The sequence below is a fragment of the Kogia breviceps genome, chromosome 4, assembly GCF_026419965.1.
Source record: "Kogia breviceps isolate mKogBre1 chromosome 4, mKogBre1 haplotype 1, whole genome shotgun sequence".
In the NCBI taxonomy this organism is placed as follows: domain Eukaryota; kingdom Metazoa; phylum Chordata; class Mammalia; order Artiodactyla; family Physeteridae; genus Kogia; species Kogia breviceps.
In genome coordinates, this window is record NC_081313.1 from 149,430,828 (window position 1) to 149,485,276 (window position 54,449).

A 54,449-nucleotide genomic window follows, 5' to 3' on the forward strand; every position below is an offset into this window, starting at 1 on the left:
TGACAAATGCTAGCAAGGATGCAGAGAAATTTGATTATGCACATATTGCTGATGGACATGTAAAATGCTACAGTTATTCTGGAAAAACAGATGGGAAATATCTTATAAAACTAAATATGCAATTGTGGTAGGAAAAATAATGGCCCTTCCAGAAAGAGATGTAAAGAGAAGAGTTTTTGTATGTGAATGAAGTTAAGCTGTTAACACTTTAAAGTACATTGTTATAAATGCAAAAACTTTATGAACTCCTCATTGTAACTACAAAGAAAATACCTACAGAAGATACAAAGAAAATGAGAACGGAATCAAAGCATATTAAAAAATCAATGAAATATAAAGAAAGGCAGCAAGAGAGGTAAAGAGAGACAAAGTATCTATAAGACACACAGAAAACAGTTAAGAAAACAGCATAGTAAGTCCTTCTCTAACTGTAAGTACATTAGACATAAATGTATTAAACTCCCCAATCAAAAGACATAGATTGGTTGAATGGGTAAAAAGACAAGATTCATCTGTAAGCTATCTGCAAGAGACTCTCTTTAGATCTAATGACATACATAGGCTGAAAGTAAAAGGGTGGAAAAAGGTATTCTATACAAAGGTTAACCAAAAGAGAGCAGGGGTAGCTACTTAAATCAGACAAAATGGACTTTAAGTAAAAAATCATCATAAGAGACAAAGGAGGACATTATAGAAAGATAATGAAAGATATCTTCCATTCATCAGGAAGACACAACAAATATATATATATGGTCAGAGGTCCCAAATATATGAAGCAAACATGAGGAAATTCAAGGGAGAAATAGACAGCTCCACAATAATAGTAGGAATATTCAATATCTCACTTTCAACCATGGATAGAACCAGACAATCAATAAGGAGATAGAAATCTTGAACAACATTACAGACAAACTGAACTTGACAGACGTACAGAACACTGATCTAACAACAAAAGAATACACATTTTTCTGAAGTGCACATGGAATAGTCTCAAGGATAGACCATATGTTAGGTCGCAAAACAAGTCTTAGCAATTTTAAAAGACTGAAAACCATACAAAACTATCATTTCTGATCACAATGGAATGAAACTAAAACTCAACAGGCAAGAGAAAAACTGAAAAAAACACATATAGGTGGAAATTAAACAACACACTCTTAAACACCCAATGGAGCAAAGAAGAAATGCCAAGGAAAATTAGTAAATACCTGGATATAAATGAAAATGAAGACACAAAGTACCAAAACTTATCAGATACAGCAAAAGCAGTGTTAAGAAAGAAATTTATATCTGTAAATTTTACATTAAAAGAAGAAGAGATATCTCATATCTATCACTTAACATTACACTTCAAGAAATGAGAAAAGTAAGACAAACTAAACCTGGATATAGCAGAAGGAAGGAAGTAATGAAATTAGAACAGTGATAAATGAAATAAAAACAGAAAAGCAATACAGAAAAACAACAAAAGAGTTTGTTCTTTGCAAAGAACAATGAAATTGATTACTTAACTAACCATGATAAAAGGGAGAAGACTCAGATAATTAAAATCAGAAATGAAAGAGGAGACATTACAACTGATTCTACAGAAATAAAAAGTATTATGAGAAAATACTATGAACAACTGTATGCAAAAAACCTGGATAATGTAGAATAAATGAATAAATTCCTAGAAACACAGAACCTATGAAGACTAAATCATGAAGAAATAAAAATATGTGAACAGACCTATAACTAGTAAGGAGATTTAATCATTAATCAAAAACTTCCCAACAAAGAAAATCCCAGGACAGATAGCTTCACTGGTAAGTTCTATCAACATTTAAAGAAGCATTAGGTCATGGGACTTCCCTGGTGGCGCAGTGGTTAAGAATACACCTGCCAATGCAGGGAACACGCGTTCAATCCCTGGTCCAGGAGGATCTTACATGCCATGGAGCAACTAAGCCAGTGCACTACAACTACTGAGCCTGCATTCTAGAACCCGTGAGCCACAACTACTGAACCCACATGCCACAATTATTGAAGCCTGCATGTCATAGAGCCCTCGTGCTGCAACTACTGAAGCGTGAACACCTGTGCTTTGCAACAAGAAAAGTCACCACAATGAGAAGCCCATGCACCGCAACAAACAGTAGCCCCCACTTGCTACAACTAGAGAAAGCCCACATTCAACAATGAAGACCCAACACAGACAAAAATAAATATTTTTTTAAAAAAAGAGGAATTAACACCAATCTTCCTCAAACTCCAAGATATTGAAGAGGGAACACTCCCAGACTGATTTTATGAGCCAGCATTACCCTGATACCAAAGGAAACAAAGACTACAAGAAAAAAACCACAGACTAAAATTCCTAGTGAATATCCATGTAAAAGTTTGCAACAAATTACTAACAAAGAGAATTCAACAGCACATTAAAAGGATTATACATCATGCCCAAATTGGATTTATTCCTGGGATGCAAGGATAGCTCAACATACAAAAATCAACTAATGTAATACACAACATAAAAGAATGAGGAAAAAACCCATAGGATCATCTCAAGGAATGCAGAAAAGTCCTTTGACAAAATTCAAACTCTTAAGAAAAAAACCTCTCAATAAAGTAGGAAGAGAAAGAAAGTACTTCAACATAGTAAAAGCCATATAGGAAGCCCATAGCTACAAATCAACAAGGACTGAAAGGTTTCCTCTTGAGATCAGAAACAAGGCAAAGGTGCTAAATTTCACCACTTGTGTTCAGTATAGTACTGTAAGTCCTAGTCAGAGCAATTCAGCAAAAAAAGAAATAAAAGGCATCCAAACTGGAAACAAAAAAGGACAATTATCTCATTCCACAGACAATATAATCTTATATGAAGAAATCCCTGAAGATTGCACACACATGCACACACACACACTTAAAACTAATAAATGAATTCAGCAAAGTTGAAGAATACAAAATCAACACATGAAAATCAGTTGCATTTCTATACACTAACAATGAAGAATCTGTAAAGAAAATTAAGAAAACAATCCCATTAAAAGAGGATTAAAAAGAACAAAAGACTTAAGAATAAACTTATCCAAAGAGGTGAAAGTCTTGTACACTAAAACTACAAGTCTTGTACTACAAAACTCAATAACAACAAATAATCTGAGAAAGACATAAAGAAAATGATCCTATTTACAATAGTATCAAAAACAATAAAGTACTTAGGAAAAATTTAACTGAGAAGTTGAAAGATCTCTACACTGAAAGACATGGAGCAGTATCCTGTGTTCACAGACTGAAAAAATTAATATTGTTAAAATGTCCATACTACCCAAAGCCATCTCTATCAAAATTTCAATGGCATTTGTTTTTACAGAAAAGGAAAAATATCCTAAAATTTATATAGAACCACAAAAGACTCCAAAGAGCCAAAGAAATTATGAGAAAGAAAAAACAAAGCCGGACACATCACATGTCCTGGCTTCAAACTATATTACAAAGTTATAGTAATAAAAAAGTATGGTACTGAATTAAAAACAACAATGGAACATAATCAAGACTTCAGAAATAAATCCATGCAAATATGGTTAACTAATATTTGACAAGGGAGTCAAGAAAACTCAGTGGAGAAAAGATAGTCTCTTCAATAAATGGTGCTGGGAAAAGTGGATATGCACATATAAAAGAATGAAACTAGATCCCTATGTTATACTACTCACAAAAATTAACTCAAAATTGATTAAAGAGTTAAATGTGGGCTTCCCTGGTGGCGCAGTGGTTGAGAGTCCGCTTGCCGACGCAGGGGACACGGGTTCGTGCCCCGGTCCGGGAAGATCCCACATGCCGCAGAGCAGCTGGGCCCGTGGGCCATGGCCGCTGAGCCTGCACATCCAGGGCCTGTGCTCCGCGACAGGAGAGGCCACAGTGGTGAGAGGCCCGTGTACCACAAAAACAAACAAACAAACAAACAAACAAAGTAACCACTAAGAGCTCCCTAATTTAAAAAAAAAAAAGGATTAGGGGATTCCCTAGTGGCACAGTGGTTAAGAATCTGCCTGCCAATGCTGGGACACAGGTTTGATCCGTGGTCCAGGAAGATCCCACATGCCGTGGAGCAACTAAGCCCATGTGCCACAACTACTGAGCCTATGCTCTAGAGCCTGTGAGCTACAGCTACTGAAGCCAGCATTCCACAACTACTGAAGCCCACATGACACAACTACTGAAGCCCATGCACCTAGAGCCCAAGCTCCACAACAAGAGAAGCCACTTCAATGAGAAGCCTGTGCACCACAATGAAGAGTAGCCCCCACTCTCTGCAACTAGAGAAAGCCCAGGTGCAGCAACAAAGACACAATACAGCCAAAAACAAATTAATTAATAAAAGGATTAAAGTGGACCACTGGAAAATATTTATTTAATAAAAAGAAAGTGGTAAAGTGCTACAGAATAACACAAAAGACATGTGATAGAAAATAAATAGCAAAGTGATAGACCTACAGCAAACCATATAAAATAATACTACGTCAAATACTCCAGTCAAAAGGCAGAGATCATCACTGGGGGAAAAAAAGCAAAAATAAATAAATAAATAAGTGGTGTTTACAAGAGACACACTTTAGATTGAAAGACACACATAGGTTGAAGTTAAAAGGACAAGAAATGATATATCTTTTAAAGTCACTATACTAATATAATAGAAAATAAACAATAAAATTAAAAATATTATAAACAAAGAGGGACATTTTATGATTAAAGTTCAATTAATTCATCAGAAAGATATAACAATTATAAACATACATGCACCTGAAATCAGAGCCTCAAAACCTATGAAGTAAAAATTGTCAGAATTGGGCTTCCCTGGTGGCGCAGTGGTTGAGAATCCGCCTGCCGATGCAGGAGACACGGGTTCGTGCCCTGGTCTGGGAAGATCCCACATGCCGCGGAGCAACTAAGCCCGTGAGCCATGGCCGCTAGGCCTGCGCGTCCGGAGCCTGTGCTCCGCAACGGGAGAGGCCACAACAGTGAGAGGCCCGCATACCGCAAAAAAAAAAAAAAAAAAAAAAAATTGTCAGAATTAAAGGAAGAAAGAGACACTTCAACAAAAATAGCTCCCTCTCAATAACAGAATAATTAGAAAAAATCAGCAAGAATATAGAAGACTTATAAGATACTATCAACCAACTTGAGAAAGCTGAAATCCATAGTTTTTATTAGTGTTCTTAAATTCCGATTTGTCTATTTGGCCTCTGTGTGGGAAAAAACTCACTCTCCCTCCTGTGCTTCTCCTTTAACACTATTACCACACTCACAGCACTCTTCACACTAGATGTGTGTTTTCTTCCATCAAGCAATTGTGACATCAGGTGGGTGTCCTACAACTTAACTCAGTTCTGCTACTATCTACCTGGAGATAGTATCGGATTCCACAGGAGCTCAGTCCCACCTCAAATGCCAATCAAAAGTGGTGGGTGCCCAGGCTTCTCTCCAATTTGACTATGTTGACTTAAAAGAATATATGCACAACGTGAGAGTGGCAAGTTAAGTTTTATTTGGGGCAAAATGAGGACTGCAGCCCGAGAGACAGCGTTTCAGAAAACTCTGAGAAACTGCTCCAAGGAGGCGAGGGGAGGGGCTAGGATATATAGGAGTTTTGCAACAAAGAGCAGGTAATTGGGAACATCAAAAGATCGTTGTTAAATAAAGAGAACCAGATATCTCAAGGTAAGGAATTTAGTGCTTCTATGTATGAGAAGATGCAAGAGTCTGGGCTCACTGAAGTCATTCCTTCGATATGCAGCTTAGCTATCTGGGGCCAGTATTTTCACATCCTGAGTTTCCTCAGGGCTCACAGCAGGGAGTGGTTGCAGTCTGATGGCTGCTAGATGGCAGGTATTCTTTTCAGCCCTGAGTTTCCTGACGGCTCACCAGCTCACGTTGGAGGGCTGCAATTATTGGTGACTGTGACATCCTTTGTTTATCGATATGGCAGGAAATATTCCATTTATAAATATTCCATTCCATTTATAAATATTCCATTTATCAACTACAAATTGGAGGTTCCCATGACTTCCTCCTCCATGGATTCCATTATTTGCTAGAACAGCTCACAGAACTCAGGGAAACTATTTACTTACTGTTTACCAGTTTATTATAAAAGGATATAATAAAAGATATAGATGAACATCCAGATGGAAGAAATGTGTAGGGCGAGGTATGTGAGAAGAGGCACAGAGCTACCCTGCCCTCTCTTGGTCCAACACTCTCCCATCATCTCCATGTGTTTACTAACACAGAAGCTCCCCAAACTCCATTCTATGGGGATTTTTATGGAGACTTCATCACGTAGGCATGATCAATTATTAAATCCATTTCCAGCCCCTCTCTCCTCTCTGAAATTGGGAGTGGAGCTGAAAATTCCCTGCTTCTAATCATGGTTTGGTCTTTCTGGTGACAAGCCCCCATCCAGGAGCCATCATGGAGCCCACCAAGAGTCACTTCACTAGAAAAAAAAAAAATGCTGCTATCACTCAGGACATTCCAAGGAATTTAGGAACGTGGTGTCAAGAGCCAGGGTCAAAGACCAAAACATTAGAACAAAAGATGCTCATAGTGCTCTTATCACTTAGGAACTTACAAGGGTTTTTAGGAGCTCTGTGTAGGAACTGGGGATGGAGATCAACATATATATTTTCCATTAGCTCACGGCATCCATTCATCACAGTGCCGATTGTACTGACTATATTTCTTATTTTCTGTATTTTTAATGCTCTGGCATTAGTATCCTGACTGACTGGGGTAAAACTGCCCCTTCAAGGGCTAGTCAAGTTTTAGAGATAGCTAGGGCTCACTTGGGAGCACACCTTTCATATGCAAACTAACCAATCCAGAGCCCACACCACCAAACACCTCCTGTATCTAACTGTCACATACTAAGCCAATATTCCCTTGCCCAGATCAACCCAGGGCCAGGTACCAGACAATGAGGGACAGCTTCTATGCCCCAAAGCCCACCAGAATTATTCAAACTAGTCAATCCTAAACTGTTTATTCTGTTCTGCTTCATCTTTCCCATAGAAGCCCAAATAAAGGCTCTGGCTCTCTCCTCTCCTTTCTGCCTCCTGACTAAAACTGGTCCTTCCCCATGTGGCCCTGTGTGGCATGGCATGGCCCTGTGTGGCATGTCATGCCCCATTCTCTTGAGAAATATAATGTAGTAAATGCTTCTTTCAAGAGTGTTGTTACTCAGTCACCTCCATAATTTAAAATCCCATGCGGGGACTTCCCTGGTGGTGCAGTGGTTAAGAATCTGCCTGCCAATGCAGGGGACATGGGTTCGAGCCCTGATCTGGGAAGATCCCACATGCCACGGAGCAACTAAGCCTGTGCGCCGCAACTACTGAGCCTGCGTGCTGCAACTACTGCAGCCCACGCGCCTAGAGCCCATGCTCCACAACAAGAGAAGCCACCAAAATGAGAAGCCCGCGCACTGCAACAAACAGTAGCCCCCACTCACCACAACTAGAGCACAGCAATGAAGACACAATGCAGCCAAAAAAAAAAAAAAATCCCACGGGTACAATTATTGATACAATAGAACATTCCACTGAACAGATGCAGAAAGCACATTCTTCTCAAGTAGAACCTGGAACATTCTCCAGGACAGGGCTATAAAACAACTAACACCATACTAAGTATGTGTTCTGACTACAACAGAGTTTAATCAGAAGTCAACAATAGAAGGAAATTTGAGAAAGTCACAAATATTTGGAAATTAAACAACACAATTACAAATAATCCATGTGTCAAAGAAGAAATCACAAATATAATTGGAAAGTGTTTTGAGCTGGATGAAAATGAAAACAGAATAACAAAAGTAATGGAATGCAGCTACAGCAGTGTGTAAAGGGAAATTTATAGCTGCAAATGCCTATGTTAGAACAGAATGATCTGAAATCAATACTTTAAGCTTCAACTTTAAGAAAAATAGAAAAAGAAGAGCAACCTGAGCCCAAAGCAAGTGAAAAGAAGGAAATAATAAAGATGATGGTGGAAATCACTGAAATTTAAAAAAAAAAAAATTGAGACTATCGAATGAAATCAAGTTGTTCTTTGAAAAGATAAAAATAATTTTGACAAAATGTTAGTTTTACTGACCAAGAAAAAAAAAGCACAAATTGCCAAAATGAAATATGAAAGAGGATACATTATAACCAATTTTAATAATTAAAAGGATAATAAGGGAATGTCTTAAACAACTTTATGTCAGAAAATTAGACAACTTAGGTGAAATGGGCAAATTCCTAGAAAGATAAACATTGCTTAAGGTATGAAAGGTATGAAAAATCTGAACATGCCCTAACAAATAAAGAAATCAAAATAGTAATTAAAAATCTTCCCAGAAAGAGAAGCCTAGAATCAAATGGCTTCCCTGGAGAATTCCACAAAACACTGAACAAGGAAACAACAGCAATCCTTCACAAACTCTTTCAGAAAACAATCAAGGAAACAAAGACACCACAAGAAAACTACAGACCAATATCTCTCCTAAGTATGGATGTAAAAATCCTGAACAAAACATTAGCAAATGGAATCCAGCAGCATATTAAAAAGAATCAGATGGGATTTAGCCCAGGAATATAAGGTTGGTTTGACATCTGAAAATCAGTTATGTAGTACATAGAATAGAAATAGACAGCAGGGGTATTTCTGAGGTAATGGAAATGCTCTAATAGTCGATTGTGGCGATGGATTTAGTAGAAATTGCACATTTGAAGCAGCTTAATTTTATGGTATGAAAATTACACCACAATAAGGTTGTTACAAAACATGAGTGATAGGAAGAGAAAGGTCTGGGCTGTGCAGGGCTCAGTGCAGGCGTCCTGGGCAGGGACGGTGCAGAGGGTCAGGCGGGCTCACAGGTGGCTCTGCGCCACCTCCATCAGGAGGCGTGGGGTGCGAGACAGGGGAGGTGGGATGACGCGGGGAACCTCAAGGGGAGGGTGGGGAGGAGCACACAGACCTCGGTACTCAGAGGGGTGTGGAGGTGGGGCATGCGGGACATGGGGGACAGGGCCGCAGCGGGGATGCGAGGACGAAGGGAGATCCTGCAGGGCACAGAGAGGTAAAAGGCGCAGGGACACGAAGGATGTGTGGGGCGCAACGGGGCAGCGTGGAGGGACATGGGATGGACAGGGAGGAGTGCTAGGCGCGAACGGTACCGGGGGTTGGGTGGGGTTGCGGGCAGGAAGGGCACACTGAGGGGGCAGGGGTCGAGGAGGGCAAGGGACTCCATGGGGGAGCGCAGGAGCTTGGGGACTCGGGGCGTTCCGGGGGTGTGCATGGGGTGCGGGGCATCAGGAAGCAGCCAGCAGTCGCACGCAGCGCACATAGGACTGGGCAGTCCTAGACCCTCGCAGCTCCCGGCGCCCGGGTGCAGGTGGTGCGGATACTACCTGAGGTGCCCTCAGAACCACCAGCTGGGATGTAGTTCTCAGGACTTTCGGATACTGGGGTCACCGCTGCGGTAGGGCATGCGCGGCCGAATACAGGGGTGCAGGGCGCGACGACTCGCCCTGCAGGTCGCCGGCCAGGCTCCACTCTGGGAATGATTTCCAACGTGCGCCAAGAGGGACGGGGTGCACAGTGCACATTGCTCGACCAGGAAGTTAATGAAAATCACTGAATTCTACATTTACAAACCAGTGAGGTTGGGGGTATGAAAATTAGGCAGTAAAGTTATTTAAAATCCCAGTTCTGTTCCAGGAGACTTAGCCCTCCTCTCCGGTTGTCTCAGGTGTGAAATGGGATGTTACCACACAGACTTGCTATGAGATGTGATGAGTTAATGTGGAGGAAGAAAGTGAAAAAGGACACTTTGTCTTTTAACCCAATCTTGTGGATACATTACATGCCCAGGAGAGGTACAGATGGGGAAGCAAAAGAGACTGACTACAGACATAGACCCAGGACTGCTCTTTTTATTTTTCAAACATTCTTTTGACCGCACTTAAGTATTGTAGTAGCCACTCTAATTGCTTTTTTTTTTTTTTTGTGGTACGCAGGCCTCTCACTGTTGTGGCCTCTCCCGTTGCGGAGTACAGGCTCCGGACGCACAGGCTCAGTGGCCATGGCTCACGGGACCAGCCTCTCCGCGGCATGTGGGATCTTCCCGGACCAGGGCACGAACCCGTGTCTCCTGCATTGGCAAGCGGATTCTCAACCACTGCGCCACCAGGGAAGACCCCTGAGTAATTGCTTTTTAAGCACTGATCAACCCAGAATGATTTTTATCTTCACAGCTTCTTTCCCGTCTCCCCGTTGGTCTGCTGGCTGAGTCACCTAGCGGGAGAGGTTCTGGGCATTTAAAAACTTGGTAGGCAATACTTATGGTTGTTTTGGAAGCCCCAGGAATGGCTGACCACATCCTGCACTGCCCTGGCTTACTCCACATCAATCCAGCTTTATTTTCCTCCAGAACGCTTATCAACTACCCAAGTAGGAGTTCACCAACGAATAGCATATGAGCTCAGCTGCTGCTAGTGTAGGAGATCAAATGCTAGTGTAAATCATCTGTTGCTAGCACAGGGGTCACCAACTGCCAGCACTGACTGCCAAATCAAGAGCTCCCCTAGTGCCAGTGTAGGAGATCATCTACTACCAGTGTAGGGGCTCACCCACTGTAGGATAGATATGTCATAGATTGTTACCCGGCATTCACAAACATATCAGGGCACGTGCAGGAGCTTGCATGTTCATTACGGTCTCTCTGAACCTAGAACACAGGGTGGTATCCTGGGGATGCAGAAGTCAGCAGGAGTAACCTTTGTAAAGCTGAAAAATCAGTCTGTTTGCCAACAGGTATCACTGAAGCTCATTTATTTTTTTCTCCCGACTGGTGGATGGTAGCAGCATATCACCCCAAAACATCTCATTTGGCATAAAGGTTATGTAACCAAGCAGGACCCTACGAGGCTTTCCTGGGACAGACCCTTCCCCCATATCCTCTGATATCTGATGCATATTTCCTGAGTTGTTTTACAAATGCTAAAACCACCACCAAATGGAAGAAATTGACTACCTGATGATCATGAGCCCCCAGACCTACTGGAGCCTAAGGTTGATAATGTTAACCACCCTGTTACCTCACCATTAACCAATCAGAGAATTGTGCACGTGCTGATCACATACCCTGAGATTCCCCCTCCCTCACCTGGCCTTTAAAAATGCCTTGCTGAAACCCTTCAGGGGGAGTTCGGGGTTTTAGAGCTGCCCATCACAACCCGGTGTTAGTGGATTGGATTTACTACGCATGGTCGAGCAGACCCAAGTTTGGTTTGGTAACAATTCTTTTGAGCTGGAGGTGTTGAGAAGCAAATACAAGCTCCCTGCCTTTCCCCATCTATCTAAAAGCAGGACACGCATTTACAGAGGTATCCCTGTCCCCTCTCCACAAGAAAGATTTGGAGACAATTCTAATCTTATCAGTTTGGAGATGGCACAGGGCCGGGGTGCGGAGGGGTGGGGGACGGCGCGGGATAGGATCTACATATAACAAACCTTACTAACTAGCATTAGGTACCATTAGTTTACCTGTTCCTTTTACGACCCTGGAAGCCTAAAACTGCTTTCCCTGTCATTTCTGCATAAACATTGTTCTTTATTGAAGTTGCTATCTAAGCCAGAGATCTAAGCTGCTGCTCTAAATTACTCATTTTCCTGGGGTTTCTCCTATGCATACCTGAGGTATACGTGTCAATACACGTCTTTGTTTTTCTCTTGTTTAGCTTTGTTACAGGGTCTCAGCCAAGAACTCAGAAGGGTTGAGGGAAAGATTTTTCCTCCCTTACACTCTGTTCTAAAGCCACAGCCAGAGGCATCTTGGCGACCTCGGGGCAGTTGCGTGCTCATTTATTAAACTCATGAGGCTGTCCCACAGGCTAGGTTTCCAGTGGCCATTGTGGAAGTCCCAAACCTTAAAGTCCAAATCTTGCTCCAGGCAGCAAACAAACACTACGCTCAGATTCTCAACAGGAAGTGAAGCAGTGGGCCCCGTTCCTTGGGAAATCATATGGAAATAATTCCCCAGCCAAAAACATGTCCAGACCCCTGACTCAACTGAGAAAATACTTCCCTCTGTGTACATAATTTGAAGGAACTGTTGTTCAAGATATTCAAAAGTGGTGTATACATAGTAACAATAACAAAAAAGCCCAAGAACGGGAGAATGAGTAAATAATCAAGTAAATGAAAAAGTACTGGCTATTGAACACAGTGGAACATGGGAAATGTTTATCAGGTTATCTGAAAAAAAGGGAAAAAATGCCCACAGTACCTGCATGAAATGAACACACGTGTTGAGCCAAAGAACATGGAGACCATACCTGGGAGTTGCGGTGCTCGTGTGGGCAGCAGCTGCATCCCCGACTTTACCAGTGAGCGTCTTGTTTCTGTATCCCCTCCCAGAGGGTGGGCCCTCTGGAGGATTTCCCCACCCCCCAACCTTAAAGATAAGGGGACTACAGACAACTGTTAGTTTATTTACTATGAGAATGGTCCTTACAATTAATAAAAATCTAGGGGGTGCAGAGACGCTGCATCACACCTTCTTGAGAAGGGTGAAGAAGCGTCAAAACTTAAAGCAAAAACGAACCCTGGACTTTGTAAGCCAGGGCTCTCTGTGGCCTCCCCCCTCCCCCAGGCAGGAGTGAGACTCTGGGTTCTGAGTTCGGGGACCACCCCCACGGGCCACTAAAGAGGCATTTGAGAGGGCAACGCCAGCTTGCTCTTCTCAGTGCCGCTCGGATGGTAACAGTGAGGTGTCATTTCTGAGCCTCACACTCAACTCCAGCCCCTCAGACCTCCCACAACTGAACCTCTGCACTGGGAACCAGGGAAGGAGCTTTTTCCAAAAGCCCTGAGTGGGCCACGTTCAGGGGGATGTGAGGGCATCTGTGTGTCCTAGTTAATCAACCCCTTTATTCAGTGACTTGCTCCCAGTTCTCTCCCTGTGGCTCTTCCCACATCACCTGTCACCTGAGGATTCTGCTGCACCCCAGTTAATCTGAGGCAACTACATCCAGACCCACCCCCCACCAGTTTGGACCAGACCCCAAGACAGGCTGGTGGGCTTGGAGCCACCTCTCGGCCAGCAGTCTCACAAGACAGCAGCTTTCTCGAGGTGTGGCCCCAGGGTTTGTGGGGGGGGGGTGCTCAGACTGCAGCCTGAGAGTTCTGCAGGCCCTGCTGTCTCACCCCAGACTGAGGCTGGGTGGGGCAAGCTGGTGAGGCTCCTGGAACCAGAGCTACCAGGGCCCTAGGCTCAGGGCTCTGCAAAGGACTGTGTGTGATGCACTGGTGAATGGGGTCTCAGCACCCGATGACCTTGGAGAGTCCCCCGAGGGAGGACAGCCCAGCCCGCACACACTCACACATGGCTTCCTGGGAGTGGCAGTGACAGAGTTCAGTTTGCTACACGCATCTGAGTGGCATGACGAGCGTTTTCCATAGCTCAGAGGACAAACACCCTCTTCTCAGGTTTTTCAAGTGTCTCGAAGAGTCGGAAGGTAGGACAAAGGGCTATGAGGGGCCTGCTCACTGGGGAGCCAGCATGTCCCCAGGCCCACCTTTCGGCCTGCAGATGGTCATAGGGGTTGGGCTGCTGGACAGAGGTGAGAAGAGGGCCCGCAGGGTCCCCGAGAAAGGCGTCTCGGGAAAGGTATACAAGAGCGACCCATCGTTGGCACTGTAGAAGGACAGATGTCCAGCCTCGTAGTCCAGAAAGATACCCACGCGCCGGGGTGGGTCTCGGAGAGGGGCAAAAGCCCGCTCGGAGGAGTTGTAGTAGCTCCCCAGGAAGACCAGGATCCAGAACCCGTTACCAGCGAACAGCTCGCCCTTCTCCTTGCGGTTGGCGTTCTCTCTGCAGACGCCCAGGGCCCAGCTGGCCCGCTCCCCGACCTCTACCTCCCAGTAGTGGCGGCCGGAGGTCAAGGGCTCCCGGCCCAGCACACAAGGCCCGGGATCGAACCGCTCAGGGCTGTCGGGCAGGGCCTGCCGCAGGTCCCCCCGCCGCACGCTCCTCCTGTCCTCTGACAGTACCAGCTCAGGGTTGGCGGTGTCAGGATCCAGGGTCATGTCCCCTGCAGACAGAATGGTGGTCAACCCTCGAAGCTGTCTGTCCCAGACCCATACGACCTTGCAGTTTGTGACTGCCCACAAACTAACCACGCCCCTTCTCACTCGAAAAGATTCCCTAACCACTTCTTGTTGTATCTTGGAACGTTCTAGAAGGCAGTCCATGCTTCCTTGTGATTCATGCCCCTTTAGAGCACAGAAGGAAACCCTGAGTGCTTTCCGTGTCCACTCTTTTAGTGCCCAGAGAGAAGTGTGTGCGTGTTCTAGGGCAGCTTTCATCCCAGACTCCACAAACCTGGGGTCCACACGGGTGCTCTGGCATCTGAACGACCCTAGGACGGTGGTCCCACCTCTATTTTTTCCTAAATGCATCATTGAAAAGCTTGGACCTGGCCTTCCCTTAGCTGCTATCTTCTGCCCAATGGCCCTGATCCCTCCTAGTTTCTCATCCGTGAACTGGGAGCCTACGTGTTGTTCCTACCACAGACCCCAGCCCACCAGCAAAAGCTCGGGACTGGCACTTCCTCTGGACTGGAGACAGCGTGTGGGATCCCCCCGGCCTCTGCACAACACTCACCTCGGAACCTCCGCAAGGCCTCCACCAGCCCTGGGACCCTGCACACCGTCCTCATCTCCATGGGCACCACCTCAGGAGGCTGCAGCTTCACGTCCTGGACTCTGGAGGGGCAGTGGAGGTGTCACCCCTGCAGTGGGCCCACCTTGAACCCTGCCCACCTTCCCTGGGGAGAGTCCGAAGCTCCTACCTGCACAGGGTGTCCCTGATATCCTGTGGGAGAGACACACACTGCGTCAGCACCCATCCCCCAGGTGAAGGGCATGAAATGCAGCCAGGCCAGCTGAGACCACTCCCACACTGGGACATCTCAGCTGAGACGCCAAACTGCACTTCACATAAACCTGTGGTTCTTATCTCACTTCCTGGGCCAACTCGTCCTCCTTCTAGAACCTCTGCTTCCTGCAGCTTCTCCAGCAACGTTCACTCATCCTTGAGGGCTGCCCCCTCTCACCTCCTAGCTGCCTGCCTAGCTCTCCCACCACTTTACTGGCCACAGCCCACTTCTGCTGACTTCCCTCAATCCCCGCCACACACTTGTCCGCGATTCTTCCTGCTTCCCAGGCTTAAGATCACCTGATGGCTCAGCAAAGGCCAAAGGACTAAATTTTAGCCCCAGGATGGCAACTGGGAGCCTCTTACTGGTCCCTGAAAGTCCACTCAGCTTTGAGGCTCCAAGGAGGGTCACCTCCCACAGGAAGCCCCCTGGGCTGCACACGCAGTATCCTTGGCTCCCACCTGTGGGCACAAATTGCAGGGACCAGAAGCTGAGCAGATTCTCAGGGGTAGCATTGGGCCCATGCAGGAATCCCTATGGGAGACCTGCTGGCTTTTTCTCTCAGCCTCAGCCCAGTGGGCCCAAACCTTCAGAGAGCTGGGTGGTGACCCACTGGCCCGTCCCCATTAGGTCTCCCAGACAAGCACTAACAGCAGTCCGTGCAGTTCACCAGTGGCGTCCACTCCCTGTGTTTCATAGGAAGGAGACCAGCTGGTGAGGACCTGAGAGTTCCAGGCAAGCACGAGTCAGTCAGCCTGCTTTGCACAATGCTTCCTCCACTTTCCTGCTCTCCATTCCCATGCCTGGCCTTCCCTTGAGACCCCCCCCCGACAGGCCCACGCCCAGGAATGGGTGCCAGCTCACCTGCAACAGCCCCAGTGCTGGTAGCTGGCAGCGCCCCTCCAGCTCAGTGATGAGCTCGGCCAGCTGGGCGCTCTGCTGTCCGAGCCGGGCTGCGCTCTCCCGCAAGGGCGGCAGCACCTCCAGCTCTTCCTCCTCCAGCCTCTGCAGCAGCCGCTGCTCCTCCTCCGCAAGCAGACGGCGCAGCCTCTCAAACTCCGTCAGCACGTTCTGCCGCTGGGTCTCCACCATCTTCTGTGGGGGTCAGGGAGGACAGCTGAGGGCCTAGGACCTGGAGCCACCCTAACCCCCAACCCGGGGTCTCCCGTATCCATCCCTCCCTGATCCCCAAACCAATACACCCAGGGACCCCCATGCTTGGTCCTCCCCGACACCCACTCCCAACCCCCAAACCCACCCTGAGGTGGGTTATACATAGGGTCTGTGGCAGGGGTGCTGCCCAAAAGCTTGAGGCTGAACGTGAACAGTGGCATCCTGTGGTGGGGGCCCTCATGCCCCCTGCCCCCACCCACATTGGATGCCTGGCCACCTGCCTGCCACAAGGAGCAGGTCTCCTCCGCCTGGGCCTGGAACAGCAGTGCATCCTCCATTTGCTTCCGCAGATGCTCCAGGGATTTCTCCAGCTTGCCCTACAGGGAGGTGAGCCCAGAGTGACCCCGGCCAGGCCAGGCCTCCAGGCTGGGCCTTATACCTGCTCCCACCTGCCCAACCCCAGCTACGCCTGAACTCAGCTGGCAGGGACTACTTGGCACCTGGGAAAGCCAGGAGGCCCGAGATGCAGGAGGATCTGGAGGACCATCACAAGAGTGACAGCAGCGCTGGTGGAGATTCCACTATTCCCTCCATCCACGCTCTAGATGCACCAGGGCCCTGGGAGGTTGCGCTTTATAGAGCCAGCACTCCCAGGCTGTGCAAATACCAGCCACAGCCCACTGATGGCAGGTAAGGGCAGTTTGCTGGGGCATCTTCTCCAGCATCAAGACAAAGTAAGCACCAATACAGTGAAGGGTCATGCCATCCCAACACATGCCACTATGGCATCAAGATTATTTAGAGCTGAGGTGACTGAGAAACAGCAGATGCAGGAAGAGCTCTCTGCCCTCCTCCCTTCTGCCGAAACGCAGGGCATAAGTTTTCCATGAGAAAGATTCCTACCCAGTACCAGGAAGGGGAACACTCACCACCCAGAGACAAGCTGCTGACACTGAGATGAGTGTACCTAAACAAACCTTATTCAAATAACCCTGATGTTCCATTAGTTCCCCTCAATATACTTCCTTGTTCCTTTCCCACAATTTATTGGCCCTAGAAGCCCAAATCCCCTTTCTAGTTGCTTGTCTAGTTGTTTTTCCACAATTTATCATCCTTTGTTAAAATGGACTATAAGCCCGAGTCTAACCACTTGAGTTTTTCACTTTTCTGTGAAACCCTTGTGCCATGTACAATTTAAAAGACTATTAAAAGTATAGGTCCCTTCACTTGTTGATCTGTCACTTTAATTTGCAAGCCTCAGTCACAGGGTAGAGGAAAACGCTTTTCCTTCCCATGATTGACAGGATTAAGTGCTACCACATGAGACTTTATCAGGACAGCTGGGAGAGGCCTCTAGAGAGCTGCTGGTCATTCTCTGCTCTTTTGGTCACTTTCTACACCCTGATTGGGGTACTCAGTGACAGAAGTGCAAATCTGCTAGACTGATGTAAGGAGGGGGTGTTCCTGTATGCATGGTATACCTCAAAGTGAGAAGAAAGCCACAAGAATTGTGTCAGGACAAGCCCAGTGATGTGGATCAGGTACAGATTTATTGTTTTCCCAGAGGCTTGCTCTATGATAGTGACAGAGTACTGATTCTAACGTTGACTAAAGCGTGTACTTGATGCACCTCAGCAGAGAGACACTACTGGCCATAAAGCAAAATGCAAACCACAGTCAAAAAGTTTGAAAGATGCCACCCATGTACCTAATACCTTGGGTTTCAGAAGCAAACCCACCCGCAGGAATGTAGTAGGCAGCTGGCCAGGTGAGCCAGGTAACTGTTTGCCCTGAGGCTCTTAGCAGAGAAGGGAGTGCTGGTGTTCCTTTGTATTTTAAGGAAATGCATTTCCAGAACAGAGAAACAAGGCATCTCAGCCTGGGCTCAAAGCAGGGCTGAGCCCTGGCTTGTCAGCTGGCAGAGTATCCTACTGGGAAAGCCTGGTGGGCCCTGGCGTCCGCCTCCTAGGGCAATGGCTCTGTCCCTGCATTGATCCCTGCCTGGGGCTCTGCAGCGGCTTCCTGGCTGCCTTTCCATCTCTTCTCACCAGAACTTCAGCACTGGCGTCGGCCCCACGGCCCTGGCCTGCCCTGCCCACAACCCTCTGAGGGCTCAGAGTCCTCATCTGTGCACGTCCACCTGGGACCAGCCACCTCTGAGGTTCCCTTCCCACTTTCTCCTCTCCCGGCTCCATCCCTGTCAACGGTCAGTCAAACCTGCCCAGTCCCCGCCCCAGGCAGCCCTCCCACCGGTTCTGTGGGACCTAGACTTCAGAAAGCACGCCCCCTCCCCACGACCAGGTCCCCAGGCCAGCGCCTCACCGGTGGGCGGTGCCCCAGTCCCTCTAGGGTGCCCGTTTGGGACAGGCTACACACCCCTACACATCCCCGAGACCGGGACCAGGCTGGGACCCGAGCCCACAACCTGGGCCAGGATGCGGCCCCCAACCCCCCAGGCCCAAGCCACGCCCCCAACCCGCAGCGACCCCCTGCTAGGCCGTGCTCCGCCTGGACCTGCCCACACCTTGAGATCGTCGGCCGCGTCCTGCAGCGGACGCACTCGGTGCGCCCAGTGCTCCCCCGAGCGCTCGCAGGCCGCGCACAGCAGGCGCAGCTCGTCGCCGCAGAAGGCGGCCAGTGGCTCGCGGTGCGCGGCGCACACGCCCTGTGGGACGGGCGACGGAGGGTGCAGGCGCCGCGCCATCTCGGCCATCTTGGCGAGCGGTCGGTTGGGTCGCAGGTTCCTCTGCGGGGACAGCTCGCGGCACTCGGGGCACGCGTACGGGCCATCGGGCTGGCCCCAGCAGCGCCGGATGCACTCGCGGCAGAAGTTGTGGCCGCAGTCGGTCATCACCGGATCCGTAAAGTAGTCGAGGCAGATGGCGCAGGTGGCCTCCTCTTGGAGGTTGGTGGACAGGTCCGGGGCGGCCATGGCACCGGTGGAACGGAGGAGGGCAGTGTGGTCCGCCGGGTCGGGCGGTGGCCGGCCGCTGCCGGGACTGTGGGGAGCGCGCAAGGACGCGGGGTCTCCGGGGACGCGAGGTGCACGGCACCAGGGGATTCGGGGAGCTTCGGAGCGCAAGGGCTCCGGGGTCCAAGGCTGCGCGACTCCTGGGATGCGGAATATACGGCTCCGGGACTGCAGAGGCTGCGGGAACGTAGGGCCTAGGAATACCGTACGCTGGGAGGAAGAGGAGTCGAAGCGGGGGCGGAAGCAGGAAGCAGCTGGGTTGTTGTTTTTTTTTTTCTCCACTTTGGAACAACCCACTTTAGCTCCGGATTGGCCGTGGCCTGTCACGCGGCCCGTGGGCCAGACAGAATTGGAGGCTGCTCACCCGCTGACCTTGCGTCGCCGCCGCCGCCTGCGCTGCTGCCTCTGGGCTGCTGCACCGCCTGGTCTCTCCGTCGGGCCTGGAGAAAGGTGGGGTGCAGGGGCCGGGGCCAGCGGGGTGCGCCGCACGGTCACTGGGCTCTCCGCGGAGCGCAGAGACCGCGAGGACAAGGGGAAGCTGAGGCTGTGTCGTGGGCCCCCAATCGTTCCCCGTGCGCTCCTGGGTGTCTTCGCGCGTTCCCGGGCTGGGAACGATCAGAATTTATTGGGTGAGGGGCTTTGGCCCGCAGGGACTTTGGCCTTGTTGGGGTACGGTACCAGTACATTGACCAGAATTCTAGGTTTCTAGCAACTGTTAATGCGTCTGCAAAGGCGGGGCTCAGAGGGAGGCGGTGGGGTGGGCGGTGGAGAGGGAGTGAAAAGAAAGGACCCTCTCTGATCCTCACTTTGAATTTTGCCCCTGCAGCTTCCCTGGGTAGAAGGGATGGAGGTGGGGAGCTCTGAGGCTTTTAGGATTTGAGCTTGAAAAATCTCTTCACTTTTTCATTTTACCCCTGTGAAGGACCCAAATATGGAATTTGTGGGGGACAAAGAAGGTAGATATTTGAGGACTTGGCTCTACATATAAAAACCTGAACCATGCAGGAGCCAATGAATGGCATCATCTCAAGTGGAGAGTGAGGGATATGACTAAAGAACACTGCACCACACTGTGCCTGGTACATACGTTTTTAGAAACTGACCCACTATGCAAGTTTTCTGCTCTATGAAGCATCTGTAAATATAGCCTCTTAACGTTTAACTGCTTTAATCATGATTATATTTCCACTTTGTGAAACCACCCTGCACAGCCGATGGCTCTCAAGTGCCTCATGCGAGATAAGCTGGGCAGGTGGGCCTTGCTGAGCTGGACCACATCACCTTCTGGAGAAACCAGGACTGCCCAGGCTCCCCCCTCCTTGCGCCGCTATCACTTCACCCATAGGGTCACTGGAGAGATGACCATCTGGCCCGATATGGGGGCCCCAAGGCAGAAGAAGGGTTGCAGGGGGCCAGAGAAGGCAGGCTGGGAGTAGGTATGCAGGTGGGACCCATTGTTCACATTGTAGAAGGACACCTCTCCGGCCTCAAACTCCAGGAAGATGCCCATTTGGCTGGGGGGGGCTCAGTCAGCATGACATGTGTCAGGGCAGACACGGCAGGTGCATTACCTCTTTCCCTTGCATGGCTGCACCACCCAGAACCCATTTTTTGGGCACCTGGGGACCCTGCCCCTCCAGTTCACATTGTCCCTGCACACGCCCAGGGCCCACAGTGCATCACCAGTGAGGTTCATGCCCACCTCCCAGTAGTGCCTCCCTGAGGAGAAGGTCTCTTGGCCCACTGCACAGGGGTATGCTAGGAACCAGTCCTTGCCACGGGGTGTGCCATCCATCGGGGTGCTCAGGTAGCGTCTCTGGCGGCTCTCTCATAAGAGGAGGTAGGGGTATGCCGTGAAGGGGTTGGGCACCACATCCTGTGGAGACAGGCCCGGGGTGGAGGGGAGAGGGAGACCTTTCAGGCTCAGGGTGGGGAGGGTGAGGCCCTAGCAGGGGCCAAATAATCCCCCATTCATCCTAACCCGCACCCAGGCCTCCCTTTGGCTGAGTTCAGCTGTGAACCTGGAGTTGCTGCATGATCCCCTACCCCAACTGTGGATATTGGTGGTGCCAAGGAGATGGGGCTGGGGAACCATTTGGGCATTGGGCAGTGTGGTTAAGACCCCCCCCCCCCGTTGGTGGCCCTTGCCTTGAGTGGCTAGGAGCAGGGTGGGGCACTGCCGAGAGCACCTGGGCCCCCACTACTTACCTTGGAAACTCTTGAGCACCTCTCTCTGCCCCAGCACCCTACAGACGGTCTTCAGCATGGTGGGGGTGGCCTCTGAGTACTGCACACTCAGGCTGTTCTTCCTCCAGTGGACACAGGTCTCCCTGTCCCCTCTGGCCCCACTCGCGGTCCTCCCTGCACCCATCACGTCCTCCGCCACAGGTGGCTACGTACATGCCCAGGAGGTCCTTCACATCCTTCAAAAGGCACGGAAGGAGGAAGAGAGATTGGCAAGGCCTCGTTAGGGATCTGTGGAGTTCCCAAGCACCCTGTGTCGACATTTGGCCTGTAGGGCTAGAAGGGCTTTATGATGTTTTCCCATGGCCCTGTTTTCAGTTTCCAGAGTGTAACCCTGTCTTTTGGCTGTACACAGTAAGGTATCTGACTGACCCAAGCCTCCTGCTACCCATCACAATGAATGAGGACACAGGGAAGCTGTCCTGCTCATGATGGACCATGAAGGCATCGGAGACCAAATGGTTTTCACCCTGTGGGCCTTGGGCCTTGAGTGGGTCAGGAGTCAGTTTAGTGGGTTGCAAACAGCTTGCTCTTTGATAGAAGACAAAGTATTCCCCCAAAGGTAGAGCGAGTGTATAGTCTTGTCTACACCGGGACACTTATTGGGGACAAAACCCACAGGATGCCAGGATAACAGGCATAAAACTGGATTGACCCAGGCACACTGGGAGATATAGATACCCAGTGGCATGTGGCATTTGCTTCTCTTGTGTAAACACATTCCTATGAATGTGTGTATAATGGCTCACAGTGTGAAATGTATTTTTTTTGCTATGGATTCCATCACTCTGCACACTTGATGAGCCACTTACCCACTTTTTGGCCAACATAATTGCCCCTTCCAGGGCCTCGGTGTGCAGGCCTATCCCCGGCAGGCCAGCTGCACCTTCTCCCCACTTCCATAGCTGGCGGGTGTGATCATGTGACTTGCTCTTGCCTGAGAAGTCACGGGTGCCTGTCTGGACCCGTGTGTCTGTGCCCTGCATCACTGGACAACAGCTGCCCTCAGGCCACATCCCTAGGCTATGAAGGGAATGAACACAGGTCTTTAGGATTGGAACCTGTCATAGAGTGAATTGGCCCCTCCCCAAATCATCTGTTGTGGAGCCCTAACCCCCAGTACCCCAACATGTGACTGTATTTGGAGATAGGGTCTTAAAGATGCGATTAAGATAATATTGGGTCATTAAGGTGGGCTGTAATCCAATCTGATGATGTCCTTATAAGAAGAAGCTATCAGGGCACAGACAGAGGGATGACCATGTGAGGACACAGGGAGAAGATGGCTGTCTATAAGCCAAAGAGAGAAGCCTCAGGAGAAACCAGCTCTGCCCACTTGAGCTCAGACTTCCAGCCTCCTGGAATGTGAACAATAAATGTCTGTTGTTTAAACCACCCAGTCTGTGGTATTTGTTATGTAGCCTGAGCTGACTGAGACAGAGCCTTTCCCGTTGGCCTGAATCTGTTGCCACAGGCCAGCCCACCCTAACCACACCTGAGCCTGAGCTCATGCCCCCGCCCCCCTCACCCCCAGCCTGGTGAACAGGTGTGCCCACCTCACTTGCAGCATCTGGAGCAGTGTGCGCTCATTCCTGTCCTCCAGCGGCAGTAGCAGCATCTTCAAGGAGTGACTCTGCTGGTCCAGCGAGGCCATGCTCTTCTGCAGCTTTGCCACTGCCTCCTCCTCCTCTTCCTTCAGAGCCTGGAGGAGGCGCATCTTCTCAAACTCAACCACGATGCGCTCCCTCCGTTCCTTCACCACCTTCTGTGGTGGTAGTGGTGGGGGTCCTAGGTGAGGTACCGCTCAGGGCCCCACCACCCCAAGTGCCTGCTTTCAGACCCCACCCACCAACCAAACCCACCGGCTTGGAAGGGCTGCTCTGGGGCAATGGCACATCTCTGAATCCCAGTGACCCATAGAAAACCAGCAAACCTGGCAGGAATAGAAGCCAGGGGCCGCACAGAGGCCCCCTGCAATGTCACTGTAGCATAATTTTACTCTGAGCCCCAAATGGCAACTTCCAAGCATCCGTGTGCCTTTGCTCCCTGCATCTCTGAAATGGCCAGTCTGTGCTGAGGGCACTGTTCTCAGTCCTGGTTTGGCAGGAATTCTGTGACCTGGGAAATCATTGCCTTTCTGGGGTCCCATGTTCACATCCACACGGGACAGTGATTCCCACCTCAAGGGGTTCCACAGGTTCAGGGGATCCTGTGGGTGCTCTGGGGCCTGGCTGGGCCTTCCCCACCCTGCTCAGCTGCTGAGCATGGTCCCCAGCACCTACCTGCCATTCGGCCAAGGTCTGTTCCTCCTTGGCTTGCAACTTCTCGGTCTTCATCATTTCCTCTCACAGGTATCCCATGTTCTCCAACTTCAACTGTGGGGCACCCAAACCATGGGATTTGGGGTCAGTGGGCCCCCTGCATGCCCCACATCTAGATGGTGCCCTCTGAAGCTGCATCCACCCCACCCCAAAATCTGCCTCTTTGGAGTGAGGACTATTTTGAGCAGGAGGCAACTGAGAATCAACAGATGCAGAAAGATACGTTCCAGGCGCTCCCATTACCTGAGCAAAAGCACCTTGCTGGGCATGTTTTATGCCCATGAAGAAGATGGAAGGTTGGTGTTAAGATGGACCTGCACTAATAACCCTTATCTTCCTTTGATTTCCCCGTATATATTTACTTTCTGCTATGCTCTGAATGTTTGTGTCCCTCCCCGCCAAATTCATATATTGAAGCCTTAATCCACAATGTGATGGTATAGGTGGGGCCCTTGGGAGGTGATGAGGTCATGAGGGTGGAGCCCAAATGAATGAGATTAGTGCCATTATAAAAGTGACCCCAGAGAGCTCCCTCACCCTTTCTTCCATGTGAGGACACACAGTGAGAAGTTGGCCATGTATGAACCAGGAAGGGGCTCTCACCTGACTGTGCTGGTGCCCTGATCTTGGACTTCCAGCCTCCAACTGTGAGCAATAAATTTCTGCTTATAAGCCACCCAGTCTGTGGTATTGTGTTACAGCAGCCCAAGCAGACTGAGACACTTTTCCCATAGTCTACCACCCTTGGGAGGCTGAAACCTTTGCCTTTGTCTTGTTGCTTTTCTCCAAATGTATTATTCTTTGTTAAGATTCTAGATAAGCCCAACTTCTAACTGACCCTTTTTTACTGTTGCTGCAGTTTCTCCCAAAGACTCGCATCACACGCATGTGTTAGTAAATGGTTTGCCTTTCTCTTTGATTTGTCTTTGCTCAATCTAATTTATGGGCCCCCAGCCTAAGAGCCTCGGGTAGATGGAGGAGAAAGGCTCCGCTCCCCTTGCCTAACGGGGTGTCCTGGCCTCCCCACACAGATGGCTGCACAAGGACCAGGGAATGTGGACGGGCCCAGGTGGGCTTTGTCAGTCTGGACTCCTGCATAAACAGAGGCGACACCACGATGGCCTGGCTACCAGCCTGTTTTGTCGTGGGAGTGTGGGGACACTTGGGCCTCCCTGCCCTGGCCCCCAGCCCAGGCCCACCTTGTGTTCCTGCACAGCCTCCTCAATAGGGACCACCCTGGGGGCGTAGGTGTTCCTGGGACTCCCTGCAGATGACGCAGATGGGACTCTGGTCATCCTCACAAAAGAGTTTGAGCAGCTCCTCGTACACCTGGCACAGGTCCCTGCTCTGTAGGCTGGGGTGCTTCTGCGCCATCTCGGCCACCTTGGTCAGCAGACGGTTGGGCCGCAGGTTCCTCTGGGGGGATAGCTTGTGGCACTCGGGGCAGGGAAAGGAGCCCTTACACTTTCTCCTCCTTTTCTGGCCTTTGGCCTTCTCCCAGGTCAGCGGGATGTACTCTTGGCAGAAATTGTGACCGCAGGTGGTCATCACGGGGTCTGTGAAGTAGTCGAGACAGATAGAGCAAGTGGCCTCCTCCTGCAATTTTCTGGCAAGCTCCACAGCATCCATGGCTCCTGGGGAAGGAACGGAGTGTCCTGCCACATCCTCTGTCTGCAGCTCTGTCTGGGCTCTCCACAGTACTCTCTCAGCATCCTTTTGGTTGTTAGGGTACCCTGACTTATCTTCAATAAGAGGCACAAATGCCTCCCTGGAAGCTGACAAAGACCCTCTCCTTCACCAAACCCCAGTCAGCTTCCCCTGAGCTGTAGGCCTGTCTTTAGCCGGCCCCACCCAGTTTTAGCGAGAATTTCACAGTACTCCCACCGTAATATCTGATCTAGTTCCTCATTCCCACCTTTAATGAATACATGTCCTTGACCCTCCTTGAGCAAGAATCCTGTTAGGCCAGTTTAGCAAGAAGCCCCCTCCTCATGGCGCCTCTTAGTAATTTTCCATCACTGAACCCCATCACCCTGCTCCTTGGCTACAGATCCCCAGCTGTCTCGGCTACAATCAGAGATGACCCCCATCTCTCTCTGCAATTGCAATAGTCTTAAATAACGTCCTGCGTAGAAGCATCATATTTCTCTTTAACAGAGCACCTGCAGAACAAAGGAAAAAGGGAGTTTAAGAGGAACAACACTCTCTCTTCCATTAGGGAGTGGGGTTGATGAAGAGTCTCTCTTTAACCAAACTCTAGCTCAGCCTCCCTGAACCTTCCAACCAGGTCTTGGGCTTCCATGTTTGTCTCTGCATTGTTTGAGTTTAGCAAGAATCCCACTAGGTGGGTTTAACCAGACACACACCCCCACCCCCACTACTAAGATGTGTCCTCTTAGTAATTTCCCATAACTTACTCCCACCCTACTCCTTGGCTATACATCCCCACTGGCCCATGCTGTATCCAGAACTGAGCTTCACATGGGGTTCTACATAGAACCCAAGGTTCTATGCTGATGTCTTTCTTCCTATTTCAATAGTCCTGAATAAAATCTGTTTTTACCCCTCTAAATACCATCCGGCTCTGGTTTTCCTTGACAAGGTGCTGTGCAGAAAAGACAAAGGAGGGCTACTGCATGCACACAAACACACACTGCACACAAACACATGTACACATGTATGCATGCATGTTCACACATGGGCACACATACACAAAAGCACATGCAGAAGCACCTACACACGTGTGCACACTTGAACACACAAACACACATACACACACACACTCTGGGGTTGGAATACCCATGACCTTATCCAGTGGAGATCCAAATCTTCCCCTGTGCACTTCACCGGGTAGTTGTTAGGGCTGAGTTAGAGACTGGATTTGAAAACATCATTTCTGAATTACAAGCACCATCCAGGCTCCCTTTTGTGCAATCTGAAACGATGGCGGCTGGATTCCGCGGATTCGCGAGTCCCTGACCTTGGTTCACTTTGTCTGGAGCTGTTTCTGTGAAGAGCCTTTGGGGTCAGTCTCTCCCTCTGCTCTCAGCTGCCCTTAGGCCCAACTGCTGCCCACCCAACAGAAGCTGGGTGAGAGTAGGGCAGTCTGGTGGGCTGGGGCTCCAGCTCCGGCTCAGGTTTTGGGGGAAGCTATCCAAGGGCTCTGGGTCAGTGATGGTGGATGGGCCTCCTTTGACCCCAAAACGTTCCTCTGTAAATGTAGGGCTAAAATAGTTGGCTCCTCCCAAGTTACAACCACCTTCAAAGCTGGGATGGCCAGTCTACTAAGGGCAGGGGGTGCACGGGGTCCCAACCTGAGCCTCAGCGCCCACAGGGTGGCCACCTGCCTGCTCCCTCAAGGGGCTGGTACTCACGGGGGAAAGGGGCGCACGCTGCACCTCGCTTGGAGCCCCCAAGCCATGCCTGCAAACGAGGCCCAGGAAAGCCTGCGTTTGTGCGATGGAGACCATCCGGGCGGGGGTGCAAGGGCGCCAGGGCTGTGGGGCTTTGTGGCGTCAGCAGGAGCCGGGGGTCGAGGGCCGGGCCCGTTATCAGGGTGCGAGGCGGGGAGGTTTACCTGGGCGAGAGGTTGTCAGCAGCCTGGGGATGGAGGCAGGATCCTCCAGATGCGCAAGGAGCCGGCACAGAGGTGGGGGTAGGGAGGGAGAGGGAGCAGGGCAGGGGGGTTGGTAGCCAAGAGGGGAGGGGAAGAGGTAGATGGGGATGGGAGCCTTGTCCGTGGTGGGGGCGAAGACCAGTGGGGAGGCAGGGGGTGGATCCCGTGTTGGCAGGGACGTGAGGACAGAAGAGGTACCAGGGGTCAGGCACCCCTTTGGGGAAGAGGAAGGGGGTCGCTGGTCCGTAGGAGGCCCCAGGTCTCCCGCAGCTCCCTCAGCTCCCGCAGCTCCGCTCTCCCCGCTCAGGCGCGGCTGGCTGAGGTGTGTTTCTTGCTTCTCTAACGTCTCTAGGATGGGGTCTGGTGGTTCAAGGTTCTGCCCTGTGTGTGCCAGGGCAGTGAATGGGGGTGGGGGCCAGGCAGCTTGTTGAATGAGGGAATACTGGTTGCTAATTCGAATTCCCTGGAAGTTCCTGAACCTCCTCTGCATGTAAGGTGATTCTGGGCTGACGATTTCTTTCAATTTAGAAAATAGAATCACAGAATTTTTAAAACATTTCTTTCTCTGTCCTTTTCAAATGTGTGTAAATCTTTTTATGGGCTAAATAAGCCTCTTGGCCCATCTCACATATCAGGAATGATCCAAGGACCCAGGAGCATGTCTGAAATGTAATCATTTCCCAGAGGCCTGGGAGGAGATGGGCCTGACTTGCCAGCTGACTTCAAATCACCTTTGATCATAATTGTAGGAGAAAATTAGCAACATTACTGTGAAGACATGAAAGTAATAGGTTGTATCCACTTAGCCATAGAAAAGGATGAGGTTCCCTTCCAGCTCTGAAGTCCCTTTAGCTATTGCTTGTGAACAGCATCATGTTCTGCTTGAATGCTCATTCAATAACAAAAAAAATTTATTTTTTCCTCTTCTCTCTTTATTGGAGAGGTTTTCTGGGTTGGGAGCAGATTTTGTTGTGCATTATATTTCTCCAAAATTAATGTGCAGCAAAAGTAGAGAACTAACGGTGATCAGATTCAGACTCACATCTTTGCCGAGAATATCGTGTACAGGTGTGGGTGTGGTTGCAGGTACTGCAGAAGCAAAGTTTTGAAGAACTGGAAAGACTGTTAAACCTGCAACAGGGCTGGAGACACTTGGGGGTCACTGTTGAGAATTTGAGGCAGGGAGAGTGTGGACCATGGCCCAGCATCATCTGTGCAGCTTGTTGGAGGCCCAGCAGGGAGGCTGCTGGTCCCTTATGAGCTTCTACTACTGGCTGCAACACCATGCCACTTGCCCAGAAGGACACATGGACCCAATGGTCCAGGTAACAGCACAGAACATGCATCCTCCCAGAGGCAGCTTCTTCCCCACAACACCCCCTATTCTCTTTCCAACGTGGAAGTCAATGGAAACAACCCAAACGAGAGCAAGCAGAGGGTGTTTATTCATAGCTCTCTGCAGCAAGGGAGATGGCCACCATCCCTTGGCAGCAATTCAGAGACAATCAGTGGGGTGCGAGAACTTCCTTGTGGAAAAAGAGAAGGTTTCATCTGTGCCCTGATGGAGGTTGTGGGTCTGGGGAACTGGAGCAGCTGACTAGAGGTGGAGTGTCCTGGACTGTCACTAGAGATAGCAGCCTGATGTCCCACAAGTCTGACTGGTAGCAGGCTGGCTTCCTGGGCTGGTTAATGTAGAGGGTATTTTGGTTTCCTGGACAGGTTTACAATAGACTGAATATGTGCCCCTAAAATTCATATGTTGAAACCTAGCCCCTGGGAGGTTGATTAGGTCAGGAGGGTGGAGCCCTCATCAATGTGATTAGTGCCTTTGTAAGAGAGACCCCAGAGAGCTCCTTTGCCCCTTCTATCAGGTAAGGACACAGCAAGAAGATGGTTGTCTGTAATCCAGGAAGCAGGCCCTCACCAGACACCAAATCTGTTGGTGCCTTGATCTTGGATTCCATCTTCCAGAACTGTGAGAAATAAAGGTCTGTGGCTTATTAGACACCCTGTCATGGTATTTTGTTACAGCAGTCAGAGCAGATTAAGACAAGACTGCTGCATTTTGTGGGTCAGAGTTCTGTTTTTATATATGATCTGACCGATGTTTGTATGTTCAGTCTCCAACTGGTATGAAGCTGCTGTTAGATCAGGGCTTGTCTGACTGGGGGAGAGCCCATCTTCTCAGCCCAGTGATTTCCAGAGGAACATTTTGAGACCACACGTGGGGCAGTGGTTTCCTGCCCACCCTGAAGCTGTCCTTGGTGGTCCCCTCACCCTTCCTGTGTGGAGAGCTCGGCCTGGCAGGAGAGCTAGCGGCAGAGAATCAGCTCAGGCTGTGGTGCCTGGAGACAGTAGAGGAAGGCCATGGATCCGAGCAGAAGTTGGCTGGAAAACCAGTGGGTAAGACTAAGGAGTACTTGTGTTAGGGAACCATTAACTGAAACCACCTGCCCTGGCCAGGCAGCATAATAGCTGCTTGCGTGAGTTATCTCACAACAGAAGGTCCCCAAAAGGAACATGGAACTAATAAGCTACTGCCAGCCAGAAGGATTCGGGAGGGGACAGAAGAAGGGAGGAGATACCAGCCCATAACATGTCCTGCCAACCTCCAAGAAATCATGTTGGAATCCATCTTGGCTGAGAGCTGTGTGCACCACCAGGAAGGACCCTGAGTCAGACCAAATATGGGCACAAGCAAGGTGATTGGCCAGAGACAACCCAGAAAACTAACTCCATTACCATAAAATCTGAGCCTGCGAGCCTCGTGGCAGAGCTGTTCTCTTGTGTTCTCTTACCCTGATGCCCCTTCCCGATAAAGTCTCTTGCTTTGTCAGCACGTGTGTCTCCTTGGATAATTCATTTCTGAGTGTTAGACAAGAGCCCACTCTTGGGTCCTGGAAGGGGGTCCCTCTTCCTGCAACACTTGGGTGCCTGAGCCTGTGACCTTTGGAGCCTCACGTCACTTCATGCCTGATGACATGGACTTACAATTTCATTTCTAGCTCTTTTTTCTACTTAATTACTTTTGTAAAGTTCGAATCATCTTATTTTGGGTTTTTGTTTCCATCCATATTTGTCACTTTTAGCCAGAGGGACAGAAACTAAAAATTTTACATCAAAGTCTTTTTTTTTTTTTTTTTTGAAATATACAAAACTAAGTATAAAAGGAAATATAAACTTTCAAATGATGATTTTGATGTGTTTGTAGCATTTATTCTTCTGAGATGTAGGGAAGGAAAATAGTTTCCTCTACCATCTTAGGGGCGTGTGAACTAAACTGATAAAAGACAGAATAATAAGAAAAGCATACACATTTTATTTGATGTTAATTGTTTTAAAATTCATGTGCATGGGAGCTTCACAGACAAGAACTGACCCCCCCCCACCAAAAAAAAAAAATACCAGACTCAAGGGCTTATATTTAGACTGAAAAAAAAATCACAATGTTGATCACAGAGTTGTGAGTTAAGTTTTGTTTGGGGCAAAATGAGGACTATAGCCTGGGAGACAGTGTCTCAGATAGATCTAGGGAACTGCTCCGAAGAAGTGGGGGTACAGGGAGTCAGTATATATGTGATTTTGGTGAAGGGGGATACATGCAATAAAGCACATATTTTGGCGGAAGGTTGCTGCTAGTCACGAGGAGCAGATGTCTCTGTTAATGATTTTAGTGCTTTTCTAGATATAAGATGCAAGAATTTGGGCTCATAATCTTCTCCTGAAAATATCTAACTGTCCAAAGGTCTGTTCTGCCAGTTTTTCCCAGAGCACAAAGTGCCTCATTCCTGATCTCCACCTTGAACTCCTCTCGGGGTGTGTTGAAAGTCAGCGACTGCATTGGCAAGTGACAATCTTTGTAGAGGCAAACGGCAAGTGCCAATTTTTAGTTGGCAATAACAATTTTAACAAAGGAAATAAATTGTGGAAGTAACAAGAAAAACGAAGGAAGCTTGAGCTTCTTGGTGTGGTGTGAGGGGAAGGTAAATATATGGGGAAAGTAATGATAGGTAGGAGTTATTTAGCAAGTTTTGCTTCTGCAGACTCACCTCAGTGTTGAGGTGAGATCACCCTCTTTGGTGATCTCCCTTTTCTGGTACAGGGGTGGGGGGACACCTATGCAAGGGGTATTTATGCCCTGCTTAGAGGGAGAGCAGAGAGCTCATTCTGTGTCTGTTTTATGTCAGTTGACTTCAGCTCAAAATAATCCTATGGCAAAGAAGCCTTGTGGTGTAAGCTCTGACAGTTACCCTTTCTTTTTGCAATGTAAGTGCCTGACTTAAACTTTGATTGCTGAGGCGTCCACTTCAAAGGGGGCATTCTGAAGGCTATCTCAGATAAATATACAGCCAGCCACATGACTAGATAAAGAGCCAGGACTTGAGCGTGCACCTCCTAACTCCTGCCCCCCTCCCCCAAGAGGCTTCTTTATTTTAGCGATCCTGGTTGATTTAGTTAACTGGCCATTTGGGCTGCTTGGGTTTTATTTTTTTTTTTGTATTTTCCTTTTTTCTTTTTCTTCTTCCTGTGACTAAATTCTTGCTCTTATGTTTTAACTTCATCAATAAAGAGTGAACTAATAAAACACTAGTCCCCTACCCTTGACCCCAATAAAAGCAGAACAGGGCCACCAGGCCATTCGTGTTCTCTCTCCCACCACCCACCACATGCCTTCTATGCTCCAAGAACTGTAAGTAAAAAATTCTTTTTTTCTTCAAAGTTTCCTAATACTTATTGCTGAAGAGCATCTTGCAAAATCATAATAAAACCCACAAGGATTGGCCCAGTTGTAACACCGGTTTGGAAGGGGCTCTGTGGGAACCTCACCAGGCTCAGGGAGTGCCCCCCGCCACCACCACCCCCGTATTTCTAGCCAATAGCATTACTATTGTCAGGCTCAGACTGGCACAAAACAGGCTTATTGTGGATGACGTATTCGAATCCATTTCAAAGGTTATTGTCAAAGATAAAGCCGGACACTAGTTAAAGGTGGTAAAGACAGATTTCATCCAGTACTATTGCAGGAGGGGAAAGAGACCTCAGTAAAGAACTGACTTCAACTCTGAATACTGCAAAAATAGTTGGGATTTGTAGCCGGTGAGTGGATGGAAAATTACTCAGAGGAAACATCAGTGAGAAGGGGATGTTGACAGAAATAATCAATAAACAATCTATAATAAGAGTAGGAAAGAGCTTTATTTCAGCCAAACTGAAGACTATAACCTGGGAGATAGCCTCACAGGTAGCTCTGAGGAACTGCTCTGGAGTAGCCTGTTTTTCAGCATAGTTTTATACCTTGTCAGAACAAAGAACATCAAACAGATAAGGGGTACATTCATTCAAGGTTTAAAAAATAAAACCAGATCAGCAGTAAGTCAGTAGGGCTTTGGTGCCTGGGAAGGGAGTCTTATCATCAAAGGAGTGCTTGTACTGGCGTCCTAAGGAAGACTAAAGATTAAATAATCTTTATCTTTTAAATGGACATTCTTTACTTCTGATCAATGCACCTTTCTTTTTAATGACTGAAGCAGTTGTACAATGTATGTTTGATAGACTGCAAACAGGCTGTTCCAGTTAGCACAAAATTCAAGTTAAATCATATGTAAGTCAGAATGACTTCTCCATACATCAGTATGTGAAAATTCCATCCACCAGGGGGATTCTTGCCTAACTGGCTGTCTTAGTCTGTTCAGTGTGCGGTAATAGGATACCATAGATGGGGTGGCTTGTAAACAACAGACATTTATTTCTCACGGTTCTGGAGGCTGGAAGTCCAAGATCAAGTTGCTGACAGATTTGGTGTCTGGTGAGAACCTACCTCATGGTTCATGGACTGGCCTTCTCACTGTGTCCCCACATGGTTGTAGGGATAAGGGAGCTCTCTGGGGTCTCTTTTATAAGGTCAGTAATCCCATTCATGACAGCTCCACCCTCCTGACCTAAGCACCTCCCACAGAGTCCCCACCTCCTCATATCAGCACCTTGGGGGTTAGATTTCAATATACGAATTTGGGGAGGCCATCAAGTGGTCTACATCACTGGCCTAACAGGATTCTTGCTCAAGGCAGGACAAGGATGTATGTATACACCAAAGGTGGGGAATGAAGAACTAGATCAGACATCATGGGGGCGGGGGTAGGGTATCTCTTACTAAACTGACTTAACATGATCCTTGCTAAGGGCACTGCCAGGATGAACACAGAGGCCCAAGGTCCAGGCCTTGTTGAGAGGAGGGCTCAGAGGAGCCTGGCTGGAGTTTGGTCCAGGAGGAGAGTCTTTGTCATTAATAAAGCTTGAACTTGCTTTAAGACTTCGGGGGCACTGCAAGTTGCCCTCTGGTTTGTGGGAGCTGACGGGCATTTGCATACTTTGCAGTGATGTCCAAAATGACCAGGACAACCATCAGCATTCCTGTAAACATTAAAGTTGGTATTTTATGAAATATAATATAGGGGAAATTTTAAGTACATTCAATACCGCTTTGGGGTGTCATTTCCACAGAGCTGTGGGATTTTGGTCTACTCGCCTTGCAAAAGTGGAATCCTTTATGCAATTATCCTCAAGACAGGTACCCACCTCTTAGTGAACAAGATGTGTGCCTGTCCTCCTTTGGGAATCTGGTGGGAATGGGCTTAGGTCAAGTGTCTGCAGCCCTGCAACTTCCAGGCCTGGTTCCAGTTTTGCCTTTTGAAATAACAGAGTAATCCTCTCCTTCTTCTGTCTCATGTAGCCAGCCCTTCAAATATCTGGAAGTATCCATTTTGTTATCCACCCCACACTTTCCCCACTGGCCCCTAACAGATTGTCCATTCTTCAACCATAATACTTGCACTGCTGCCACCATTCTTACTTAGCCTGGTTTCCGGATATCTCACTAACATGATTGTTTTTCTCTGTAGTTACCAGAGAGCCTGCCATATCTGTCGGGATTTTGTTATAATAACAAACTGCCCCATATTCTGAATATACACCACAGCAAAGGTTATTCCTCACGTCCACTGCCTGTGCATCGTGGGTCTTGTAGGGGAGGCTAAAAAAACTTTCCCCCCATTCTCTTATGTTTTCCTGAGGTCTATGAATTAAACTGACATCAGGTAGATTAATAGAAGAAAAAGCATACCAATTTTCTTATGTTTTTAATTATGTATGGGAGCTTCCTAGAAAGAAATGAAAACACAAATTGGTGGTTAGACCCTGGGGCCATTATACCATTTTAACAAAGGACACTAATTGTGGAGAAGCGACTAGTCCAAGGAAAGGGGGTCTGGAATTCTGGGGGAGGGGGGTTGTGGGAAGGTAACTAAGGAAATGTATGGGAGGCACTAATGACAGATAAAGGTTGTTTATGCAGACTCATCTCAGTCCCATCTCAGGTGATGAGTCCCTCTCCTTTTTTTGGTATAAGAGAGAGGGCACCTTTACGCATGGAAATTTTCTTTAAAGATGGGAAACTTCTGCCCTGCTTATAGGCAGAGAGAGGGAGGACAGAGAGCTTCTCCTATGTCTGTTGTTTCTCAATTGCCTCCAGCTCAAAATTATCAATATGCCAAAGCAGCATATTTTGGGGTGGCACGTCCCAATCTCCTTCAGCCTCTTGGGGATTTCATTGCAATGTGTCCTCTCTCAGGAGGCCAGTTCATGGCCTCTACCATCTGGAACATTGCCAACTGCCAGGATGGGGATCACCAGCTCTCAAAGCCAGTTATTCCAGAAAATGCCAGTAGGTCACCCTCTGGCTTAACAAAGCCCTCAATTATTTTGAGCCACTGGGACCCGAGACACAGGGCTCCTTAGTGATGGCTGGCAGCGTCTACTGGGGCCTCAGCTACCTTAGGAAGTGGGGGCAACCCAGTGGACATCCCAGCCAGGCAGCCTGAGAACACGGAGGACACCCCTGTTGTGTTTATGGGCTCATTGCAACAGCGAACTCCCAGCAGCTGTGCAGGGTCTCCCGGGAGAAAGGAAAAGACAGCAAGATGATACACGAACCTTTAGTCCATGATGGTCCAGAGTTGTTTTTATTAGACAACTAATGGATTTTCCTGTTTAGGGATCTGGTGTTACCCATTTCTGGAGGCTCTTCTTCACAGCCGAGAGACACTGTTGCCCCTCTGTTCAGTTTGCAGTCTGTACCTGGTAGGTGATGAATGTGAGCCAGGGCTCCTTCCTCTGCTTTGTTCCAGTTTCTACCTGCATTCCTTCGCAAGGACCAGGCAGGTGGGCAATCAGAGAGGTCCTGGTGGGGTCAATTAGACAAGCAACCCATATGTCCTCATAAGGTGGGGGCCAGGCAGGGGGTGACCCATTGGAAAAACTCTGCTCTGCCTGAATTGCAGTTCCCAGCTTGTGGGTGCAGCTCCTGTGGAGAGGGGAGGGGAGTTGCCCATAACGTTCTGTGGGGGGAGATGCTGTTTAAAGTATAAACTTGTAACCAGTAGATAAATAAGTTCTAGAGATCTAATGCACTGTTTAGTGATTATGGTCAACAATTCTGTATTATAAATGTAAAGTTGCTAAGAGATTAGGTCTTTTTTTTTAAAGTTTTTTCTTTTTATTTTTTGGCTACGCCGCACGGCATGTGGGATCTTAGTTCCCCCACCAGGGATTGAACCCACGCCCCCTGCATTGGAAGCGTGGAGTCTTAACCACTGGACTGCCAGGGAAGTCCCAAGAGATTAGGTCTTAATTGTTCCTTCCCCAAATAAGAACTGCTAATTATGTGATGTGATACAGGTGTTAACTAGTGCTACGGCAGTAATTATATTGCAATATATAAATGTATCAAATCCACACCTTACACTTATGTACTGTTATATGCCAATTATATCTCAATAAAAATAAATTTAGAAGAAGGGTCTATAAAGTCTCTGAAGTAAAAAGGAAGTAACAGTTCTTGATACTGGGCGGCGTGTAACTCAGGAGGAGGAGAACCTCAGATTTAGGCCCCAAACTTGGTTTGAAGGAGGGCTTCGTGGTGTAAATCATGCCTGTTATTCTGTGACCTCAAGGCACAAGTCTTCTGCAGGTGCCATGGAGAAGTGGTCTGTGAAAGCTCAGGAAGACCTGTTGGCTGAGTAACCACTGGTGACAGTAAGGGGAAAGCTGATTTTTATTTTAAGCAACCTCATGGTGTTGTCTGTTAGACATAAAACAGGAAAAGGATAAAGCAGACATTGGCCTTTTGTTTAAATATGCACCTGGATCGGTTTTATTCGGGTAAAGAGTTCTGTAATTTTGAGTGATACTTACCTTGTAATAGTAGAAATAAGACATGTTTCAGAATTTACACTGCTGATGCTACTTAAATATTTTATTTATTTTCACAAAGGAAACCACAGAAATGGTATAAAACTTAAGAATTCCAAAAGGTTTATAGTGAAATTTGAGTCTCCCTCAGTTGGGGGTTTTCTCAGTTCCTAGTTTCCCTTTTAAGATTGAATTCCTTGTATATTCTTCAAGAGGTACATATTCAATCATCTAATTATTATTTTTATCTAAATGATGACATATTATGCATGCTATTCTACAACTTGCCTTTTGTTAAACCTGACAGTTTATCAGGACATGTGAGAACTATCTGATTCTTCTTAATGACTTCACAGTTTTCCCTTTTGAAGCTATTAAGATTGTTTCCAATTAGTTTATCATGAAGGTGATATATTTCTCAGCGCAATAACCTGGGGCATCCAAATAGAGCATGAATGTCTGGGGCTGATGCAGCATTTTTACAAATACTTCTTGAATATCCCACGTCACGCTGGTATGGGGGCAACAGGCAGAGAACTGATGTATAAGGGAAAATACAAATTAAAAATAAGAGGCTTAATTCTGCCTGTTGAAATTAAGGGGACACTCCCCCCCACCCCCATCTCCATTTGGTTTTGTAATTTCTCCCTCCGGCATTTTCAAATGTATATAAATCTTTTCAGTGGCTAACCTTGTCAGTCTCACATCTCAGGAATGTTTCCCCAAGCACCTGGAAGCCATCTCTGAAATGTAACTGTGGAGGAGGAAAAAACTTTTCCTCTACCCTCTTAGATTCAGTATCTGCAAACATGACGAAAGACAGATTAACAGGGGAAAAGGCATACAAATTCTACTGATGTTAATAATTTTACATGCTTGGGGGCACTCACAGAAAAGAAGTGAAAACCAAGAAGTGGTTAGAGTCAGAAGCTTATATACCATTTTACCAAAAGGTGTTAAATTGTGAGAAGGTGAGTAGGAAATGTATGGCAGGTAAGTGTTGTCTAATGAGGTTTGTTTGTGCACTCATCTTGGTGCAACTTTCCATCTTCTTCATGCCCATAAAACTCCCCCAGGGAGGGGCTTTATGGCAGTCCTAATTTCTCAGAAGTCTTTGCTTTTAGTTAGATAAGGGAAGCTCTGAGAAGGTGTCTTTCTGCATCTATTGATTCTCAATTGCCATCAACTCAAAATAATCCACATGTCAAAGTGGCATATTTTGGGGTGGCATATTCTGATCCTCTTCATAATCATCAGCGAAGATAATGTCACATTTCCCAACTTCCTCAGAGGAAATGAGCTTAACTTCAGCTATTACCTGGCTCCAAACTGCAAAATGTGCCTAAAGTATTGAATGGGTTGCATGTACTCAGCTCTGTAAAAGAATGAGACTTCTTTCTGTCTTTGTAGTCTCTTAGGTTGCTGACGATGTACATCACGTTCTGGTTTTGTGCTTACTGAAGAATAAACTCTTTTCTTTCTCTTCTCACTTTAAATTTGTTTTTAATTATATTTCTCCAACAAGTGCAGGTGTGCATGTAGTCAGAGTGGACTCCTAGCACCACCACTGCCCTTCCTTTCATGGGGCCTTGTAGGCACTGGCCACCAGGGCTTGCTGTACTAAAGTTAGAATGCATTTTAAGTACTTTATCTTGTGTAATTGTGAATCATTAGAGTAAACCAATCCGGTCGCCGTATGTCACAATAAGGACAGTGTTATATTTCTTAGGACTCTTGGTTGCAAATGACAAACCCCAATTTGAACTGGGCTAAAAGTGTGGTACATTTATCAAAGGATATCAGGGCTCTCACCAAGCAGGCCCCCCGGGAACAATGAGATCATAGTCCCCCCCAGCACCAGCCTTCTCTGTCTTTCATCTCCCGTCTCTGCTATTTCAGTGCCCGCTGTTTTATTCTGATTTTTTCCACATGACAATAAAAGCTGTGACCAACAGCTCCAGAGTCTCCTGATTTTTCAGCTCTATCCACTAGAGCAAGAGTAAAAAAAATCTCTCTTGTCCCCAAAGTCAAAAATCCACCACTGTGTGGGAGGGAGGGAAATAACTAATACTAATGCTAATTTTAATTGTAATTATTATAATTTATTAGCCAGCTCAGGCTATGTAACGAATACCCCAGACAGGGCAGCTCAAACAACAGACATTTACTGTCTCCCTGTCTTGGAGGCTGGAGGTCTGAGACCCAAGTGTCAGCAGCCCTGGTTTCTCCTGCGGCCTCCTCTCTCCTTGGCATGTAGACAGTAGTTGCTATGGAAAAACACACTTCTGTGTGTTTCCTTTACTCACAGTTCTCTAGTTCACCTCTGACACTTCTGATCACTAAATGTGTGTGTGTGTGTGTGTGTGTGTGTGTGTGTGTGTGTGTGTGTGTGTTGGAGGGGGTGTTTCCGCAAACCACCAAGCAATCCTCGACACCAGCTAGTGTCCTACAATTCAACTCAATTCTGATGCTATCCACCTGGAGATAGTATCAGACCCCATAGGTTAAGGGCTTAGTTCTACAAGACTCCTCCCCCTTCAGATGCCAATCAAAAGTCCAAGTTGTCACTTGTACTTCTGACCAACCAATGGAAATTCCCATGACCCCTCCTTGGGTTCAATTAATTTGTTAGAGTTGCTCACAGAACTCAGGGAATCCGTTTACTCACTAGATTACTGGTTTATTATAAAAGATATTAAAGGATACAAATCAACAGCCAGATAAAGAGATACATAGAGTGAGGTCCTGAATGCAGGAGCTTCTGTTCCCACGGAGTTGTGGTGCACCACCCTTCTGACACGTGTATGAGTTCTTGTTAACCAACCTAGAAAATCTCCAGTAGTACTACAGGGATTATCATGGAGCCTTCATTACATAGGCACAGTTGACTGAATCACTGGCTATTGGTGGTCGAACTCAACCTCCAGCTGCTGTCGCCTTCCTGGCGGTCAAGGGTGGGAATGAAAGTTTCAAACCTCTAATCACAGGTTTGGTTCCCCTGTGAACCAGCCCTTATCCTTTCCAAAATCACCTCATTAACATGAACTCTGTTGTGATTGAAAGGGGCTTGCTATGAGTAACAAAAGACACCATTACCACTCTAATTACTTAAGAAATTCCAAAGGTTTTAGGATTTCTGTACTAGGAAATGGGGAGGAAGACCAAATATATATTTCTAATTGTAAATCACAATATTACCACTGTCTTCTCCCTGTGTCATCACATGACCCTCTGTATGTCATAATCTCATCTTCTTTTTTAAAAAAATAAGTTTATTTTATTTATTTTTGGCTGTGTTGGGTCTTCGTTGTTGTGTGCAGGCCTTCTCTAGTTGCATCGAGCAGGGGCGCGGGCTTCAGTTGTTGTGGCTCGCAGGCTCAGTAGTTGTGGTGCATGGGCTTAGTTGCTCCGCACATGTGGGATCTTCCCAGACCAGGGCCTGAACCCGTGTCCGCTGAGTTGGCAGGCGGATTCTTAACCACTGTGCCACCAGGGAAGCCCTCTCCTCTTCTTTTAAGCGTGCCGTCATGTGAGATTAGGGTCCAACCCACCCTAGTGACTTCCTTTTAACTTGCTGACCTGAAACAAATAAACTAGTTTTCTCCAGCAAAGATGGGTTTATTCTGGATCAGCAGAGAATTGCAATTCTGGGTCTGCAACTGTGGTGAGCCTTGTGTAAGACGCCCACGAAGTAAGGGAAAGAGAATGCTTTTATAGAGAGAAAAGGAAGTTGGAAGGGTTATAGTTTAAAAAAAAAAAAAAAAAAGAGTTCATGTCTTTTCATTGCCTGAGTCCTTGCTGGGAAAGAAGAGGAGTCTTCCTTTTCCTGTTGGGCTCTGCTATCACCTCAGGGCATGAGAGCTCCCTGTTCTGGTCTCCTAACTCTATTTAATTGAGGTTTTGGTTTATTAACTTTTTACTTTACTCCCTTTTGATCAAGATCTTTCTCTGAAAACACTGCTGATCAAGAGTCAGGTTTTTTAGTTTCAGTGACTTTTTGTCTCAATGTCAGAAAGGACCATTCCTGGGTCCTTTCTTTCACATTGGAAAGAAAGTGCACAGATTGGAAACCTAATTAAGGTCACATTTGAGTAAAAAGGAGGGGTAGGAGGGAGAACTCTCAGGAACTTTTAATCTGAAATCCATATGTTACCAAGATCATAGATATTGGAGATAATCTGCAGTATGTCACCACCAAAGGCTTGGCGACCAACTTCCAACAGGTCTGGTCTGGATATCCTGGAAAAGCTTCAGTTCCACATGTCATTCCAGGAAATCTTTGCTTGTCACCAGGTGATGTGCAGATCCAGTCAGGGTTTGGTGCTTTCTTTAGGTGTGTCATATGAATTCAAGAGTCTGTTCCTTGAAAGATAAAGACTTCATAAAGCACAAAAAAGGCAGGGAGTTGAGGCTTCGGTTTATTTAAAAGGAGTCTAGTATTGAAGGTCAGAACTGACTTCAGAACCAGAACATAGCTGTCCCTGGACACTCTTGGCTTTTAGATGGCCCCTCAAAGACTTGTCACCCATTAACTTACATATACTCTAAAACTTAAAAGATACTAGTTTCAACCTTCAAAAGTTTTGTGTGCACTGGACTTCCCTGGTTAAGAATCCGCCTGCCAATGCAGGGGACACTGGTGCAAGCCCTGGTCCAGGAAGATTCCACGGTGCCGCGGAGCAACTAAGCCTGTGGGCCACAACTACTGAGCCCGCATGCCACAACTACTGAGCCTGCGTGCCTAGAGCCCATGCTCCACAGCAAGAGAAGCCACCGCAATAAATGAGAAGCCTGTGCACTGCAATGAAGAGTAGCCCCTGTTCGCTGCAACTACAGAAGGCCTGGGTGCTGCAACAAAGACCCAACACAGCCCCAAATAGTAAATTAAATAAATAAATTTCTTAAAAAAAAATTTTTTAATAAAAAAAGTTTTGTGTGCACTACTTTAGTTGATGAAGATTTTGAATCTTAAGTCTACTGGATAACAAACTGGGCTCAAAGGAACTTCAGAAACCCACTCTTGCATACTGACAACATTGAGCTATCAATAAAGCACACTGCATATTAACTGCTTCTACATACAGACTTCCTTCACTCAGCTGTAAGCATCCTGAAAGTGCGGACCAAATAGGGACAGTAGGGAATGGATTTTATCCCCTAGTATGACTAGTGACCTGACAGTGCTTGGCTTTTATCAACTTAATAAAGCCTCAATAAAAGCTTCCAAGCAGCACCAATGTAGGAAAAAAGCAATCTTTACACTCTTTTCCTCAAACCCATGCTCAGGTTGTCTCCACACAGCTCAACTATTGGGAGCATGCTGAACCTCCGTGGTTGTAGGGTTTCTCAGCAAGTTTAGACTGTTCTATGGGGTTGGAAAACTTGTTAGGTGCACACGAAATGATCAGCTATTGTTCTGAAGGTTAACTTGCATGGGAAAATCTCTTCGTCTTCAAACACTAGGAACTAACCAGTAATTTCATATCAATAAACCCCAATAAAGGACTATGTTGACACACAGCTAGCTAGGCCTCTGGTTTATTGGAGAGAAAAGGCACCCGCTGCTTGGTTTGTGCACAGTGCCCTTTGTGAGCAGGTAGTGGCTCTTAAAATAGCTTTTGGGGTGAGATCAACGGCTGCTTGCGCAGTTTAGGCACATTTTCCGCGGATACGGCGTGCCAGCTGAATATCCTTGGGTATAATAGTGACAGGGTTGGCATGGATGGCACATAGGTTGGTGTCTTCAAAAAGATCCACCAGGTATGCCTCACAGACTTCCTGCAGTGCCCTTACAGCCGAGCTCTGGAAACGCAGGTCCATCTTAAAGTCCTGCACAATCTCCCGGACCAGGCGCTGGTAGGGTAGCTTACCAATCAGATGTTCTGGGGACTTTCGGTAGCAACGAATCTCTCGCACAGCACCTGTGCGGCTTCTTCACGCCCCCGGTGGCTGGCGCGCTCTTCTGAGCTACTTTGGTAGCCAGTTGTTTGTGAGGTGCTTTGCCGCCGATGGACTTCCGCACCGATGGACTTCCGCTCCGTCTGCTTTCTTCGTGCCATTTCTCCGCTATCCCGAGAACCCAAGAGGCTATTACAGCCTCCTCAGCTGCTCCCTGAACGCGTTAGGTGGCGAGCCTGCCTGCTTTTATAGAGGCTGACGCCTTCCCATTGGCCAGGTGCTTGGGCAGCGTAATGACAAGCTAAGCTCTGATTGGTCCGTGGGGCATTCTGCTTAGGCTCCTGCTCCTTATTTTTGCTTTGCATGGGCTTGGCCCCACAGTCAGGTTGGCGTCCTGGAGCTCGCCAGTCAGCTCGCAGGCTGAGCTGGGCTGGATTGGGGTGGGCATTGGGTCTGGGTTCCGGTTGGTGTCATCGTGGGTGTTGCATCTCCGTGCACAGCTCCCTTGTTTTTCCTCAGCACCCTCCTCCTCCTCCTCTATGGGCCAAGGAGGGAAGAAACTTCTAGAAGCTTGCACTCCGCATTTGGCCTCATAACAAGTATCCCAAGAGGAGATGACACTCAGTATGGGCGGATGGGGTCCACCCTGCTCCCTCACATCATCACCTACCTTGGAGCATCCACAGAATGCATGAAGCATGAAAGTTCCTCTGAAGCATGCATTCTCCAATTTGAAAACTCTCCCAGCCAAGTTCCTTATAATGAGGTCTCCATTGTGTCTATATCCACTTTATGAGGTTCAGCTTGAGGTTATCTCCACTGTAGTGAACCCCCACTGCCTCAATGGTAAGAAAGAATTCTGTCACATCTTAAGTACCCTTCCTAATGAGCCTTTGTAACTTTTTCTTTTTTTAGAAGTTTTCACTTTTGTTTAGTTTGAATAGATGGCCAGAATTTTAATCTTTTTTTTTTTTTCTTCTTTTTTCTTTTGGCTCTATGAACCACTCTGGTAGTTTGGTAAAGCTCAGAATATTTAAAAATATTTTTAATGCATAAAGTAAAATGCCTCAGAATGTTTTCAAATGCATAAAATAAAAATTGTAAAGAATCAATTATATTGGGCTTCCCTGGTGGTGCAGTGGTTGAGAGTCCGCCTGCCGATGCAGGGGATATGGGTTCGTGCCCCGGTCTGGGAAGATCCCACATGCCGCGGAGCAGCTGGGTCCATGAGCCATGGCTGCTGAGCCTGCGCGTCTGGAGCCTGTGCTCTGCAATGGGAGAGGCCACAACAGTGAGAGGCCTGCGTACCGAAAAAAAAAAAAAAAGAATCAATTATATTGAAATAAGTTATCAAAACATATACAGATCATCAAAAATATATATAAATTTGTCAGATAGTTATAACTGTACACTTTTATCAATGCATTAAGTAACTTCTGAGTGGGGAAGACTTGTAACTGCTGTCATTTGAGAGTGGTTATGGGCATTAAGGATATTTAGAGATCTCTTTCATGGCTGTACTCTGATATGACCCTATCCTCAATTTAGCATACCAATTACACTTCTTTTTAAGCTTTTTAAAGTGATTTCCTAGAGTTTGAAATATAGATTTATATTTAATTTATATTTGAAGAATAACTTTGCTGGATACAGAATTCCAGGTTGGTGACTTTTTTAATATCATCATTTTACATATTTCATGCCACACATTTTTGCTTTCTTGATTTCTGATGAGAAGTCTTAACCTGTTTCTCTGTAGTTAAAGTGTTTTCTCCCTCTCTGGTTCTTTAAAGATATTTTCATATTTTATTTTCTGTAGTTGAATATGATGTGCCTTGGTATAGTTTTTTTGCTATTTATCCTGCTTGGTGTTCTTTGAACCTCCTGGATATGTGGTTTAGTCTCCATCATTAACTTTGGAAAATTCTCAGCCATTATTCACATATTTCTTCTATCCCTCCTCTCTTCTCCTTCTGCTATTCTAATTACATGTATGCCACACCTTTTGTAATTATCCCACAGTCCTTGGATATTCTGTTTTCTATTTGTTGTTACTATTGTTTTCATTTTAGATGTCAGTTTGGGAGGTTTCTATTGCCATTTCTTCAAGCTCACTGATTATTTCCTAGATCATAGACAGTTGACTGATGATCCCATCAAAGGCGGTCTTCATTTGTTAGTGTTTTCAATTTCTAACATTTCCTTTTGATTCTTTCTTAGCATTTTCATCTCTCTACGTACATTGTCTGTCTGTTCTTGTATGCTGTCTACTTTATCCATTAGAGCCCTTAACATCTTAATCACAGTTTTAAAATTCTGGTCTGATAGATAATTCCAACACCTGTATCATATATCTGAGTCTGGTTCTATGCTTGTTTATGAATTTGTTTCTTAGCTGTTTTGCCTCCTTGAGGTGAGACAGGAGGGTGAGAGGGGCTGGAGTGAGAGAAATGCCCTTCCCTGGTAGGATAAAGCTCTGCTTAAGTCTTCCCCTGTTGTGGAGAACATTCTGAGTATATTTCACAATGGTTGCTTTTCTCCTCCCTTGGCCAGAACCAGGAAGGGAGTTTTCTCCTATTTTCACAAAGAGAAATTGGTGGGGTACCTAAAAGTAAAACCAATGAAAGTGTATGTGATCTTATGATTTCCTGTAAAAAGTATATATTTGGTCTTTGTTCCTGTTTCTGGCACAGAGCTCCTAAAACACCTAGAATTTCTTGTGATAAGAGCAATAAAGGTGTCTTTTGTTATCTTTATGAAGTGATTTTGGGAAGCCCCTAAGGATGGGACCTGGTTGCCAGGGCAACCAACTACGTGATTAGAGGGTCCCACTCCCCCCACCTCCAGAGAGGGGAGAGGGGCTGGAGGTTGAATCAATTGCCAGTGGACAGTGGTTTAATCAGTCATGCCTAGTACTGAAGCCTCCGTAAAAACCCAAAAGGACAGTTCCAGGAGCTTCAGGGTTGGTGAACATGTGGAGATTTGGGGAGAGTGGTGCACTAGGAGAGGGTGTGGAAACTTTGCACCCCTTCCCTCATGCCTTGCCATCTGGCTGTCCCTGAGTTATATTCTTTCATAATAAACTGGTAATCTAGTTAAGTAAAATGTTCCTGTGAACTCTGTCAGCTGCTCTAGCAATTAATTGAAACTGAGGAAGGGGTCACAGAAACCTCTGATCTATAACCAGTCAGTCAGAAGCACAGGTGACATCCTGGGGTTGTGATTGGTGTCTGAAGAGGGGGAAGTCTTTTTTAAGAGAGACAAGTTCTTTTCTGAGCACGTTCCTGCCTGGTGCGTTAGTAATAGGTGCTCGACCATCACTTCCAGAAAGGTGCAGACAGCACGCACCTGCTCCTGCCCAGCGAGCTGGCCAAGTACACTGTGTCTGAGGGCACCCAGTACACCAGCTCCAAGCAAGTGTCCGAACCAATGGCTCTCTTGAGAGCTCCCTCCACTGCCAGGAGAAGAGCTGTGGCGCCCATCAGCTTTCACTCCAGTTTCCAGCAGGAAACATATCAACATAGGTGGATTCAGAAAACAAGTTTTAAATTGCTTATTAATTCCTTCTCCATTATGGGTGGAATTGTGTCCTCCCAAATTCATATGTTAGAGACCTAACCGCCAGTACCTCAGAATGTGACTGTACTTGGAGACAGGGTCTTTAACAGATGTGATTAAGGTAAAATGAGGTCATTAATGTGGGCCCTAATTTAATATAACTGATGTCCTTATTTAAAGGAGAAATTTGGACAGCTAGACATGCACAGAGGGAAGACAATGTGAGGAGAGACAGGGAGAAGATGGCTGTCTCTAAAGGAGAGAGGCCTGAAACAAATACTTTCCTTATGGCCCTGGGAAAAACTGACCCTGCAGTCACTTTGATTTTGAACTTTTGACCTCTAGAACCGTGGGACAATAAGTTTCTATTGCTTAAGCCACCCAGTATGTGGCATTCATTATACAACCCTAGAAAACTAATACACTCCTTGATAGATTTCTACTTTAACGTGTCTCCTTTCTTATATATCGCTTATGGCCATCCTGGTGGATTCACCCTTTATCCCCAAAGGGATGTAAAATGGCCTCATCCAACACACTAGCCAACACCATTTATGCAGTTTCCAATTGCAATTTGTTATTGTCATTTTTTAATGCATTGGAATCAGTTTGCTAATATTTAAAGTAGAATTTCTGTTTCCTTATTTATAAGTGACTACAGTCTGTAATTTTTTTTTCCCCTTTGGTGGGTCATCTTCATTCATTTTAATAGCAACATTATATTTTCTTCAGAAGGCAAAAAAAAAGGTTTTCTTTCATCCTTTATTTTGGGAGAATTTATTTATCAGTAGAATTTTATATTTCTTAATAGTTTAGCAGTAATTTTCCTGGAGGCCTGAGATTTCTTCGATACTTCAGGTCTTAAAAATCTCTAACTCATTTAAAATAACAATTTAGTTATGAAAAGTTTTATTACATATATATGCCATATAAAAGTTTTATTATAATCTGTATCTCAAGCCAATTAAAGAATTTTCTTTTAAGAGAGATACTTAGGAAAAAATGATAGAATACAGCATTAGCCTAGATTAGAAACAGAATTTAATGACAGTCCCTAGGATTTTAAGTATAAGAAAACATCCAGATTGAAAAGGAAGAAATAAAACCATTTCTATTTGCAAATCACATGATCTTGTATATAGAAAATTCTTATACTTGAAAAGAATTTTCCTGCCTTCTATCTATTTCCTTCTAGAGAAACTTTATGACTTTTTTTTTCACATAACAAAGAAAATCCTAATGGGATTATGTTGAATTTATAGATCAGTTTAGGAGAAAATGGATTTTTTTCTTCAAACTTGTTTTAATAGCCAAGGAAGCAGGTCCCTCTGTTTTATTTAAACCCTCTCTATAAACTTATCAACAAACTTTATATTTTTTGAGATTATCTTTGTTTATTTTATTTAGTATAATGAGTGAAATTTTCCCATTAGATTTTCTACCAACTCTCATCTGGAGACAGGAAAGATAATGTATTTGTCTGAATTTCTGAGTGAACCCTTTTGTTTGTGTTTGAGTTGTTTCCCTAGGACAGTGGCTCTCAAATGTTAACATTCATCCAAACACCTGAAGAACTTTGCAAAGCAGATGGCTAGGCCTCATCCTGTTCCTGACTCAGTTGGTCTGGGGTGGACCCAAGAGTTTACATCCGTAATAAGTTCTCAAGTGATGTTGATGATGCTGCCTCAGACCACACTTTGGATATACTGCTTTAGGCTTTCCAGGTTTTAAATACTTTCAAATACTTTGAAGTGTATACCGTTTGCCTAAAAAACCAAAAACCAACCAAACAAACCAAAAAAACAAATCTTTTTTACTACATTCACTAATATTCTAGAATAAAGGTAATACTGGGCTTCCTTGTCACTCAGGTAATGATTTATTTCACCATCATACATCATGCTGGGGCTTTGTTTGAGAGCTACTTGTTTTATCAAGATAAGAAATCATGAATTTATTATTATTTTACTAAATGCTTACTATTTATTTAAAAAGTAACTATCCAATATTAGTAAATATTTATTTTAAAGAGAGAACTATCTAATATTAGCAAAAATACTTTTAGTAATGTTAAAAAGCAAAATTCAACTGAGTACATTTGAAGATCTAATTAGCATAGGTTCATGCATCAGGCAGCATTCCTTCTTAGGAGATAGAAAGGAATTCCAAAGAGCTGTACAAAATGGAAGGCTTTTACAGGCAGAAGAGGGTCAGGCAAGGAAGTTATTCTAGCGAAGAACTGATTGTTTCAGGCAAGGTCACCTTGCTTTGGGGAAGGGTGGTGGGGTGTCTATCAGGTAGATTACCTCACTAGTGCTGAACAGTTAATTCTACATTGACTGGTTAAAGGTCACATTCTTGGGACAGGTTTAAACTGCAATTAAGTTAGGTAGTAAGTCTTAGTTTGTTGACATGGGACTTAGCACAAGTGACTCCATTTGGGGCTTGTTATTTCTTTTTTAACCAGTAATGATTATGAACTTTTTTCATCTATCAACACTGAGTCATATTTATAGATTTCCCCATGTTGAAAAGTCCCTGCCTTCCTGTGAGTAACCCAGCTTCATTCTGATGGCAAGAGTTCCACGCAGGGGTGCTATTTGAAGGGCCTCTGGAAGTATCTGTGTTCTGATTGGCTGACATCCCTAGCTGTTTTATCCAGTTAGAGAGTGGAACTGTTCATGCTCATTTAAATGTTCTCTCAAATCCAATCAGATGTTCAATTTATCCAAGTCCTCATCTGAATGTAAACCATATAAATAGGACCTTCCATGCCATCCACTTTTTCAAGGACCTGTGCTGCCTCCACTGGAAGTACATTTCTGCACCTAGGAAGGCTTACCAGTGAGATGTGACTGCTGTTCCGAAGAAGGAAGGAGCAAGGCCCAGTGACTTTGTATCCCAAAGTACTCAGATATCCTCCAGGTTCACCAGATGCAAGTAGGCTCTTATTTCTAAAGCAAAGTAGATGCCAAGAGCCTCTCTATTAACCCAAACTCTCCTAGTTATCTTTTTTTTTTTTTTTTTTTGCGGTACGCGGGCCTCTCACTGTTGTGTCCTCTCCCGTTGCGGAGCACAGGCTCCGGACGCGCAGGCTCAGCGGCCACGTGGGATCCTCCCGGACCGGGGCAAGAACCCGCGTCCCATGCATTGGCAGGCGGACTCTCAACCACTGCGCCACCAGGGAAGCCCTCCTAGTTATCTTTAAAACGGACTTCATATTAGTTTTTTGTTGCTGTCATAACAAATTACCTCCAATGTAATGACTTCAAACAAAACCCATTTATTATCCTGAGGTTCTGCAGTTTGGAAGTCCAGGCACACCTCACTCTGTTGCGTCTCATTAGCTTGATTCAGGATGTCTGCATGTTCCTTTCTGGGGGATAATTGTGCCCCCAGGCTCACTAGGATTGTCCGGATGAGGTTCAGTTCCCAGCTGACTGTGAGTGCTGGACTGTCTTTTCCCCTAGAACCTGCCCACATTCCTTCTCATGCTCTCCAGGTAATCCTCTCCACCGAAGGCAGGGCAGGTCCTCCTCTAGCTTCCAATCTTTCTGACTTCTGTGCTATATCTTTCTTTACTCCAGCCAGAGATAGTTCTCTGCTTTTAAGGGGTCCTGCAATTGAACTGGAAAATCCAGGATAATCTTTTTATCTTAAGGTTTGTAACTTTAATGACAGCTACAAAGTCCTGTTGGCTGCGTGACAGAACTTACTGACAGGTCCTTGGGACTAGGACATGGAGATCCTGGGAAGCGGGAGGTTGCAGTCTGCCTACCACAGACTTCTTTAGTCAAATTTTCCCTTAGGACCTATTTAGTTGTCCATTATTCAGATCACTGAGGATATGCAGTAAAAATGAAGCTCATTCTTCCACAGGTGGTAGGGTTCATATTCTTATCAGGGACATTCACAGATGGCTCGACAAAAGGGGATATAACAAAGCTGGACGTTTCTTTTTGAAAAAAAATCACACATTGAAACTGGGGTGTGCCAGAGAACACTAATGAAGAAGCAGAAGGTATTATTATTTCTCTGAGTTTTCTGAGGGCAGGGGATTTTTGCCTGTTTGTATGAATGAATATGGCCATCACTGGAAACCTGTGGGAGGCTGGGGTGAGCGAACATTATGGTTATACAGGGATACAAAATGTGTTCAAGGCAGAACTCATCTACTCTCAGTGGAAAGAAATGAGGACAATAATAAAATTACACCCTTCTAGACGAATGCTTAACATATAGATAGCCATGACTTTGGTTATGACCAGGTTATGATCAGGGTCAGGCCAAGTAGGTGACCTCAAAGTCTTTGTGGTTGAGACTCAAGAAGAACCAAAATAATGTGTTAAATAGCTGAGTTCTTTTCTTTAAAAAAACAAAATGAGAAATTTCAAATATGTGCCAAGGTAGACAAAATAGTTAAATGAACTGGACTTCAGCAATTATGAGCCTAAGACTAATTTTGACTCATTTATACATCTGCCCTCCTCTCACTTAGGTTATTTTGAAAAAAAATCCAAAATGTTGTATCATTTCATGCATAAATATTTCCCTGAGTTCTTAGACCATCCCAGTCAGCTGAGAGAATTTGGTTAATATTCAGGGACATAATCACGCTCATCAACGAAAGACAGATCCTGTCTTCTAGGTGTTTATCACCCACAAAACTTCTCAAGAGTATAGTGCACAGAACTTATAAGCACGAGTACTTTCAAAATGGCAATAGCAAAGCAATTTTATGAAACTGTTACCAGCAGCCGAATGTCTACCCAGAGTCCCGGTGTATTAATTTACTAGGACTAACAAAACAAAGTACCACAGACTGGATGGTTTAAGCCATAGAAATTCATATTCCTACAGTTCTGGAGGCCAGAAGCCTGAGATCAAGGTGTGGGCAGGGCTGGTTTGCCCTGAGGCCTCTCTTCTTGGCCTGCAGACTCCTTCTTCTCCCTGTGTCCTCACATGGTCGTCCCTTTGTGAGGGTCTGTGTCCTAATTTCCTCTTTTTTATAAGGACACCAATCATACAGGATTAGCCCACCCCAATGACCTCAGACTTCCTTGAGACTGGACCTGTAACGCCAACTCTTTCCTGGTCTCCAGCCCACCCTGCGGATTTCAGATTTGCCAGCCCCGCGGTCATGTGAGCCAATTTCTTAAAATGAATCGCTCTCTCTTTATACATGCCGTTGGTTCTGTTTCTCTGGAGAATCCTGATTGATAAAACCTGGAATCAGCATTCTCTCTTTTCTCTTTCACCCCTAGTTGTTAACGAGCCAAGTTCTTTTCTAAGCTTATCTTTTTATTTATTTATTTTGGGTAAAACCTTATTGAATGCAGCTAACAACATCCACTTGTGCTATTAACACTCTATATCAAAACAGGCAATGGTATCACTACACAAGGAGAAATGCTGGCTTCCAGCCTCTGTGAAGTTTCCTGCCATATGAGCTGGGGACCGCTTTCCCTGCTCACCATTTCTTCTGTGATAGTGCTGCACAAAGACAGCCTCGGTGACTTTCAGCAGCAAGTTCCAGGGCTGCTAGGCACCATGGCTGCTGGTTCCAGGTTGCCGTTCCCACTCACTTGTTCTCTTTCTGGACTCAGGAAGCAGCTCGTCTCTGGGATGTGCAGGTCTCGGGGTGCAGGATAGAAGTGCGAGGCTGGTGGTAACTCATTGCACCAGAGGCCCTTGCTCTGGAAGTGGGCACCGTCCCTTCTAACCTGCCATCGCCCAGTGAGGGCCCATGATGTGCTAACTTCCCGAGGCTACCCTGACAAACTACCACAGGAATTTACTCTCCCAGTTCCGGAGGCCAGAAGTCTGAGATCAAGGTTTTGGCAGGGCCTCACTCCCTCCAGAAACACTAAGTGTGGGTCTTCCTGCGTCTCTCAGCTCCTGGGGGCTCTAGGAATCCCTTGGCTTGTGGCTGAATCACTCGAGTTTCTGCCACCATCCTCATCTTCTCCTTGTGTGTGTCAGTGCTCCCTCTGTGTCTCTCCTATGAAGAGACATTGAGGGCCCACTTGGATAATCCACAATAAGCTCCTCCTCTCAACAGCCTTGATTTACTCATATCTTTTCCACACAAGGTAATATTTACATGTTCTGGGTTGAGAAAGAGACTATTTCATTGAGTGGCCAGTTTTTGAGCCACATGTGGCTGCACCCAAGGTCATGGGACACCATACCCCTGGGAGTGAGGAGTGGGGCACATGATTGGGGAACATTTGCTGAACTCAAACTAGCACAAGCAGATTTAGTGCAAGGCAAACCCACCTACTATCATGACCAGAAACTAAAAGAAGGAAAAAGTACATTGGTGTCCCTTCTTAAATTTGTGTTGCTAAATGGAGTAATTTGGATGGAAAAAAAAAGAAAAAAATGCATGTAGGGCTTCCCTGGTGGCTCAGTGGTTGAGAGTCCGCCTGCCGATGCAGGGGACACGGGTTCGTGCACCGGTCTGGGAGGATCCCACATGCCGCGGAGCGGCTGGGCCCGTGAGCCATGGCCGCTGAGCCTGCGCGTCCGGAGCCTGTGCTCCGCAACGGGAGAGGCCACAACAGTGAGAGGTCCGCATACCGCGCAAAAAAAAAAAAAATGCATGTAACCCAGCTGGCTATGCCAAAGAGAAAGACCTTATAAGAGTTATGTGGAAGGAACTTCTCTGGTGGCGCAGTGGTTAAGAATCCGCCTGCCAATGCAGGGTACACGGGTTCGAGCCCTGTTCTGGGAAGATCCCACATGCCGCGGAGCAACTAAGCCCGTGCGCCACAACTACTGAGCCTGCGCTCTAGAGCCTGCGAGCCACAACTACTGAAGCCCGCCACACCTAGGGCTGGTGCTCCGCAACAAGAGAAGCCACCGCAATAAGAAACCCGCGCACCACAACAAAGAGTAGCCCCCGCTCTCTGCAACTTGAGAAAACCTGCGCGCAGCAACCAGGACCCAATGCAGCCATAAATAAATAATAAATAAATAAATAAGAGCTATGTGGAAGAAAGGAATGTTCTTATCATCAGTGGTGACACCAAGACCCACTGTCAGTTCATGTTGGATAAAACCGCATGGATGGCAGAAAAACTGCCAAAGTTTCAGTGGTTTTCATGAAATAATGCTAATATATTCTCTCCCTTGAATCGTTTATTATTCACGTGTGGAACAGTCGCCAGAACCACTAGGCAGAGTCAAGCTCATGCTTTTAGAAATATTTCTCCTTTGTTTCTACAATGTCCTCACTGAGACAATCAAAGGCCTGGAAATTATGGAGAACTGCCAGTGATCGCAATGACTCTGAAGATCAATCTATCTCCACAGGATGGACGCCTACATAACCACTGAAAGAGAGAACAGTGAACGAGAAACAAGATGGCTGCGTCCCAGCTCTCCACACACAGACAGATAGATATCACAGACAAAACAGAAGCAGCGTTTACTCCCCTTCCCCTACAGCCAACATCATGTGTGTGCCCAGCTCTTCAATTCTGACCGTAATACTAATTTTCATGAAAAGCAAAACAAAGTATCTATGGCTTGCGTGCAAAGAACAAAAACAAAATAGTTGAATTCATGTCTTAAGTAAAAAAAAAACCAAAATCCAATGTGTGTTTGCTAAGGTCACCAAGCAGTTCTCAGCGGACACTGAGTGTCCCACAAATTTAACTCAATTCTAACATCATCTACCTAGAGGTAGTGTCAGACCTCACAGATTAAGGACTCAGATTTAAAAAATTAATTAATCAACAGTCAATGTAAGAAAGAAATACAGAATTTTATTTGAACCAACCTGAGGATTATAACTCAGAAGACAGTCTCTCAGAAAGCTCTGAGGACTGTGCCACCCATTAGAGGTCAAAGCACAATTATATAAGTTTTTGAGACAAAGTGTTATACATTAAAGAGTTATACATCAAAGTAATACAGTGACAGTTTACACAGTTCAACAAGGCAAGTGGTGGGTCATTGTGACCCCTTACAGGATTAAGGAATTAATGTTACCTCCTAAGGAGTTACCTTGCTGGCACCAGGAGGAAATTGTTTTTGTTGCTGTTGTTTGTTTGTTTGTTTTGGTGAGAAAGCATTCCTGTGTTAAGGGGATCTAGTTAATGTACAATGCAGATGCATAACGCACACTAAAGGGAAGAGAACAGTGGCTCAAATGGCAGAGAAATTTTTATGTTAAATTTTTCTTGTCGTGTCTCAAAATAATTTTGTTTCATCACTGCCCTCACTTCAGAAGCCAGTCGCAAGTTCAGGATGTCACCTGTGCTTCTGACTGACTGGTTATAGATCAGAGATTCCACTATCCCTCTTTTGGGGTTTGATTAATTTGCAAGAGCAGCTCACAGAACTCAGAGAAATACCTTACTTACTAGATTACTGGTTTATTATTAAAGGATATAACTCAGAACAGCCAGCTGGAAGAGATACACAGGGCAAGGCATGTGGGAAGAAGCAGTGAGCTTCCATGCCTTCTCTGGGCACACCACTGTCCCCAAGCCTCCGTGTATTTACTAACC

General features: G+C 46.5%; 3 protein-coding genes and 1 long non-coding RNA gene across 4 annotated transcripts; 1 reads left to right on the plus strand and 3 right to left on the minus strand.

Annotated features, from left to right (window-relative positions):
- Window positions 1-12,495: 12,495 nt before the first annotated feature.
- Window positions 12,496-19,295, minus strand: TRIM11 (tripartite motif containing 11). Its single transcript, XM_059061731.2, has 6 exons — window positions 18,601-19,295; window positions 16,358-16,453; window positions 15,828-16,058; window positions 14,877-14,899; window positions 14,690-14,790; window positions 12,496-14,117 (listed from the first exon to the last, which is right to left on the minus strand). The coding sequence occupies exons 1-6, from the start codon at window positions 19,006-19,008 to the stop codon at window positions 13,570-13,572; spliced, it is 1,407 nt and encodes a 468-aa protein (XP_058917714.1). The 5' UTR covers window positions 19,009-19,295; the 3' UTR covers window positions 12,496-13,569.
- LOC136794090 (uncharacterized) lies at window positions 18,711-20,209 on the plus strand. The gene is made up of 3 exons (XR_010840391.1): window positions 18,711-18,981; window positions 19,350-19,497; window positions 19,970-20,209. It is a non-coding gene; the product is annotated as an uncharacterized lncRNA (long non-coding RNA).
- A 168-nt stretch (window positions 20,210-20,377) lies between these two features.
- Window positions 20,378-25,241, minus strand: TRIM17 (tripartite motif containing 17). Its single transcript, XM_059061732.1, is given in 7 exon segments — window positions 20,378-20,925; window positions 21,256-21,356; window positions 21,448-21,470; window positions 22,853-23,056; window positions 23,574-23,666; window positions 24,812-24,859; window positions 24,861-25,241. Coding segments are annotated over 7 exon segments (1,398 nt in total).
- A 14,956-nt stretch (window positions 25,242-40,197) lies between these two features.
- Window positions 40,198-43,091, minus strand: H3-4 (H3.4 histone, cluster member). The gene is given in 4 exon segments (XM_059062406.2): window positions 40,198-42,394; window positions 42,396-42,586; window positions 42,752-42,909; window positions 43,043-43,091. Coding segments are annotated over 4 exon segments (669 nt in total). The 3' UTR covers window positions 40,198-42,123.
- Window positions 43,092-54,449: the final 11,358 nt, after the last annotated feature.

Bases quoted from the DNA above. Each gene is read 5' to 3' on its own strand.
- TRIM11 (XM_059061731.2), bottom strand. From the start codon at position 19,008: ATGGCCGCCCCGGACCTGTCCACCAACCTCCAAGAGGAGGCCACCTGC. The intron at 16,059-16,357 runs GCAGGTGGCCAG...TGACCCCCACAG, and splicing joins AGACCTGCTCCTTGTGGCAG to AAGATGGTGGAGACCCAGCG. The intron at 14,900-15,827 runs GTGAGCTGGCAC...TCTCTCCCACAG, and splicing joins CAGCACTGGGGCTGTTGCAG to GATATCAGGGACACCCTGTG.